Source organism: Heloderma suspectum, chromosome 6, assembly GCF_057233095.1.
Source record: "Heloderma suspectum isolate Gila_16-S chromosome 6, 16-S_ref, whole genome shotgun sequence".
Taxonomy (NCBI): domain Eukaryota; kingdom Metazoa; phylum Chordata; class Lepidosauria; order Squamata; family Helodermatidae; genus Heloderma; species Heloderma suspectum.
Genome location: NC_139463.1, coordinates 11,977,535 through 12,049,623, shown reverse-complemented (window position 1 = coordinate 12,049,623; position 72,089 = coordinate 11,977,535). Strand labels below are relative to the sequence as shown.

The 72,089-nt window shown below is 46.3% G+C and overlaps 1 long non-coding RNA gene across 1 annotated transcript; it reads right to left on the bottom strand.

The window, feature by feature from the left end:
• Nucleotides 1-39,923: 39,923 nt before the first annotated feature.
• Nucleotides 39,924-66,147, bottom strand: LOC146340471 (uncharacterized). Its single transcript, XR_014784041.1, has 3 exons — nucleotides 66,092-66,147; nucleotides 45,946-46,092; nucleotides 39,924-40,400 (listed from the first exon to the last, which is right to left on the bottom strand). It is a non-coding gene; the product is annotated as an uncharacterized LOC146340471 (long non-coding RNA).
• Nucleotides 66,148-72,089: the final 5,942 nt, after the last annotated feature.

Sequence of the window (72,089 nt, the reverse complement as noted above, 5' to 3'; positions counted from 1 at the left end):
TCGTGTTCACATTCCAGATATCTGGGCATTTCATCCAGATATGAAAATGAGTCCCATAAACATCTGCCCCAAATGTGATATCGGAATTTCACCAGCAACAAAAACAGAGGATATTTTGAAAACCTCTGCAATGTTCCTGCAGAATAGAGGCACATTTTTTGGTAAGCATTAGGACCCTAAAATGATTTGACACTGTGGTGTCTTCCCATAGTTATGGTTGTTTCTCACCTTATAGCTTCTAGGCTGGCAACTAAGAGGCCAGGCAACTTACAGGAGCATATTTGGCCTAGGGATGTCTAGTTTTTTATGTCTCCTAACATAAATGCAGGGGAAAGGGAACACAGCTGTCAGGGTGTTTGCAGTCCAGCCTCTGTAATGGAAAGAAAAGCTTTCAGTTTGTTGGGATTACACACCACATCAAGGAAGAAAACAAGCAATGGATATTTGGAGGATTGTGGGACAAGGAACCTTGGAAACATAGGGTTGTTAGGTTCAGATTTAAAACTCCAGCTGGGCAACTGTACCATTATAAATAGCACAGAAGGGGAATATTGCCAGTTGTAACTTCTATTGTCACTGCAGCATGGTGACCCGGGAGCCCTAAGGGGGCAAGGGGGGCTGGGACTGATTTATACATATGTATTTTAACTACCCTGACAGTTCTTTGGCAGGCATCTTCCAGCACAGCCTTCCCCAACCTGGTGCCCGCAAATTGTTTTGGTCTTGCTCATGGCAGCCTGAAGAGTTATAGCTAAAAGTTGGAAAACTGCAGAATTTCTGACACTGAAATCTCGGTATGGAACTGTGGCAAATAGCCATGGCAGAAAAATTGATGTACCAACTGAAACTAGCCAAAAGCAAAGTTAAAACATCTGACTTTTATAAAATATGGCAGGATTTTATTTCATATATGTACTAATCAGGGACATCAAACAGCAATATTTGTCAAAGCCTTTCCTCAAGCTATGGAAGAGAGACTAAAGGCGCAATCCTATAGCTGCTAGACAGCCATAGAGGATTGGCCAGTTTCCAGGAACCGACCTTGGAGCCCGCACTCCGAGGTTGGTTCCCAGAGAACCGTCTCCCCGCTCCCACCCCCTTGTAAATAGCATGAATTGTCTCCATGCTTGTAAGAGCACTGTGGAGTAGGGCGAAAGCGGCGGGGAATGCAGAAGTGCTGGTACGATGCTTCCTATGCATCATCCGGCCTCCCCACCCCACACTCTGATGTCCTGCAGCTAGAGAGCCGAAACTGGCCATACAGCCAAGAAGGCAGGGCAGCTGGAGTGCGGACGTTCCTTTCCGTGCTCCTCCCGCCATGCATTGGATAGGCGGTCGCCTCTGAGTTCGGAGTCGGCTGCCTCTCCCCATAGGATTGCTCCCTAAATATAATCTGTTATGGTGAAGAATTATGAAGAAAACCTCCAAACAGCCTATGAATTCCACCTATATCTTGGTTTGTAAGGTAAAGGGGAAAACATACATATACGTCAAATGTACTACCCTCTGTCAATAATTAGATGTAAATCCAATGTTTCTTTTTATATATCTTCTTTTTTCTTTGTGCTGGTTTGTATAATTTTATTTTGGAAAACCAATAAAATCTTTTTTAAAACCCCAAACCTTCCATCAGCTCCAGCCAGCATGACAATGGTCAGGAATGCTGGGACTTGTAGTCCAAAACATCTGGAAGGGACCCAGTTGAGGATGGCTGTTCTAGCAACACTTCTGTATCATTTCTTCTCACACCATCATGTCACCTGCCCAAAGCTGAAAGGATGCAGTGGACATAAATATTATTAATATAAACCAACAAGGAGACCAGGAAACCACTGACTCAGAGACGTCAGTTCCATTGACATCCAAGCCCCATGGCTCCCTTGTGGAGTTACTGTTTGTGTACTCAGGCATCCCCAAATACATAAGGATGGCAGAGAATTCCACCACGGATTTCAGTGAGGCCGAATCCCCCTGAAATCTGTGGAGGAATGGCCTGCCCCCCCCCCGCGGATTCCCCCTGGGACAAAGCTTACCTGGGGCAGATGTTCCGGATGGTGGCAGCTCTGGCGGCGGGTCTGGCGGCGGCAGCTGGTCTTTCGACCGGCTGCCATGGCCACCATTTGCATCCTGGTCTTTGCCGTGATAGGCTACATAAGAATTTACGTAGCCTATCACGGCAAGCCAAGCAAAAAACAAAACAAAACAGCGTACGCAAATGGCGGCGGCTACGGCGGTCGCCATTTGCGTTCCCTATTTTACACCGTTTTAGCCTACGTAAATATTTACGTAGGCTATTACGGCGAAAAAAAAGGGGAACGCAAATAGCATAGTGGGCGCTATTTGCGTTCCCCCTTTTATTTTGCCGTAATAGTCTACGTAAATATTTACGTAGGCTAAAACGGCGAAAAATAGGGAACACAAATGGCGGGTGCCGTAGCCGCCGCCATTTGCGTACGCCGTTTTTTTTTTTTGCCTGCCGTGATAGGCTACATAAATACTTACATAGCCTATCAAGGCAGCCGGGCTGGACGCAAATGGCAGCCACTACAGCGGCCGCCATTTGCGGCTGCACCAGCCAGTCCACGGCCAGAACTCCAGCTGCGGATGGCCCTGGCCGGCTGCTCCGCGGAGCTGCCGCAGAGCGGATCCAGCCGGGCAGGATTCTGGGGGGGAGGACTGGATCGCCTCCCCCCCATCAAGGATTCCGGGGGGAAGGACAGAGCGCCTCCCCCCACCGTGAATCAATCCGTGAAAAGATAAGTGACTTTCATACATCCCTACAAATACTACCCACACGATTAGGCTGTGGAGACTGACAATGCAACTTTTGGCATCTGTGCTCAAGGGTTCCAAGTTAATCAACCGAAGTTCAGCTGAGAAAACAAGAACAACCCAGAGCCAGCAGACTGAGGGAGAGTTATTTTTCATCTAATTCTGGGAACGGATAAGATGAAAGCAGAGTTGAGCAGAGGATAAAAGCCCCAGGGTACTTTACTGTGTCATGGTTTATCAAGCTTTGCTGAACGGTCAAAGCGTTTGCTCTATCATGCATTAAGATTTGCAACTCTGATGCTTCCATCTCCTGTAGCAATTACCACCAGAACCTCAAGGTAAAAGCTGCCACAATAGGCAATGGTTAAAATGTGTCATTTGACTCTTAGAAAGCAATCAGCCAAACATGCAACCTCAAAATCCTCAGTGTATTATAAGTTGGGAAATAAAGTAACGGTTTGTCGAAGTGGCGGGAAGTTGCAATAAACCTGGCAGGCCAATCGGAAGCATGTCTGCAAAAAACCTTTACAGCACCCTGAGCTGTACCAGTGAAAAGTAGTCAGTCGTTCATTCATGCAGTCTGCAGTATGGTGTAGTGCAGCCATGGGCAGGCTGTCTGGTTAATGATGGGAACTGCAGTCCAACACATTTGGAGGGCACCAGATTGCAGAAGGCTGGTGTGGTGAATTGTGTCAGAGCTGGGCTAGAGACTTGGGTTTAAGTTCCTCCTCAGCTTTGAAATGCAGACTTGGGCCAGTGACTATCTCTCAGACTGGCCTATCTCACAGGGTTGCTGTTATGGATACATCCATGTATGCTGCTCTGAGGTCCTGGGAGGAGGAAGAACAGGACGCAGATGCACTCTTCCCTGCACCCTCTAACCATTTCCTTGTACCCTGCCACTTCTGTGTACTGCCTTAGATAATTTTCTCTACCTTGGAAGCAACTGCAGTCCATGTAGTTATGTATTCACTTATCCTTGGGATAAGAGATGAGATAAACCATGGTTGGTCAGCTGCTGTGTTCTTGGGGCAAACAGACTCCATTCACCAGACAGGGGACCAGAAAGAAAGATATTTTGCCAGATGAATTTCTTTCCTTATGAGCAGTTGGGCTTCATATTAAATTTGATGCCTTCTAGCAGTGAAGAGTCACATTTATAGAGCACATTTGCTCTGGTACAGCATTATATCAAATATGTATGTTTACATATTAATGTAAAACCTAAAAGAGAGGTGCATCTTTAAAATGTGGAATATCTTTATTTCTTTGAGCTTGGAATTTTTTTCTCTTTTCTTTACTATTGAAAATGTTGGTGAAACATTGAACATGCATTGGTTAAAAGGTGGGATACTCCCCAAATTTGGACTTTCTCCTGGTAATGTGGAATTCTGAATTACCTGATCTTGTTCCTGAAGTGTTCCACAAATGAATCAATGTATTAGGAATCCTCCATTGTTCTGGTTTTTAAAAAATAAAATGCAAATTATTATTTCTGGATTTGCACATGCAAAGTTTCCACACTGTACATTAAGGATGGGGACAACAGTTGTTTGGGTTGCATTTTAATATGAACTGATCTAATTTACACATCCCAAATTAATAAATGAACCAGAACACAATCGTCCTGCAGTGTTTTGGACTTTGACTGTACTGTACTCTGATCTCAAAATGCATACAAAAATGCATATATTAGGGAAAGTGACATGCACAATGGGATATATTGGGGGAATGTGTTTGCAAAAAAATGTATATATTGGAGAAAACAGCATAGAAGAATGTATATGAATTTTCATGCCCATGAAAATCTAGCTGAATTTTCACACAGAGTTTTAAACAAAAGCATTAGCAAACTGATGCTGTAAGAGGATGGAATAAGCTTGAGCTTGAAAAAAAAATGCCAACACTATAGGGAGTGGAACAGACAGATTCATCTATCCCTATTGTACATTAATGATGTGCACTATTTAGGCACTGGAAAGACACTGCAAAGAAGAACAAAGAAGCACTCTTGATTTGATTGTATAATTGGTTATATCAAGATTCTTTCTGTGTGGCATTTTATTAATGTTCTGGTGTGCAAGTGTGCATTGCTAAAACACTGCACAAAAATAATCTTCATATGAAGATCCCTTTTTTGGCCTCATTTTATCAATGTAACTTTGAGAGGGGAAACATACAAAAGAACTGGAGAAACTGAACAATATAGAAAACTGTGCATGTTTCAATGCTGAAATTAATTTTAGTTGCTCTTCGAGTTAAGCTGGACTTCCAGAGGAGTGGAATGCAGTACAGAATGAACCCAGGGAACAAAAAGGGGATGGAGTGGGGGAGGTCTGCTCATCCCTTGCTAAAATTTGGTAGGACCACTGGGTACCACCATACCAGGTAAAATTCCTTAGAAGATCAAGACAAGGCAAAGCCAATGGGCTACTAGTTGGCTGATGTCATTGTAAATGATAGAAAGGTTGCCAACTTTGGTGAATGGAAACTCATGACCTGAGAATGGCCAGGTGTCCTACTTTACAGAGGACAGTCCTCTATTTTGGAGAGCTGGCAGAGGACAGCCCTCTATTGAAGGTGTCCTCTATTTCGTGGGCTCTCCAGTCCAAGGCTGATTTAAAGCCAAAAAATCATAGGGAGAGAGAGGCAGGGGCAGCAGATGGAGCAGGCACACAGGGCACCCATGGTGAGATGTCTTGCATTTATATTTAAATGATGATGATGATGATAATTTCCAAACTTGCACCAATGCATGTAAATGTCGATATGCAAATGTTATGGAAATTGATATCATCGTTTGTTCTTTTTTTTAGTGGTGCATAAGTGGCCACCCTACCCAAGATTGCCAGCCAAAGTACATTGTTGTTGTTGTTGTTGTTATTATTATTATTTAAATTTATTAAATTTATTAATCGACCATCTGGCGGGTCACCCAGCCACTCTGGGTGATGTACAGCATATAATAAAACAGTATAAAACAATAAAATTCTACAATAAAAACGTTTTCTAAAATACCGTAACCCACCCCAAATGCCTGCCTGAACAACCACATTTTTAATGCACGGCGGAAGCTCATTAAAGAGTGGGCATGGCGGAGTTCCCTAGGGACAAAATTCCACAGAGTGGGGGCCACCACAGAAAAGGCCCTCTCCCTCATCCCTACCAGTCTAGCTGTCCTGGCTGTCGCTGATAGGACAGAGAGAAGGCCATCCGAGGCTGATCTTGTTAAGCGGCCTGTCTGGTGTTGCTGGAGGTGCTCCTTAAGATAGGCTGGGCCAGAACCATATAGGGTTTTAAAGGTCAAAACCAACACCTTGAATTTGGCCCAGAAAACAACTGGTAGCCAGGGCAACTCCTTCAGCACTGGAGTGATGTGATCTCGCTGGCAGCTGCCTTTAATCAGGCAAGCCGCCATGTTCTGTACCAGCTGCAGCTTCTGAACCATCTTCAGGGGTAACCCCACGTAGAACCCATTACAGTAGTCTAAACGAGAGGAGACCAGGGCATGTACTACCAATGGGAGCAGATGGTCGGGAAGGAAGGGGTGCAGCCGCTGTATCAGAAGAAGTTGATACAGTGCTGCCCGGCTCACAGCTGACACCTGAGCCTCCATGGATAGCTGGGAGTCCAAAATGACCCCCAGGCTGCGGACCTGGTCTTTCAAGGGTAGCCATACCCCATTCAACACCAGGTCAACATCTCCCAGCCTCCTCTTGTCTCCCACCAAAAGTACCTCGGTCTTGTCAGGGTTCAGCTTCAGCTTATTCCTCCTCATCCAGCCACTCACCGTCTCCAGACATTTGGACAGGGATTCTATGGCCAACCTTGGTGAAGATTTGAACGAGAGGTAGAACTGTGTGTCATCCGCATATTGATGACACCGCACCCCCAACCTCCTGATGATAGCCCCCAGCGGCTTCACATAGATGTTAAATAGCATCGGGGAGAGGATGGAACCCTGTGGCACCCCACAAGTGAGTGGCCACGGGTCTGAAACCTCCTCTCCCAGTGCTACCCTATGGTACCTACTGGAGAGGAAGGACCAGAACCACCGCAATACGGTGTCTCCAATGCCCAACCCCTCCAGGTAGGGTTGGCGGAGAATTTCTCCACGAATCTTCGGGAGGCCGAGTGCCAACGCATTCGGCCCCCCGAAAGTGTTGGGCCCCCCGCCCCCCCGGGATGGGACTTACCTTCAGCGAATGTCCCTCTTGGCGGCCGGTCCCGGCAGCGGTTCGGCGGCGGTTCGGCGGAGGCGGGGGCGGCGGCTGGTCTCCCGACCGGCTGCCGCCGCCGCCATTGCAAAAAAAAAAAAGTAAAGTAAAAAAAAAAACCACACACCCGTGATAGGCTACATGACGATTTATGTAGCCTATCACGGCTAGATTTCCAAAGTCAGCTGTGATAGGCTATGTAAATTGTCACGTAGCCTATCACGGGTGACTTTGAAAAAAAAAAAGCGCGTACACAAATGGCGGCGGCCCATGGGCGCCGCCATTTGTGTTCCTTAGTTTGGCACGTCTAGTCTACGTAAACATTTACGTAGACTACGGTGAAAATAAGGGAACGCTATTTGAGTTGCACTTATTTTCGCCGTAGTCTACGTAAATCTTTACGTAGACTAGATGTGTCAAAATAAGGAACGAAAATGGTGGTCCCCATGGGAGCCGCCATTTGCGTACACGCTTTTTTTTTTCCCCCAAAGTCACCCGTGATAGGCTATGTGACGATTTACATAGCCTATCATGGCTGACTTTGGTAATCTAGCCATGATAGGCTACGTCAATCGTTACGTAGCCTATCACGGGTGTGTGTGTTTTTGTTTTACTTTTTTTTTCGCGGCTGGGTAGACGGGGCGCTCCTACCCGGCCTGAATTTTACCGGTGAGGGATGGGGTGCCTCCCCCCCTCGCCTGAACTTTGGGGGGAGAACCGACGCGCCTCCCCCCCCCCACTGCAGAGCAAGCTTCGAGAACAGGTAAGGGACTTTCGTCCATCCCTACCTCCAGGCGGTCCAGGAGGATACCATGGTCAATGGTATCAAATGCTGCTGAGAGGTCGAGGAGAACAAGGAAGGAGCATTCACCCCTATCCATTGCTTGAGTTTATTGCTCAGTTAGGTCAAATGTGGGGAACCTCAGGCCTGGGCCCCAAATCTGGCCCTCCTGGTATTCCAATCTGGCACTCTGGGGGTCTCAAAATGGCCACATACCCTTCTCATGGCTCCACCCTCATTCTGCCACATGTCTTCGTCCTCTCCCTTCTCAGTCAACACACTCCGGGAAACAAAGCTTCAGGCCAATGCTACTTTATTGGTTAAGGACTAGCTTCTTTACAAATGCAGACTCTAGGAAGCTCTCAGACTGTGGTGAAACAGCTAATCCAAACACTTCTATGAATATCAATCAAGGAGATGAAGTGGAAGTTAGAGGAGTTGCCAGCAGTCTGGGAAAGAACTTCACAGCCAGACTTGGTTCGCAGGGATGGCCCTCCTTTAGGGTGGCTCCCTCCTACATTGGCTTCCATGAGTGGCCAACCTGGCAGAGCATCTGAGCCCTGCACCTAACTTTTTCCACTTCACTCTGCAATGGACCCTAGCATTCCTCGAGCCATGCCCCTTGCCCTCCGCCCCCTGCCCCTCCTCCGAAAACTGGGTTCTCATGGTGGAGAAAAGTGGGGGGCATTCAGGCTGGGCCATCTGTGTGTCAGGGTCTTGGAAAGAAAGTCTCACAGTATCTGGGCTTACTAGGGAGGTTGCCTCCCTCTGTTCTTGCAGTTCCCATTCTGATTCTGAATCTGAGCTGCCAGACATCTCCACATGCTCAGATTCATTTCTGACACTTCCTTCCAGCCATCAATCATTTGGTAGCTTCCCAGTGCAGCTTTCCCCATTCTAAAAGGTCTCTGAAGGCTAGGGATGTCAGAGAATTCCACCACAGACTGAAATGGGATCGAATTCCCTTCAGTCTGTGCCACGGAATCCTCTGCAGATTGGCACCACGAGGTCCTGCAGAGCCAGCAGTCATGCGGCTTTTTTTTTGTCATCTGGACAGAGTCGTGAAATTTTCGTAAATAAAAACACAAGGTAGTATATTCTGATAATAAATACATAAGGTGTTTTTTTGAAAAAATGAATTGTGCTCGCCAACTTGTTTGTGGGTGTTCTTTTTCAATTGAAATCCTCCGTCTCCATTTACTTTCAGCCAAAACACTTCCTCCTCCTTGGGGCTTCCCAAAACAAGGCTGCCCTGGGTGTGCCTGAGCGATGCACTCTTTGTTTAAAGCAACGCTGTTTGAAAGAAAGAAAAAACCTTTTAAAATGACCATGCTGGTCTGGAGCCCTGCGCGAGGTATATGCTCCCTGCTAAGCTTTCTATTTCCACATCCAGCGTTGTTGTTAACGTTGTGAGGCTAAAATGGAGAGGAGAACCAACTCTGTGCATGTCTACTCAGAAGTAAGTCTTACTGAGTTCAATGCAACTTACTCCTACACATGTCAGCACCTCACTTGCCCCCAGCTCAGCTTTGTATTTCCACATCCAGCTCATTATCAAACCTCCTGTTAGTTATCTCAGAAGACCCTTGGGTGAATGGGTTTTTTTTTTCCAGTGAACAGCTGGATTGAGGGAGATTCCACACACACACACACACACACACACACACACACAAAGAATATAGTTCTTCATATTCCCTGGTATGTTTATTCCTCATTTTGTCCATTGCCTGAGCATGTGCAGAGTGTGCTTTTTATTCAAACAAAGAGAAGGTTGCTGATCTTTCCCTTCATGCTGCATTTGTACAAGTGTGACTGCTTCAGAAAGAACTTTCCATTATACTGTCTCTTTTTCTTCATGAGTTTCATATAACAGAAGTATGGTGTAGTGGTTAGAGTCCAGCTTAAAGTCACCCAGTGAGATAACTAACAGGTTATGGCTGGTTTTTGTTTTTTTGTTTTGCATTTTTGGCCCTGCCTGTTTTACTTTTGGCTCTGCCCCTTTTGCATTCAGATCCTCCCACCACTGGAACAAGGCCCCCAAGAGCTTCTCCAAAATTGAATTTGGTTCTTGGGTTAAAAGAGGTTCCTCCACCCCGATGATGATCATGGCTATTTCCATAAGAATACAGCTCCTAGATGTTGACGAGCTTAAACATGGCACAAACCAATAGATTTTACATCCATCTTTCACCATGCTATAAAGAGCTTTTGTGTACAAATAAATATGTCTTGCTTTTGCAGATTACACTGCTCTGACAGGGTGCCTGCTCCCATGGCTGGATTTATGTTCTGCTTTTCAATTGGCAGAGAGATCTATTGCTGCCATTGCAACCAATCCCCAAAATGGATTTCTGGTGTCAAACCCAGCTCAACAGTGATGTTTGCAACAAGCTTACAGCTCCGATGACATATTACTTGGAGCTGGCAACTTCTGAAGCAGGCCCATCAGCTCTAGAGTGAACAGCAGCAGTGTCATCAAATTACTTCCCTACTGATGTGCTTCACAAATTGGATTGAATAAACATTCCCTCAGCGATTTGTTAAATCGGTTCTATTCCTTTTGGTTCAGCCTGTAGGCCTTGGTTTTCTCTCTACCCCTGGCTGCATGGTGGTGAATGAATAATTATAATGTCGGAAAATGTTCCAGGGGATGCAAAGTAACTTTTACCCTGGGAAACCCACATGCTGAATGCTGGTGCACATGTATGGGTAGGGATGAAGGAGAAATCAGTTCAGTTCACATGTTAATGTGGCCTTCCCTAATTTCACATGTTCGAACCAACACATGAGCCAAAAAAACTCAGTTATCCTTCCAAATTCATCCTTCTCCCAAATTTTGCATTGGAGTTCTCCAATCAGAAAATGCATACAAAAGTGCATATCTTGGGTAAATGTGCACTAAAAATGAATATATTAGTGAAAATAATGTTCAAAATGTATTATATAAGGAAAATTTCATTACGTTTATATACAAAATGAATGCGTTAGGAGAAATGCACAAAAAAGTGTACGTCTATTTTCATACAATTTTTTTTTTTTAAAGAAAAATCTGAAGTTTGGATTCAACCAATAACGGAGCGGGGGTGGGGGAGGAGAGAACCAAAATAGAAAGATTTGTCTACCCCTGCATGCTGGTAGATCCCATGATTTCAAGTCATAATTACTCAAGAATTGGTGGCATGCAGATGAATGTCTGAACTGACTCCAATTAACCTCATTGTGTATGATTATGAGGAGATGTGAGCTGCAGCGGAAGTTGTGCCTATGGGTATTTGATTTATGATGCTTCATCACATGATGTGTGAATAGAAATGTGGGAACTGTGGAAATCCCCATACTGTGCAACTTTCTCTGGTGCAAAATGGGTTACCGTTCGTTGAGTGTGCCTGCAAAGATGTGTGTGGGCTGAAGCACCTCATACATCCAGACTGCAGAGACCAGTGGAACATCTTCAGAAAGTTAGGCAGCTTCCATCTGTAAGCCCCAGATGCATCCCTATTCACTGCTTTGAACTGAAGCCCCAAATGAAGCCTCTAGATCAGGAGTTGACAACCTGTGGCCCGTCAGATGTTTTGGCTAACAACTTTTGTAAACCGCTCAGAGAGCTTTGGCTATGGGGTGGTATAAAAATGCTAACAACAACAACAACAACAACAACAACTCCCATCAGCCCTAGCTAGCATGGCAGATGGTGAAGGATCATGGGAGTTGTAGGCTCCCATGATCCCTAGATCCATTTTGATTATACTTTACCCTTAGGCCAAAGGCATTGTAGCACAAAAGAATAAATGTGTTGGAGCCATTCATTATATTCAGAAATTAAACAAATGGAGGGTGGTCAAAGATGATCCTCTTCTGTGGCATCACTTGATCTAGGGCTGGCTCTGCTCAGATGTACATCTTGCTCAGAGAACTATGAGCCATCATAGTACATAGTTCAGGTGAGAATGATGCAGGAACTACATGGATTTAGCCATGCCTGTCTGCAGTCCAAAGAGAATCAAAGTAGTACTGTCATACATAAGCACAGACTCACTGGCACACACTTAGCCTAGCATGTTCCTTCTAGCAAATGTTTCATCATCCACATTGTGTCACACCTGCATGCAAAAACACTACATCAAATTAGGCATTAACAAGCTGCCACCACATACAAGGAAGATGTTCACGTGAACTCAGTTGCTGTTTTTTAATGGTTTAATTAATTACTGCTTAAAGCAAGAGGCATGTAAGTCATCTTGAAATAGAACAATGGGAAACAAACATGGCACACCACACAGCTGCATACAGTAAAGCTGTAATGGGGGAATGATGAAAGGAAATGATGCAGTTGTTGCCAACAGAGTGGCACCTTCTACCAGGGATGGATGAGAAATGAGTGAGAAATTAATTCAGTTCACATTTTAAAGTGATCTTATCTAATTTTGCACTTTTGAACCACTCTGCAAACCAAAACTCAATTATTCTTCAGAACCTGCACTTCTCTGAATTTTGCAATGGAGTTCTCCAATCAAAAATACACATTAAAATATCCTGCTAAATTTGGTATTATTTCTGAAGGTCAGATGAAGAAGTTTCTAAATCACGAAACGGCGGAGGCATGGCTAAATGGACAAATGCGTGAGATTTCTGTGTCCCAGCCCCATGAACTGGAATTTACAAACATGTTTTGTTAACTGGCCATGTTTAGTCTGTAAGATTTAAGCTAGGCCAGAGATAATTGCTCCTATATATAGATCCGTCTTTTCTCTCTCTTTTTTTTCTCCTCTTTTTTTAAAAATCCCTTCTCTCTAAAACGGATATGATATATTGTACTTATATTGTAGATATATAGTATCTACTATTTGAGGGTGTATAGAAATGTGCACACTCATTTATATATCTAGTACAAAGTACATTAGTGATTGCTGTAAGTATGTTTTTATTATATGATATTATAAAATTTATTAGTGATTTGTTATTATTATTATTTCTCCCTTTTTATTACTTCTTTATCATTATTATGAAACTGATTAGTAAGACTTTTGGCTGGTTAAATTGTTTTGTTAAGCTTTATAATTATATGTTAACTGAAGGGCAATATATGGTTACTGAAAATGAATTGTAGGCCTGCTTCCTTGTTATAAGATTGATGCATACTGCCAATGTTATAGGTATAATTCTTAAGTAGAATGGGATTTGAAGTTGGTGTGTAATGGATTTTTTTTCCTTTCTTTTTCTTCTTCTGTTTTCTTTTTTCTTTCTTTTTCTCCTTTTTGTTATTGCTGTGTCCTCCTAAGAATATTCTATTGTTGGGAAACTGTAGTTACTTATTAGCTTGTTGGTACTGTTTATTTCATCTAAAAAGATACAAATAGAATAAAAAGTATTTTTTTAAAAAAATACAGATATTGGGAAAAATAATGTTAAAAATATATTATAATAGGAAAATTGCTTACAAAAAAGTGTATATTAGGCAAAATGCATACAAAATGCATATGGTCGGAGAAATGTGCACAATAATGCCTATGAATTTCCATGCCAGGTTTTTTTTTTTTTTTTAAATCCTAAAGTCTGGGATGGGACAAACTAAACATAAAACTGGAGAGATTTTCATAGTCTGGCATGAACCGAACTTAAGGTGGGAAAAAATGAGAAATTGAGAGAAATCAAAACTGAAAGATGTGTGTCCATCTCTACCTGGTATAGAGGGTGAGTCACGTATATATTATTTATACATCAAGCATTGTCTAATTAATTCCATCTTTGCATCAGAAGTGTAAAACATGTTGTTCTTGTAGTTTTTACAGAAGGAGGAAATAAGACAGAGTAGCTGTAAGACAGGATTCCTGTTGATGTGGGAGTGTAGGACAAGAGCAAAGGCAAGCCATTTGTAAGGAAAAAAAAGGAGCACATGCCACTTGTTTTGCTCAGTGACTGAGTTTGAGCTGGAGCCTGGAAGTTTTTACAGGACAGGAGTCAAATAAAATCATATGTTCTACTTTGACCTATTGCTGTTATGACCCTTCCTTGCTGGTCTGGCTGGTTTCCCTGTAGTTCCCCCATTTGACCAAAACTGAAGTTGAATTCCCACCTGGCTGGATCCAGTTTGAGGACCCATTTAGGGATGTCAGAGAATTCTGTGATGGATCTCGGTGAGGCCAAATGCCAGTGCATTCGGCCCCCCGAAATCCATTGTGGAACGGGGCCCCCCACCCCCTGCGGATCCCCCCCAGGATGAGACTTACCTGGGGTGGATGTTCCGGATGGTGGCGGCTCCAGCAGCGGCTCCGACAGCGGCTTTGGTGGTGGCGGCGGCGGCAGCAGCGGCTGGTCTTCCGACTGGCTGCCGCCACCGCCATTTGCAGTCTGTGTTTTTTTCCCCCATAGACGTGATAGGCTACGTAAAGACTTACGTAGCCTATCATGTCTGGGTTTAAAAAAAAAAAAAAAAGCTTACGCAAATGGCGGGGGCTACGGCCACCGCCATTTGCATTCCTTATTTTTTGCCGTCTTAGTCTACATCAATATTTTTGTAGACTAAGATGAAGAAAAGAAAGCAGAACGCAAATAGCGTCCACTACGCTATTTGCGTTCCCCTTTCTTTTCTTCGTCTTCGTCTATGTAAATATTGACGTAGACTAAGACGGCAAAAATTAAGGAATGCAAATGGCAGTGGCTGTAGCTACCACCATTTGCGTACGCGTTTTTTTTTTTTTTACCAAGATCCCTCCGCGGCTGGATATCTGGCTGCGGACGGCCCTGGACTGCCTGGGCCTGGCTGGCTGCTCCGCGGAGCTGCCGCAGAGCACAGCCGGCCGCTGAGGATTCCGGGGGGGAGGACCGGATCACCTCCCCCCCGTCAAGGATTCCGGATGCCTCCCCCCACACCATGAACAGAATCTGCAAAAAGGTAAGTCACTTTCGTACATCCCTAGACCCACTGTAGTTAAATCTCAAGATTGACTTGCGAGTAGGAGTGCACGAAAGCCACTTACCTGGTCTCGCAGATTGTTCACGGTGGGGGGGAGGCTCTTCGCTGCTCTCCCCCCGAAGTTCAGGCCGGGGGGGGAGGCTTCCTGCCTCACCTGGCCAAAATTCAGGCCGGGGGGGAGGCTTCCCGCCTCGCCCGGCTGAAATTCAGGCCAGGGAGGAGGCGCCTCACCTCGCCCGGCCGCGAAATAAAAAGTTTAAAAAAAAAACGCCCCCGTGATAGGCTACGTGACGATTAATGTAGCCTATCACGGCTAGATCTGCAAAGTCAGCCGTGATAGGCTACGTTAATCGTCACGTAGCCTATCACGGGTGACTTAAAAAAAAAAAAAAAGCGCGTACGCAAATGGCGGCCCCCATAGGGAGCCGCCATTCGCGTTCCTTATTTGGTCGCTGTAGTCTACGTAAATCTTTACGTAGACTACGGCGAAAATAAGGCCAATACAAATAGCGTTGCCCTTATTTTCGTCGTAGTCTATGTAATCTTTACGTAGACTACAGCGACCAAATAAGGAACGTGAATGGCGGCTCCCTATGGGGGCCGCCATTTGCGTACGCGCTTTTTTTTTTTTAAGTCACCCGTGATAGGCTACGTGACGATTAACGTAGCCTATCACAGCTGACTTTGCAGATCTAGCCGTGATAGGCTACATTAATCGTCACGTAGCCTATCACGGGGGCGTTTTTTTTTTTTAACTTTTATTGGAATGGCGGTGGCAGCAGCAGGTCAAAAGACCGGCTGCCGCCTCTGCGCCCTGTCGAAGACCTGCCAAACCGCCGCCAGGACCCGTCGCCGGGAGGGACATTCGGGAAAGGTAAGTCCCGTCCCGGGGGGGGGCGGGGTGCGGGGGGGCGGAGAATTTCTCCCAAAACTTCTTCGGGGGGCCGAACACGTTGGCGCTCGGCCCCCCGAAGTTTCGGGGAGAAATTCTCCGCCATCTCTACTTGCGAGAGCTCTTTTGTGGTTAAGCTGAGGTTTGAACAGGGTTGTGTATGCCAGAGGTCATGCTACATGTTCAGTTGTTATATGCTGAGTCACTCTAGGTCACTCTCAGTACTTGAGTCAACCAAGATTGTTTGATGGTGAGTTCACACATGGACATGTGATCACTGTTGCTGGTGCGGTACAATAAATATCACCTCAGCCACCTGTGACGTTTAATGGCCTCATTCAAAATTCTGATTCCCCCAAACAATAGTGCATGCATATTTTAGGAAGAGGCAACCACATTGCTTCATATTCATTTTACACATGTTTAGTTCAGTTTTATTGCTCTAGCCATTGGGTCTACACCTGGGAGGAATATGAGCCAGCATTTTATTTTTTTTACTTCTGCAGACCTGCATTCATTACAGCCTCACTCTCTCTTCCACAGAATTGTTTAGCCCAAAGCGAACTCCGCAGCTGGTATTTGATTATCTTTGATTTACAGGTTCAAGCCCTTTAAAGCTCATTGCTAAGGAGATAAAGCATGCTGTGTTGTCTTTCTTTGGGCAAAGCAGGAGTTTTTGATTTGAGCAATAATCTTAGTGCTACATCTGACACAGTAAGGTCAAGGGGAAGAAAAAAAAAGAAACTTTCAGGATTTACTATTTGAAAACAGAAAAGAAGTTTTTGGTTGTTGCTTAAAGTCTCTCTAGTTAAGTTCTCCCTGGGGGTGGCAGGAGAAAAATCTCTTGCTGGCAAGACTAGACCCTATTAGCGTCTCTGGGTGCAAGGGTAATTAGAGAGGGCCTTAGCAAAGCACTTTTGCCACCTACCGAGGGAGTCATTTTCTCCAGGTTGTGCTGGATTTCAAGAGCCCTTGCTGTTTTGGATGCTTATTGGGCTATCAATTGTCAATAAGCCAACATCTAGCTATTGTCAAATTGGTTCAGACAGAGAAGATAACCAGCCACAAACCCTCACTCAAGCTAGAATTGAAGGTTTTGCAGTGATTCTCATAATGGTATGGATGACTTTTTCATCCTTTTGTCCTTACGGGGGGTTGTTCAGCCCCCAAATTTCAGACTCTGGAGCTGCACATGGGCCATTTATTTATTTCAGTTATATCCCACCTTTTTCCTCAAAGGATTGGGGAGGGCTTATGGCCGTCATATTCTGAATGTTAGAGAAAAGGCATTGGATAAGAACAGAAATTGCATGAATTAGGCCATCTCAAATACCTTCCCCTTGCACTTCCCCATGGACTCCAGAAATAAGGGGGGTAGAGACCCCACTCTCTAACATTGGCCAGCAGGGCTGAACACCCCCCTGGGTGATCAAGCAAAAAAGTCTGCTGCTGTACTCAAGGCTGATTGATGTGTTATAAGGGTTGTCTACTTGTTCCTAGTTCTTAGATTTCTTTTCTTTTTAAATTCAAATATACGTATGATCATGGTAAAATTATTTCAACAATACTGAATATGATAGGTTATAACTTTATTTGTCAATTAAATCTGCAGATTTTAAAATGTGCCTGAAAAGGAGGTAACATTTATCAGATCCTGGCAGATTTGACAACAAACACCTTCAAAACAGTTCTGGGGTCTCTGGATATCTCCTTCCTTGCTTGCTAATTTATGTGTAATATTTATAGCCTTCTGGTTATGAGTTTTGGGTTGGATCGCAACTGTATTTAAAATACAACTACACATAAAAATGATCAAAAACAAAACCCCAGTACAAAAGAGCAGTAGCAAAAACCACATAGGAAGAACAATCCTATTCCCTAATTATGCTGCTGGAAGTGGGGGGCAGGGGGGATCTGTTCTAGCAGAACAGCCACCAGAGCTTATGAGTGCTCACCCCAGGAGGGGAGAGGAAAAACACACAACCAGAAACTAGCTTTCAAAAAGCAGACATGCCCACAGAATCCCTGGAAACCCTTCCAGTGGCAACCAATAAGTGACTGAGCTAGCAACAATGCCCATGTGCCACCCACACAATGGGAGGCAAAGATTTAATGACATCCACTGCATGACTACCACCGCCCCACTCACATGATATCCTCCCCCAGTCATCAGCCATGGCGTAGTGGTAAATTCTGAAGTGCAGTCCCACATCATGACAGTCCCCATTGTCATGCCCCTGAGGAGAGTCCGAAAATGCAGGCAGCTGTGTTGATCCCTGTCAACAAACCAGTTCTAGGAGTTCCTCTCCAGCAGGAGCAGGTCTCTTGTAAAGCTCATGGGTCTTCATTGCCCATTCAAAACCAAGACACCGCCCCACACACACTTTGTGTTACAACAGGCAACAATACCTTGTCACTGGGGAAATTCATTTTTCCTCAGCTAAGATCAGAGACAACAGCAAACCCAGAGCGGGGGTGGCAGAGGATGTCTGCATCAAATGCCAGTGCTGCATCCCTGTGAGCCCTGGCTGTGCTACTACGGTGTGCCACCCACACACGGAGGGAACCAAGGAACTCATGAGAGCCACTGCACCGGCCCCACACACAACATGCAAGATGACCTCGCTTCCAGCAGTGCAGCCAGCAATGGAGCTGCTACTGCAAATTCCCAGGCAATCCCTACAAGCAGGGGTTCAAATCCCCTTTCCCCCCTCCTTTGGTCCACAGTTCCCACAGCACAGCACCCATCGAGCTCCCTTGGCAGAATGCTGCAGGGGACCCACAGCTTTCCTAGACCACCCTTCAGAGGATGACTGGGACCCCCCTCCCCCAAGCCAACCATCAGAGAGGAGCTGCCTGTGCTGAGGAACTGTGACCCTGATCAAGGGGATCCTGTGTCCTCTGGGAAGATGGGCATTGACACTACCCTTCACAATGGCCACCACCTAACCCTATGGAGCTCAGGTGCCTAAAGGTTCAGGTTCAGCGGCCTGCTGGGCACAAATGGGCCTACCTGACTCCTTGTGCATAAATGTATACTTGTGAGTAAATGTATACTTGTGAGTAAATGTATACTTGTGAGTAGACCCTTCCTCAGGTGGCGGTGATGGTCTGCAGCTGTGTGTGGGGCTCTGAAGGCTCAAGCTTAAAAGTTTTTGGTTCTAGGCATGGGATGCTGGAATATTGTCTGTGCAGCAGTTTCTTGCCTTGTATTTCTTCAATAGCCTACCTATTCTCTGGAGCTTTCTGTATTTGAACCGCTTACTGACCTTGCCTTTCATACTGTTCCTCCTGACTAATTCTCGGGAGCATTGTCTCTCCACCACCATGAGCAGGACAAATTGAGTCAGCCATTTCTTATTTATTTTTTGCTGAGAATACCTCTGGGAAATATGCTGGGTCATGATGTGGCATCATTGCTAGGGGTGTTCTGTCCTAGGAATATGGCTGGCTGCTGAGACCAACAGTGTGTATGTGTGCGCGCGCGCGTGTGTGTGTGAGAGAGAGAGAGAGAGAGAGAGAAAGGGAGGGAGGGACCCACCGCCACCTTATATTAGGGATGCGTGAGTTAGCAAAACTTGAGCTCATTGAAGTTCTCCAAATTCCATCTTGATGCTCATTCTAACTGGAGTCCATATCAGATTTTGAGTTTTGTTCTTTGATTTATTTTTCAAAATGTATGCATTAGTTATGGACATCTTTGAAAAGTATGTGTTCTTTTCCCATTGATTAAAGTACAATTCTGTGCGTTTTTCAAAAGTATGCATTTTTTTCCTGTGCATTTCTCATGCACATTTTTTCAAATGCACATTTGCTGTCAAACACATTTGCGAGGATCTACAAATTACACTGCAATTCTGCAAGCTCAGAAATGTATGGATTTTGACTGTGGAATGCATCCTGGAATAGGGATGTTAGAGAATTCCACCACGCAACCCAGGGAGGCCGAATTCCAGTGAATTCGGCCCCCCAGAATCCATGGCGGAACAGAGCAATCTGCCCCACCACTAGGGATGGCAGAGAATTCCGCCACGGATCTTGGTGAGGCTGAATGCCAGTGCATTCGGCCCCCCGAACGCCATGTCAGAACAGCCTGCCACCCCCCCGCGGATCCCCCCTGGGATGAGACTTACCTGGGGCGGATCTTCCGGGTGGCGGTGGCTCCAGTGGCAGCTGCGGTGGCGGCCGGTCTTCCGACCGGCTGCTGCTGCTGCCGCCGCCGCCATTTCCAATGTAAAAAAAAAAAAAGACGTGATAGGCTACGTAAAGATTTACGTAGCCTATCACGTCTGACTTTAAAAAACAAACAAACGCACATACACAAATGGGGGCGGCCACGGCCACCACCATTTGCGTTCCTTATTTTGGCCCATCTTAGTCTACGTAAATATTTATGTAGACTAAGACAGCGAAAATAAGGGGGAATGCAAATAGCGTCAGCTATTCTATTTGCGTTCCCCTTATTTTCACCGTCTTAGTCTACGTAAATATTTATGTAGACTAAGACGGGCCAAAATAAGGAACGCAAATGGCGGTGGCCATAGCCGCCGCCAATTGCGTACGTGCATGTTTTTTTTTTTTAAGTCAGACGTGATAGGCTATGTAAAGATTTACGTAGCCTATCACGGCTGACTACAGGGATGCAAACTGCGGCGGCTATGGCCGCCGCCATTTGTGTCCCTGCTAGCCAGAGGCCGGATGTCCGGCTGCTGGCGGAGCCAGCCGGCGGCTCTGCGGAATCCCTGCGGAGCGGAGCCGGCCGGCCAGGATTCCGGGGGGAGGGACGGAGCGCCTCCCCACCAGCGGAACCCGGCGGAGACAGGTAAGGGCAATTTTGTACATCCCTGCCCACCACCCCGCGAAAACCCCGTGAAATGGAGCCTACCTGACTGCAGCTTTGGTGGCAGTGGCAGCAGCTCCAGCAGCAGTGGCAGCTCTGGCTTCTCCAGCCGCTGCTGGGCTGCAGCCCCAAATGGCTGCCACTACGCTGGCCGCCATTTGCGTTCCTGGCAAGCCATGATAGGCTACGTAAGTATCTACGTAGCCTATCATGGGTCAGAGCAGGGATGCAAATGGCATAGCAGCCACCATTTGCATCTCTGCTTTTGCCATGATAGGCTACATAAATATTTACGGAGCCTATCACGGCTCAGCAAAGGGACGCAAATGGCAGCCGCTACGCTGGCCACCATTTGCATATGCAGACCTGCCATGTGGATGCAGCCGGCTGGCGGCTCCGCCGAGTCACCACGGAGCGGAGCCGGCCAGGGTAGGATTTCGGGGGGAGATACGGAGCGCCTCCCCCCCACCGCGAATGTCACCCCTTGAAAAGGTAAGTGACTTTCATACATCCCTAGTCTGGAGAGCATGAACTGGGTAAATCCTGATCAAAAATGAACTGAAATAAATTTCTCATACATCCATACCTTATATTTAAAGATACTATTCTCAGAATTTGCCCACCTGCAAAAGTCTGTTCCTATTCCCCCATCCTTTTTGATGGGGAAATTAATGGTCCTGCAAAAAGAGAGGGAGATTTTTAACACAGCTTTACTTCCATGTTTCAAAAACGGGCCTTCATTTTTTTTAAAAAAAAATGTTTTGGTACTCTATAATGCAGATGTAAAAACTGTCATAGCCTTTCATGCAAACTGAAAAATAAATATTAATTTGATGTGGAGCAAGTTTCAAATTAGATTTTAATTATTTTTAATTGCATATTGTCAAGTAATCACAAGTTTCATTAAAATAAGTTACGTAACAGCAAACAAACAAACCCCCAGGATTAGATTGTTTATTGGCTATTTAATGTTAATACGGGGCTTTGACATTTTCTGTATCAATAAAAGTACTATAACTTGGCAGCTACAATATGCCACAAGCAATTGCCAACTTATTATAGGTTATGGTGATAATAAAGATTATGAAATATGAAATGAAGAACAATTATAGCTGAAAAGTTATCAAAGCTCCATATTATCACCGAAATGCACAAGAATGTGTGTGTGTGTGTGTGTGTGTGTGTGTGTATGTATGGAGAGAGAGAGAGAGAGAGAGGTTGGAAGCGGCACAACAGCAAAACAAGAAGGCTCTGGATCCACTGTGGATGCAGTCAGCCTTAAGGTAAAATATATAAGAAAGATAGATTAACATCAGAGTAGTCAAAAATATATATTTAAGCAAAATGTTTCAGCTTCTGCCCTCATTAGTAGGTGTGCTGTTAACAGCACAGCTACTGAAGGCGGAAGCTGAAACATTTAACTATTTAGCTGAAATATATTTGTTAGTCTTTCTAACATTCGGATATATATATATATATATATATATATACGCACGCGCGAACACACACACACACACACACACTTGTGCAGTTGGGCAGTAATATGGAGCTTTAATAGCTGTTCAGTAACATCTATTAAGCCAGAAACAGATCTGCTGGATTGACTGCCACAAAAACAACACTTAGACAACGTACAGGATTGGTGTCAACTACAGGTTTGGGGGAGTCCATAGGCAAATTGTTTCCAGGGGAGGGGGGCTTTGAAAACTATTGTACGTGGGGCTGTCTTTGGAGTAGAGATGCATGAGAAATTCATTTCAGGTCATTTTTATCAGGATTAACCCAGTTCATAACTTCCAGACTGAACAGACTCAGATGCAATCTGTGGTCAAAGCCCGTACATTTCTGAGCTTGCAGTGTGATTTGCGGACCCCCCCAAATGCATTCGACAGCATCTGTGCATTTGAAAAATGTATATAAAATTCTGTACTTTTGAAAAATGTGCACAAATTCACTTTAATCGATGGGAAAAGAACGCATACATTTCAAAGATGTACACAATTGATATGTACATATATTTGGAAAAATACACACAAAAATGCATGAAAATATGCATAGACTCAGACATAAACTGTTGTTGAAGTCTGCACATTTTGAAGCTTGCAATGTGATTTGTGGACTGACCCGCCCAATATGTTCAACAGAATGTGTACAAACAAATATGCTTTTATCACTGGGAGAAGAATGCGTACATTTCAAAATTGCACACAATTTATGTGTACATTTGGGAAATATGCATGAAAATGCACACGGATTTTCATGCGGAAAGAGAGAAAAATAAAGCTCGCAATCTTATATGGGCTTGAGTCGGAATGAGCCTCGAGATGGAATTTGGAGTACTCTGGCAACCTTGAATTTTGCTGATTCAGCCATTCCTACTTCACAGGGTTGTTGTGAAGATAAAATGGGAAATGCTGTATCCATGTTCCTCAGCTCCTTGGAGGAAGGGCAGGATAAAAATGGGATGAATTAAGAATCACATGCCTTAAGTAGGTTGGTCAAGCAGCTGCATGTTGTTCTGGACTTCCCTGCAGATACTCTGCCTTCATTAATATTCACACAGGCGGCAGGCCTGCCTTTCCATCTGCTCAGCATTTAATGGTCCAGTAAGCAGGACAGCAGCATCCAAGAAAGCAAGTGCAGCCATCTCCACCTCCCATTCTTTATCCTCTATTGAAGTGTTTCTAATAATAGCTGGGACGTAGGCTCCTGTCCCAGCCTCTCATTAGCGTGCTTTTAGAGGTGGGGGGGGGGATTCGGTTGAGCTGGCTGATGTGTTCATTGGACCTTGAAGGGTTTTCGTTTGCCTCCATCTCAGCATGTGGATTAGGAAGACATAGAGAAGGCCATGTCCTGGAGAGGCAGAGCTATAAAAGAATGAGGGAGGGCAAGAAACAGAAAATGAAAAACCCTCCCACTGGGAGGATGCAGGCAAAAGGTGTCTACTGAACCACAAGGAGCTAATGAGTGGCAGCACTGTGCATTGCCTTGCATGTTGCCCAGTGGTGTAGTCATCAATTTTGAAGTGCAGATGCTCATCTTGACAGCCCCCATAGCCACAGCCCCAAGGAGAGTCCAAAATTGCAGGCAGCTGCGTTGATCCAAATCAAGAGACCAGTTCTGTGAGTCTTCATCTGCTAGGAGCAGGTTTTCTGTAAAGCTAATGGGTCTTCATTGCCCATCCAAGACAAAGCCACCTGAAAATATTTTACATTGCAGCCAAGAACAATATATTGCTGCTAGGGACATTCATTTTCCCAAGCTATCATGGGGATTGCAGCTAAGGTAGGAGGGAACAGGGAATTCTGTGGGGAGTGGCTGATGACATCAGCATCCCTGATAATCAAAAAAAGCCACTGCTCTGTCCCTGTCAGCCCTGACCCCACTGCACCATTGATGTTGCCCTTAGACGAGAGTGATCAGTTTTGCTCTCCACCACATGCCTGCTAAAAATGTTCTTGGGCATGCAAGGGTCAGGGTTCCCCTTATGATCTGGACCCCCTGAGCAACTCCTTATGAATCTCTTCCCTCCTTAAGAGTCCCACCTTCCTTCTTTTAAACTTCCTCTTCCCAATAACGTGGGGTTTAGGCTGAAGATGTGAGGTGATTGACACAACAGACACTTGGTTGTTAACCATGACAGTTTGCTGGTAAATCTAAAGCAAGCAATCACAACTATAGGTATTTATACAATAGACCTGAGTGATACAAAAGGACTTAAGAGAAAACAAATGTTGCAAAATTCAAGTTCCTTTACCCTAGCTGCCCTTAGACTTCCCCAGACTGCTTCTTCCTGCTCCTAGGGATGTACAAAACTCACTTACCTTTTAACGAAATGTGATTCGAGGTGTGGGGGAGGTGCTCCGTCCCTCCACCCGAAATTCTGGCCGGGGGGGGGAGGCGCTCCATCCCTCCCCCCCCGAATCCTGGCTGGCCGGGTCCGCAAATGGTGGCGGCCGTAGCCGCCACCGTTTGCGTCCCTGCAGTCAGCCGTGATAGGCTACATAAATGTTTACGTAGCCTATCACGGCTGAGTAAAAACAAAAAAAAAATTGATTTTTTTTTTACTCAGCCGTGATAGGCTACGTAAACATTTACATAGCCTATCACGGTATTTTTTAAAAATCTAGCCGTGATAGGCTACATAAATCTTTACGTAGCCTATCACTTTTTGTTGTTGTTGTTGTTGTTTTACTGGAAATGGCGGTGGCGGCAGCCGGTTGGAAGACCGGCCGCCGCCGCCACTGAACCGCCGCCGCACCGCTGCCAGAGCCGCTGCCACCACCAGGAAGATTCGCCCAAGGTAAGTCCAGTCCCGGGGGGGGGGCAGACCATTTCGCCACCGATTTCGGGGGGCCAAATGCGCTGGCATTCGGCCTCCCCGAGATTCGTGGTGAAATTCTCTGACATCCCTACCTGCTCCCTCTTCAGGCTCTGGTCTCCCCGACTCTGCTCTTACTTGCTCTCGCACTCTCTTATATACCCTTCACCTTCAAAACCAAAAGTACTGTTTCAAACCTGAAGAAATGGAACTTTACTGGAGAAATGAAACTGAAACATAAACAGGGAAATGAAACTACTCCTTTCAGGGATATCACCTCCCAGCAAAACACACACACACACAAACGAACAAAAACAGGCCTCCAAGCCTGGCCTTTTTTTCTTTTGCTTCTGTAGGCCTCAAACCTTCACAGCAAGTTATTATGTTTGTCTAAATTGCCTGTTCATAAAAAGAAAGAGAATATATAAATATATCTGGGGTGCTGCTCAGCCTGGCCAATGGTCAGGGTTATGGGAGTTGCTGTTCAAAACACCTGGAGGGCACTGTGTTTGTCAACCCCTGCTATAAATAATAACTACTCCATGTTACTTCCATCTTGTACTACTATAACAAATTCAGATCACAGGACTAGGAAGTTAAAACAGTACAGATCTTAAACCAGGAATGCTGATGATACCCACATCTAGTGCTTACTTGCTGTGCTACCAAAGCACCTTGCCAGAAAAGGGTGGGGGGTGTTGCTGATATCCTCACTCTGCTTGCACAAGATCAACCCAAGTCATTTTTCTGCCTGTGGTGAAGGGTAAGATGACTCCTCCCCCATTCCATATACAGAAGTCAAATGGACTAGCAGACGACTAGTCCACCACATCTTCTCTCCCTTGAGGGCAGCAGGGTAGATTAGGGATGGCACAGGGCAGGGCTACATGGTTTAAACAGCTCTGTCACCCAACTCCTCATTGGTTCTTGGTCACTGTTCTGCCCGGTACCTGCTTACTGTCCATTCCCACATGTCAACTCACAGGAGGATTCCCCTAACAAGACTAAAACTCAGATGCTACAGAAGAAAGGCTGAACCAGACAATCTGGGCCATCTTTGCTGGTCCTGGGCACTCCATCCTCCCTATCTGGATCTGGGCCTGGATCCTTAAAGGGACAGCCCTCAAACCTGAAGCCTAGCACTGTGGTGCCTTCCCGTTACTTCCCACCTGTTGTCTGCTCTTTGCTGGTGAACAGGTGCTGGAGAGTACTGGTGAGATGGAACTTGGCTCCTCGGGGTGTGAGGGGAATCATGTTTAGGGTCTCAAGTTCCAAGCTTGCAGTCTGAAACTTAAGATCAGAGACTGGGTCTCACTCCTCTGCTAGGAATGTGGGTATCCAATCCCTGACTGTTGCCCAGGAATGGGGTCATAGCAGTTTCCATTTGAATGCCTGGGCCAAGGTCACCCAGCAGTGCAAATCTTCCGGCCTCCTGCTTGGCTATGCTCCCTCCCCCCCACCCCGTGAATGTGATTCAGCCTTGGGATGATAAGACAGGGCATCAGGAAAAATGTCCCCATGGTGAATCTATCTAGGGATCGGTGGGTGCCCTCCCCCTGGGTTCTCTGGGAACCCACCCTGCCCTTGCCCTGCTCGTGCACACCCAATCCCGTGCTCAAGCTCCCCACCACTTGCTGAGTCACCTGCATTCACTCAGGGTAGCCTTGTCGAGCTCTGCAGTTGCCATTTTTGAAAAAGACAATTGCGATCACGAAAATGCACATATTTGCATTTGCGCAAATTTGCACATTTTCACAATTGCACATATTCACCATTTTATTTTTCAAAAAAAGTCTATTGTGCAGCTCGACAAAGCCACCCAGGTGAGTGCAGGCAACTTGGCAAGCGTGGGCAGGGGGCAAACAGGGACAGGAGCTTGGCAAGCTCAGGGGTGTGTGCATGTGTGTGTGTGGGGTGTTTCCTGTTGGATTTCTGGACAGAATCAGGCACCTGCATCATCCTTAAATGTATCAGAGTGCAGAGCAATCACCCATGGGATGTACTGGAGATGCCATTGTGCAATGTATTTCAGGTAGACTGCAGAAAGCGCTAGAGACTGTGATGTAGGGCGGGATTCTGTATAGCCAAAATTCCCTTGACTGGAGCTGTCCCAGGTGCTGTGGGCCTTGCTGCTGACCATGATCTTGGCTACTCAGCCACTTGCTTTCCTGCTGTCTGCTGTCATTTTACTGCAGCATTCCCAAACCTGGTGATCTCCAGATGTTTTGGACTTCAACCCCCACCTTTTCAAAAGCATTTGAAAAATGTACACATTTCAAAAATGTACACAACAAATGCATACATTTGGGAAAATGCACACAAAAATATGCATGGATTTTCATGCAGTGAAAGTGCTTGTACTCCGATACAGGCACGAGTTGGAATGAGCTTAGAGACAGATATTGGAGTACCTTGACAAGCCCATGTTTTACTGATCTGCACATCCCTACTTCTGCTCTGGCCCTGCTGGAGCTACGAAAATGCCCCTGTCTTGCAGGCAGCATTTTATGCAAGCGTGTATGTTGACTTGGCTAAGGAACCAGTTGTGACACACTGCAGCTCAGGTTCAAATAATCCCTTAACACATGGACTGCAGAACATGAGCAAGGTTATTTACGAGTCTGCAGAGGACATCCATTAATAGCTGCTTTTATGCATTTTATGTATTTCTGGATGTGCGGCTTTCTTGCAAGCCCCTCAAAGCTTATGGAAAAGTAGACTAGAAATGGGCAGAACAAAATGATATTTTACATAGCGAAGCAGTTAAGGCATTGCTCCATCTTTCTGCCATTTTAGGAGCACTCTGTTTCCTCCTTTCTAATCAAATCCTTTTGCCGTGTTTATCTTCAAATTACAGTGTAAGTATGTAAACATGTGTACGCACCATAGGGAAGCAAAAGACTTGCTGGAGCCAAAATGTCAGTTTAAATGAATGTGGTGCTAAAAAAATCACTGTCTTGAGCCACGTTAGGAGAGGTATGATATAAATTACTTCAAATGATGTACTCTATTCTGCTGCCACCTCTATTAACTGGTTTAGGTTCTATGGGAAATAACAATTGTAACACGGCTTGACGGAAAACAGAATACACTTCAGCTTCTGTAGTATGGGTGTGTGTGTGTGTGTGTTTATTCCAAAAGGTAGTTTAAATGAGACTTTTAGGATGGTGCAAATCATAAAGTCCCTTTCTGTCGACCGCAAATGACTGTCATTTTGTGCAAACGTTTATTTCCAATTGACACTTGTGCAGAGGAGCAGGAATTGATGTGCATTTTTCTGCTCCCATCCATTGCATTTAGAGTAATGACCTGGGAAGGTTCCCAGGGCCATTCTGAATGGTGTGCTTGGATTCCCTTTATTGTCCAGGCTGCAGCTCCATGTCGGTCAGTGCAGAATGAGCAGGACAGTGCAGCATCTGCCAAGAAGCCATTTGCTCAGGATGGCCATGTGCCCCTGCATTTTGCCGAAGGTAACTGTGTGTCTAGCTTCCATCTGCCTCCAGCAGAGACTGGGCAACAGGGATTGAGCAGCTGAGCATGAAGTCCTATGAGTGACTGAGCATGGCAAACAAAGAATCTTTATTCATCTTTGTGCTTCCTGTTCTTCTCCCTCTTCCTCCCCACTACAGTGTGGGCATGAATTTCTTCCATGTTCAGCTTTGGCTACAGACTCTAGTGACCCATTGCCTGGCAAATGGAATGCGCCCCCCCCGGACACTGAAGTCACCTGCCCCTAGTTTGCATGATCACTTACCCTAGAGATGCCTTCCCCTCCCCTCCCCATCCAGGGTAAAAACATTAAGTGTACATACTTGTTTTAATTTTATCCTATCCTTTGTCAAAGGAGTGCATGGCTCTCCTCCTTTATCTTCACAACAACCCTGTGAGGTAGGTTAGGCTGAGAGAGAGAGTGACTGGCCCACCTTCACTAAATGCACTTTATGGCTGAGCAGGGATTGGATTCCTGGACTTTTAAAGGCACAGGTGTACAATGTGTTTCAGTGCCAATGCTCAGGCATTCCATTCGTTCTAAGCTGGCCTCTCCCCCCCAAAAAAATCTCTTTTATTCTTTCCCTTCACACCAATTTGTCCTTTTAAATTAATTAAAAAAATAATATTTGCATTTTTTTAAATAGAAAGAATGGCCAGAGAGGAGAATTTTGCACATGGCCAGGAACTAGAATAATAGCATAAACTGAAGTATACATAAAGATTTGAAATGGCCAGCCTGTTACAAGTGATTTTTGTTACTGCAACTAGGGATGGTGGAGGAATCTGTCTGGGGGGCCAAGTCTGCCGAGCGTTTGGTGGCTCGGACCCCCGGATTCCGGATCACTTGTCCGCAAGCTCTCCAGCTCGACCTGTGCAACTCGACCCAGCTCATGGACGTCTGATGCCACCACTGCTGTTCACAAACCCCTTGCGCTCTCCTTGCTGGTCAGCAAGGAGAGCACAAGGGGTTTGCGCATGGTGTCAGCCAGCGGGTGGCAATGGCAGGAGTCCCTGCTGCCACCCCACCGCCACCTGCCGCTGGCATTGCCTCTGCCGTGCACTGACCCCTTGTGCTCTCTTTGCTGACACCAGGGGTGGTGGGTGGCAGTGGCAGGGACTCCTGCTGCCATCACCCTTTGCCCACCAGCAGCAGCACTGCGCTGCTCCCATGCGCAAATGTCTCCTCCCCCCTCCCGGGGGCTGGGAGGGAGAAGGAGAGACTCTGGCACAAGCAACCCCATCATTGGCCACTGTGCATAAGTCCTTCCTTCTCCCTCCCAAGCCCTGGGTGGGAGTAGGAAAGAACTGCGCACAGCAATCCGCCATGGCTGAGGGAGTCCATGTTCTGATGGGGAGCCTGTGGCTCGACTCGCTAACGCAAGCTGAGTGGGAGGCTTGGGGGAAATCTGTCGAGCCCCAAGGGGGCCAGACATCCCTCACTGGAACTATTATGCATCAGGGAGGGGAGGAGTTATATGGAAGGCCGAAAGCAGATATTGCTTTGAAGATATAGAGAGCAGCCATTTCTTTTGTTTTTGTTTTACTCCAGTGTAAGCTCAGGAGCCCAATCTAGCTTGGGACCCTAGCATGGTGATGGTGGGGCTGTAACCCTTTCCCCTCCTCACTGTGGTCCCAATCCAAGCCAGAAGACCTGCACCTGGCATTTATACTAACAAATTTAGGGGTGTACAAAACCCCGCTTACCTGGCTCCACCGGGTTCCGCAGGTGGGGGGATCCTCAATGTGGGGGAGGCAATCCATTCCTCCCCCCCGGAATCCTGCCCTGCCAGCTCCGCTCTGCAGCCAGGCTACGGAGCCACCGGCCGGGCCACCCGCAGCCCAGCCACTGCTGGGCTGCTGCGGACGCAAATGGCATCCTGTGTAGGGGACGCCATTTGCGTCCCTATGCCGGCCTGTGATAGGCTACGTAAATATTTATGTAGCCTATCATGGCTAAAGCGGGGACGCAAATGGCGTAGGGGACACCATTTGCATCCCTGCTTTAGCCGTGATAGGCTATGTAAATATATACGTAGCCTATCACAGGCCGGTGTAGGGACGCAAATGGCGTCCCCTACACAGGATGCCATTTGCGTCCGCAGCAGCCCACTCCCACTCAGCCAGAGCCGCTGCCACCACTGCCACTACCGGAGCCACAGTTTCACGGGGCTTCCGCGGAGTGGTGGGTCAGTGGGCTCCGTTCCACCATGGATTCTGAGGGGCCGAATTCACTGGAATTCCCCCCCCCCCGGGATGCGTGGCGGAATTCTCTAACATCCCTAGCCAAATTGCAATTCATTTGCTTTCATGGATCGCTATGTGGTACAATGAATTGCAGGTGCAGTGAACTTGAAACAGATCAGGACCACACTGGGGAGTAGTAAAAGAAGAAAGTCCCCCTATCCATCATGCTAGGGTCCCACTCTGGATCACCTCCCTGTGCTTACACTAGAGTAAGAATGAACAAAAGAGATAGTTGATTGCGAAGGCTTCAAACTTCTTGCTCAATGACCTGGTTCACGGGATCACTGCAGCCCACTTACAGATGTCTGCCACTTTAAAAGGATGACAAGCAGTTGGCATGTGGTGCTGGGGAGTCCTGCCCTTGCTGGCTTTGCAGTGCTCACAGTCTACTTTCTTGCAAGGAAGGAGACACAAGGGCTTGCAAGGAGGAGAGGGGCAAGTGGTCGGTGTGTGGCGACGGTGGCCTCCATGGCTCACAACTAAGGTGGGCTGCTCCTGGCTGCTCACTGAGCCCTGGGTGCTCAGTGACCAGGTCTGCAATCATCCCATGGCTAAATGAGTGGGGTCTGGGGGGGGTGTGAATGTGGAGGAGCCCTCTGGACTCTTGGAGCCATATGGGTGCTTGTGACATCCATAGTTACAAGGCCGGCTTCTCTAGCTAAATTGTTCTGGTTAAACGAGCCCTTTAGAATTCAGGCTTCATTTGAAGCCTACCAGAGAAAGATCTTTAGCTTTATTTACAAAGTGAGGAAGCTGCTGTCAAGCATTTAACTTTAAACTGTCTCCTCATAATTTGTTTTGTCTCTGAGTTACTGGATAAAGCGATGGAGTCCAGTGTTTCCAGCTCCCCTATTAAAAGGGGTGTTTCGTATCTATTGAGCCACTGTCATCATCTTCTATCTTGCCCCCCTCCCTTCTTTCTTTAAGTAGTGGTGTAACAGTGGCATGATGAATCTTTATTGCTTTGCAAAGTCCTTTTCTTCCCTGCTAGTGCTTTGCAGCCTTGAAGCCAGGCTGAGAAAAAGGTGGAGAAGCAAGTGCAATATGAAAACAAAGAACCCCTCTCCCAGGTCCTTTTAAATGCTGCTGTTTCATTTGAACAGTTTTCAGATGTGCATATGGCTTTTTCTTCTTCTCAAGCATTGTGCCTGCAGGACAAAGAATTTTCCACGTAAGGATAAAGGCTTTAACTGAACCTTTCAAATCAAAAGCAGAGAATTAAGGTGTGTGTGTGTGTGTTTAAATGCAGAAAGGAAAACAATAAAAGCTAATGGAGTGTCATCTGAATTCAGAAGACACCTCAAAGAGGTTTTTGTTTGGTTTGGTTTTGCTCTTAAGGGACTTATATGTATGATGCTCTAAACATAATTTTAAAGTCTGTATTCCTTCTTCTTTGCCTCTCTACTATCTTTTTCTTAACTCATAATGTCCCCAGTCGGGTGCTGACAACTGCTAGAATATGGACTGGCAAAATCCAGTCTGCAGGGTTGTTTCTATTGTTTTAAATGATTTAAATGAAGTAACAGGAGCCATGATGGTGGAATGACAATCTAAGTTTGCCACAGGCTGAGCTTAGCAAAGATGAACTAGGGATGGAAGAGAAAACAAGCAGAAAGTGTGCATACAAATGAACACCTGAACAGAGAGCCTGGGTAAGGTGCCGAAGGGTTCTTGAACCAGTGCTTTCAGCCTTTGGCACCTTACCTTGTGCACCACCGATGCTATAGGCCTTTGACTAGACCAACAGACTAGGTCAACCTTCCCTAACATGGCTCCCTCCAGATGTCTTGGACTGCAACTCTCATAATTCCCAGGCACCATGGAGGGCGCCCGGTTTGGGACTGGGCTCTATAGAGAAATGGCACCCCCAAGGCTGAAGTAGTGGCCTTGGTCTTGTCATTCTGAAGGTGGTCAGCTGATCTTGCAGCCCAATGGAGAGACATGATATCCTATAAGAACCATTTCTTCTAGGCTGTTCTGGTAGTCTGAGGAACTTGTGACAAGAAATAGCAATACAACTTGACTCCCCTGCTCATCTCATCTGACCAGCCTGATACCTGATCTCTACCCTGTCCATGACTATATTTTCTATCTCTGGCCCAGATGACCAGTTATCGATTTAGTACATTTCTCATCCACCCAATAACTAATGTTCTCTGGACAGATTACAAACAGTTAAAAACTACAATGCCATAGAACAGTTAAAACTATAAAATGGAGTAGAAGTACTTAGAAGCATAAAATGCAATATAATGCAAAACAATGCACAGCACAGGCATCAATAAAACAGCAATAAGAATCTAGAACTAGGTCTCTAAAATGCCTGGGAGAAAATAAGTCTTTGCCTAGCACCAAAAAAATAACAATGTAGGTGCCAAGCGAACCTCTTTGGGGAGTTTATTCCACAAACGGGGTGTCACCACAGAGAAGACCCTTTCTCTTGTAGCCATCCTTCTAGCTCCCTTTGGTGGTGGCACCCGGAAAAGGGCCTCTGAAGATGACCTAAGGGTCTGAACAGGTACATATCGGAATACGTTCCTTGAAATACTGTGGTCCCAAGCCATTTAGGGCTTTCAAGGTCAACACCAACTTCCTATCTCTGGCCCACATGACCATTGCTCTACTCATATCTAGGGATGTCAGATAAATCCATTCGGGAGCTGGACCTCCATGAGCGTCCACTGGCTTGACCCCCTGGATTCCGGTCTGACATCTTCCAGCTGGTCTGACTCAGTCTGTAGTGTATGTGTGTGTGTGGGGCAGCTGGCACATTTTTTGCCTTTGCACAGCAATGGCAGTGGCAGCGAGAAGGAGGGAGGGTTGCACCATGGCACTGCCCTCCCTCCCCGCTTCCATCGCTGCCGCCACCATCACCACTGCCACACAACCCTCCCTCAACACCCTACCGGTGTTGGCACCATCAGGGAGAGCAGGAGGGCTGAGCGATGGCAGCAATGGTGGCAGCAGAGAGCAAGGCCAGCACTGTGGCACTGCCCTCCCTCCCTGCTGCCACCGCCATTGCCACTGCCACACACAACACTCCTTCTCCCCCTGCCAGTGCCACGGAGTGAGGGAGAGTGGGAAGGTTGCATGCGGAGGGAGACAGCACCGTGGCGGTGCCCTCCCTCTCTCCCTCCTGCTGCTGCCACCGCCGCACACAACCCTCCCGCTCTCCCTACTGGTGTTCAGTCTTAGTGATGGTGATGGGGGCAGGATATGTGTGGTTTCCTTTTCCTTTGCTGAGGATTAGACTAGCCCACACTGGACAATCAGCTTGCTAGCCACCATGCTCAGCCAATCAGCTATAATGTATTGAAACCGGGGGGCCTCAGTATCAAGTGTCCTTTGTGTGTGATGAGGTAGGAGAATGAGCACCTGGAATATTTGAAATAACAGTTCGATGAAAATGTATATATTATAATACATTTCAGCCTTCTGTAATATTCTGTTAGGGCTTCCGACTTTGCAAAGTCTCCCCTGCTGAAGTAGCCAACTGACACCTTTAGCTATAAATGTGTACTTGTAGGACAATCAAGAAATCAGGGCTGCCATAGCTTCCAAATCCCAGGAAGTACTAGTTCCCCTCTACTCAGCACTGGTTAGGCCTCATCTGGAGTACTGTGTCCATTTCTGGGCACCGCACTTTAAGAAGGATGCAGACAAGCTGGAAAAGGTTCAAAGGAGGGCAATGAAGATGATCAAGGGACTGGAAACAAAGCCCTATGAGGAGAGACTGAAAGAACTGGCCATGTGTAGCGTTGAGAAGAGAAGACTGAGGGGAGCTAGGATAGCGCTCTTCAAGTAGGGATGAACGAAAGTCACTTACCTGATCCCGAAGCTTGCTTTGCGGTGGGGGGGAGGCGCTCCGTCCCTCCCGCCGATATTCTGGGCGGGGGGGAGGCGTCCCATCCCTCCCTGCCAAAATTCTGGCCGGAGGGGAGCGCGCCACCTCTCCAGCCACGAAAGTTCTTCTCCTGCCGGGATGCAAATGGCAGTGGCCGTAGCGGCCGCCATTTGCATCCCTGGCCTGCAGTCAGCCATGATAGGCTACGTAAATCATCACGTAGCCTATCACGGGTGTCTTTGAAAAAAAAAAAGCGCGTACGCAAATGAAGGCGCCCATGGGCGCCTTCATTTGCGTTCCTTATTTTCGCCGTAGTCTACGTAATAGTGTTCCCTTATTTTCGCCGTAGTCTATGTAAATCTTTACGTAGACTACCCCTGTCCAAATAAGGAATGCAAATGGCGGCGCCCATGGGCGCCGCCATTTGCGTACGCGCTTTTCTTTTTTTTTTCAAAGTCACCCGTGATAGGCTACGTGACGATTTACGTAGCCTATCATGGCTGACTTTGGCAATCTAGCCGTGATAGGCTATGTAAATCGTCACGTAGCCTATCACGGGTGAGGTTTTTTTTTTAACTTTACTTTTTTATTTTGTAATGGCGGTGGTGGCAGCCAGTTGGGAGACCGGCCGCAGCCCCCGCCCCCAACAAAATGCCGCCGAAACGCTGCTGGGACCCGCTGCCGAGAGGGACATTCGCCGAAGGTAAGTCCCATCCCGGGGTGGGGGGCGGTGGGCCGGGGGCTGGCGGAGAATTTCCCCACCAATTTCGGGGGGCTGAATGCTTTGGCACTCGGCCTCCCAAAGATTCGTGGAGAAATTCTCCGCCATCCCTGGATAGGCTACGTAATGATTTACGTAGCCTATCATGGCTGACTTTGAAAATCTAGCCGTGATAGGCTACGTAAATCATTACGTAGCCTATCACATGTTTTTTTTTTAAAAAAACTTTACTGGGAAATGGCGGCGGCAGCAGCCGGTCGGAAGACCGGCCGCCGCCCCTCCCCCGCCAAAATGCTGCCGAAATGTCGCCGGGACCTGCCGCCGAGAGGGACATTCGACAGAGATAAATCCCATCCCAGGGGGGGCGTGGGGGGCAGAGAATTTCACTACCAATTTTGGGGGCCGAATACATTGGCATTCGGCCTCCCAGAGATTCATGGAGAAATTCTCCGACATCCCTATCTTCAGGTACCTGAAAGGTTGTCACAGAGAGGAGGGCCGGGATCTCTTCTCGATCATCGCAGAGTGCAGGACAAGGAATAATGTGCTGAAATTACAGGAAGCCAGATTCCGTCCAAACATAAGGAAAATCGTCCTGACTGTCAGACCAATAAATAGGGATGTCAGAGAATTTCTCCACGAATCTCGGGGAGGCCGAATGCCAACGCATTCGGCCCCCCGAAATTGGTGGGGAAATTCTCCGACACCCCCACCCCCCCCGGGATGGGACTTACCTCTGTCGAATCTCCCTCTCGGTGGCGGGTCCCGGCGGTGTTGCGGCGGCGTTGCGGCGGCGTTGCGGCAGCGGCAGCCAGTCTTCTGACTGGCTGCCACCGCTGCCATTTCCCAGTAAAGTAAAAAAAAAAAAAACACGTGATAGGCTACATAATGATTTACGTAGCCTATCACGGCTGACTTTGAAAAAAAAAAAGCGTGTACGCAAATGGCGGTGCCCATGGGCACTGCCATTTGCGTACGCGCTTCCCCCCCCCAAAGTCAGCCGTGATAGGCTACATAAAGATTTACGTAGCCTATCATGGCTGACTTTGAAATTCTAGCCGTGATAGGCTATGTAAATCGTTACGTAGCCTATCACGTTTTTTTTTTTCATAATTTTTTTCTTTCGGGGCCAGGGAGATGGGGCGCTCCCTCCCGGCCAGAATTTCAGCGGGGAGGGATGGGGCACCTCCCACCCAGCCTGAATTTTGGCCGGGAGGGGCGGGGCGCCTCCTCACCCGCCAAGAATTTCGGGGGGAGAAACAGAGTGCCTCCCCCCCCCACCGAAAACAGCTGCGGGACCAGGTAAGGGACTTTCGTCCATCCTTATAAGACAATGGAACCAATTCCCTAGGGAGGTAGTGGGCTCTCCCACACTGGAAGAATTCAAGATGAAGCTGCACAGCCATCTGTCAGGGATGCTTTGACTTGGATTCCTGCACTGAGCAGTGGGTTGGGCTCGATGGTCTTATAGGCTCCTCCAACCCTACTGTTCTATGATTCCATGATTTGGGATTGCCAGTTGTTGTTGCTTTCTGGCAGGGCTCCTGTGCCATTCACAGCTGTGGGGCATGCAAACATTGAGCAAGTGAAACTTGCCCCACTGCTGAATGCACATCCCTGGCAAAAGCTTCACCTGCTGAATATTGACTTGTCTCTTAAAAACACTAGAACTCTGCTGTAAAAAAAAATAAAAATAAATGTTGGCAGCCCCACGATAAACTCCACCTAGAAATCTGCCAATGTAGATTGCAGAAAATCAACAACCTTCATTGTGTGTGCACTTGGGGCCGGGTCTTTTACTTCTTTCAGCTATAGGCAATTCCCATTACCATGAGTAACTCAGGTTTTTGACATGGGTCCCTGAGCAATACCATCATATAAAGGATGAGTGGCATTTAGCAAACCATTTCCTAATGATTCCTCAATTGCAAAGCAACTTGAAGAGTCAACATGTCTTTCAAAGATTCCTGTTTATTCTCCATCTTCAAAGTTAAAGGAAAGAGTCTGTGGAGATCTGGGGCTAGATTCTGCTGTGTTAATGTATCGGCAAATCCACCACAACTGATCCACCTTAGCAAATTGGTTTATCTCCCAGACTTACAAATGTGTAAAGAGGGCTGGAATTCAGCCTGCAGGGGACATGCTTTTTCCCAGCTCCTCCCTCCCCACTCCCCACCCCCTACAGTAAATTCACAAACAAATCATGTTTTATTCCCTTTTTTTAGATTCTCTTCTCAGCAAAGCTGTATGAATGCCCCACATTGGCACGACCTGAATTTCTCGTTGTGTTTGCAACTTGTATTACTGGATTGTGAAATCAATGCAGCAATGTGTTGATTATGGAAGTGAAGCTTCATGTGCTGGCATTTAGAAATGGTCTTGTGCATTTAAAAAATGCTGTTTAGACATTCCATAACATAAGTGTCTGAACCCAAGGTGATTTGTTTGGACATCTTTTCTTCAGCCTTCTAGTGCAAAATGCTTATTTGTGGAGATAATTAGACTGAACAGGAAGCAGGATGCCCATTCAAGGATATATGTGTCTCTTGTTGTTCTGTTCAGTGAGGTTTCCTCCCATACAGCTTTCACTGTGGAGAATACGCAGGGCATAGCACTTGCTTTAAATTTAGCCATTTCATCTTTCAGTGCTAAGTTGATATTGATGTATGCTGATAGGAGGGGTACATTTCTGAGCTATGAATGCTCTGAGCTAAAAAGAACACTAAAATTCTGCACCAAGGTCACCCAGATTCTGCTCCAAGAAAAGTTGGATTCTGCAATTAGAGATGAGCGAATCCCCCAATGTCTGGTCCGGGGGGTCCGCCAGGGCACAATTTGGGCAACTTGGGCCCTGCAGATTCTTCTGGAGCCCTGCCATGTCCTCCAGAGTTGGCAGAGTGGCTCTCCAGCTTTCTAAAAGATGCAATAGGCTAATGGCAGCTGCCATTAGCCTATTGAGGGAAAACTACAACTGTAAATGGCATATTTGATGCCATTTGTGGCTCTGAAGAACTTACTTTTACACAAATTGCAGCTGTTTACAGCTGTATTTATGCAAAAGTAAGTGCTTTATGGACACAAATGGTGTATAATACACCATTTACAGCTGTAATTTTCCTGCAATAAGCTAATGGCAGCTGCCATTAGCATATCATGTTTTTTTAGAAAGCTGGGGACCCACCCCATGAACTTTTCTGGACATGGAGGTGAGTGTGGCTGGTCTGCCACAGACTCTGGAGGTCGGATTCTCATTCTTTGGAATCCAGCATCGTTTGAGTCCACAGTGGATTTCTTCAGCATCCCTATCTGCAATGCTATGCTCATATTTTCTCTTATTTTTGCATGCAATTTTTACTGTTTTGCAAAATGAGCAAGTGTTAAGAAAAAAACTTTTTTTTTTACTAGTCATGGAGAAGGACAAGGAACTATGATCTCCATCCATACACTGGGAAGTAATAGGGTGGGCATCTAAAGGCTCATGGCTGATGGCCTCCAAAGGTTGATGGTAGTGAATTGTGATGGCCACCAATTTGAATGGCTTTAAAAGGGGATTAGACAAATTCCTGGAGGAGAAGGCTATCAATGTCTACTAGTCCTGATGACTGTATGCTACTACCTCCAGTATCAGAGGCAGTATGTCTACATAGATCAGTTTCTGGGGAAGATGGGTAGGAAGGTACTATTGCACTCATGTCCTGCTTGAGGGTGTTCTGTGGAAAGCTGGTTGGTCACTGAGTGATCAGAATGCTGGACTAGATGGACCCTTGCTCTGATCCAGCAGGGCACTTCTTATGTTCTAAAGGCCTGGCTGGCAATTGCAGACTACAAACGTGGACCTGGTGAATCAAACAAATGTTTAAATATGCTTGAGTACCTGTTGGGGATTGAGAGCTTTCAGTGGGTCTTGAACAACTGACTTGAGGAATGCCAGCTGGGGACCTGTACAGCTCCTCCCCCTCCCCCCAGCAAGTAGGGATGTGTGAGAAATTTATTTTTGATCAGGATCTACCCAGTTTGCATCTTCTGCACTGAAATGTAGTGGAAGTCCCTACATTTCCAATCTTGTAATGTGATTTCTGGACCGAAACAATTGCATTGGACAGCATGCGTACATTTAGAAAATGCACATGAAGCATGCATACTTTTGAAAAATGAGCACAAACACACTTTAGTCAATGGGAGAAGAATGCGTACATTTCAAAGCTGCACACAATTGCTGTGTACACTTGGAGTAATCTGCATGGATTTTTATGTGAAAGAAAAGCTCACGATCTGATACAGACACGAGTTGGAATGAGCTTTGAGATGGGATTCTGAGAACTTTGGTGAGCTTGAGTTTTGCTGATTCACACATCTCTACCCCTTAGCTCTGGCCAAGGGAGGGAATTGCAGGGAGAATAACCACACTAGCCAAAAAAGCCCCTTACACCTAAAGACCAGAGCAGGGTAGGGCAGACACTCCATCTTTGTTGCTGTGGCAAATGTCCAGGTCAGGATTACTTGTTTGCTCTGACTGAATGTGAGCATTGTATCTTTCAAGCTACAGAGTGCCATCATCTTTCCCTGTCCTGAACTCAGGTTCACACAAGCTGGGCCAGCAAGATATATGTGTGCGCAGACATGTTTGCGCATATATATATATATATATATATATACACACACACACACGCATGCACGCTAAGCAGTTGTGCACCCCCCACTACATCTGATCATGTTTGATAGCAAGTTAAACAGTAGGGGAGGTAAGAGGATGGGGAGAAAGTGTATTGGTTGGCTGGAGAGTGAAAGAACTTATATAGCACCAATTACTCAGATCATAGCTGCAATATAAAAGAAATAACTTTAGCTTAATAATCAAGAGAAAAATCCTTTCTTACAAGTACCCAGATGGTTCCAGTTGAGAAGTTTAATTTAAAGCCTCCTTTTCAAAGCAGAATGGTTCAATAAAGAGAGTTATTAGGAAGGCAGAAGCCGAACTTACTGGTGATTCGTTAACTAACTGGTTCATTGGAAGGAAAGAAGCCAGAGGGATCGTTTTCAGGGAATAATTGATCATCTCTCACCAGAGGTCGGGCTGACATGGGAAGGCCAAGAGAGAAAGCTTTATTGACCATGTTGGGGGAGTCTTTCTGTGTGTGTGTGTGTGTGTGTGTGTGTACATTGCCTCCAATTAATTTGAATTACTGCTGTGCAACTGGCAAGTTTGCAGAAGTTTTATGGAGAAGTTTTCTAGACTTCAGGTGTGAGTTGAATAGAAGATGACAGACACCTCGATGGGGCATGTTGTCTCCCCAAAATGGATAGGTCTGACGTTTGAGACAGAAGCTCACAGAGGACACCCAAAGGCAGGCTGTATAGAGTACCTGCAGAAAGAGCAATAGATGGGTTCAGCAATTGGCATCGTATAGCTACGCAGCAGCAATTATGAGCTGTTAGGGACATCAGCAGGGAGACATTCCTGGTGGCTGGTGATAACAGAAGTACAGTCCCTTCCTTTCCCTAATCTCTGCAGGAGAAGTTTCCTCAGTGGCTGTGCTTCATGAATGGTCTGGGGAAAAGGTCTCCCCCAGTTTCAGTGTCCTTATTACCCAATGGCTCTTCCTATGATGCACTTCGAAGACCAAAACTCACCACCAGTCACACCAATTTAAAGCTGGTTTTGCTATGTGAGATGTGGAAGTAACAGGAAGTAAGTATAACATGTAGTGAATAGCTTGTGCATCTCAATACTGGAATGCAGGGAGATCTGGGAGCTTGAATTCTGACATTACAAAGCAGTGCAAGGAAGAGAAATCACAAGTGGTTTATGCTTCCTGTTCCCTCTACTTCTACTAATGTCCAAGTAGCCACTCACCTTCTGGAATTGAAAGAATGGCTATCAAAACCTATGTGGTCCAGTGGCTAAAACACAGCCTTGGAGCATAGAGAATTTGACGCACACCTTCCATGCTCACGATTCATTGCCATAAGATGGCCACCAGACATGATGGCATTAGTAAATTATTAGACAAGTTCAAAGAAGGTGGACCATCCATGGCTAGCTACTCAACATAATGGCAAAAAATGACTATAGACTGTTCATAATTGACTTGTTACAGTTTTGTTTGGTGCTCTGGTATTGGTGCCTATACACCAAATCTTTTTGTTGTTCAGTCGTGAAGTCATGTCCGACTCTTCGTGACCCCATGGACCATAGCATGCCAGGCCTTCCTGTCCTCCCCAAAAACACCAAATCTACTATATATATAAAAGTCATTGTGTGTGGGTTTGTGTGTTTATAGCTGGCTGCAGGGCCATTTGTAACACAAGGCATAAGGGGGAGCTGCCCTGGGCCTAATCACTGAGCCTGCCATTTGAGCCCTACAGTTGCTGCCTCTTTTACTTCACATTCTAACTTGCCAGAGTATATGAGAGAAGTCACTGGGTCACATTATTACTGTGTTTACTTTATACTTTCCCTTACTAAAAGTACACCCTCTCAATCATGGTTCAGGCCAGGTTTCTGATTTGAGCTACCAGTCACCCTATTGGCCATCTTTCATTCTTTTGGTCTCTCTCCCATTCACTCTGACTTCCTTTACCTTAGATTGGCTGGCTGCCATTTGTTTCCTCCCCTTTACTCACCGTTTCTTTTCTGACTGTGCAGAGCATTTAGTTTCTCTCCGCTCTTGCTGCAATATCCAGCAAGCAAGCAAGGTGCTGCTAAATATCTTTACTAGGGATGGCAGAGAATTCCGCCACAGATTTCAGTGAGGCCGAATGCACTGGCATTCGGCCCCCCAAAATCCATGGTGGAATGGCCTCCTACCCCCCACCCCCCTGCGGAATCCCCCTGGAACGAAACTTACCTGGGGCTCTGGTGGCAGCAGCTCCAGCAGCGGCGGTGGCTGGTCTTTCGACCAGCTGCCGCGGCCGCCATTTCCGTCCTGCACTTTGCCGTGATAGGCTACATAAGTATCTACGTAGCCTATCACGGCAAGTAAAACAAAAAAAACCCCGTGTACGCAAATGGCGGCTAAGGCAGCTGCTATTTGCGTTCCCTTTTTTTCGCTGTTTTACCCTACATAAATATTTATGTAAGCTATTACAGCGAAAAAAAAGGGGAATGCAAATAGCATAGTGGGCGCTATTTGCGTTCCTTTTTCTTCTGCCATAATAGCTTACTTAAATATTTACGTAGGCTAAAACAGCGAAAAAAGGGAACGCAAATGGCAGCCACCATAGCTGCCGCCATTTGCGTACGCGGTTTTGTTTTTTGTTTTTTTTCGGAAGGCTGCCCAGCGGCCGGATTTCTGGCTGTGGGTGGCCGTGGCTGGCAGCTTCCCGGAATTTCTGTGGAGTGGAGCCAGCCGGGTCAGGATTTTGGGGGGAGGCACAGAGTGCCTCCCCCCCACCGCGAATCACCCTATTGAAAAGGTAAGTGAGTTTCGTAGATCCCTAATTTTTACCCCTTTCAATGCCAGATGTATCTGTTAGTAGCGTGTGATTAACGCTAATGTGAAATGCGGTGTGGTGTGTGCTCACCTGTCTGAGTGGCTGGGATGACACAGTGGAGTGGAGACTTGGGGCTTTATTCATAAAAGAGTGAACTGCAGGGAATTGAGAAGGGAATCGCAAAATGAGGGGCAAAATAGCAAAGTTTTACATGTAGCTGAATTGAGGATTTTTTCCAACTCAGCTTCTTTGGCCTTAAGTTTGCAATTCCCTCTTTCATGAATAAAGCCCTAAGTGGAAGAGTTCAATGCATAAGGTGGAGGGTGACTTTTTTCAGGTTAATGAGCTGAGTGTGTAGCTGGGGTTTGACGTAAAGGATTTGCAAGTTGCCTGGTAGTTGGTGGGCTGGTGCATCACATTGCAGTAGGTGACATTGTCATATTTTATGGTCAGGCAGATGTTTACACAGCACATTGAATTAGGGAGAAGTTTTGGTGAAACATGGGACATGGAGCAGTGTTTGTTTGGGGGGGCACAGTAGGGTGATGTGAATTTCAGTTTTATATTGCTGTAGAATAAACAAAACATTTACTGCATTTTTCTTTTCACCTTTCTTATGGAGCCTTTCCGAAAAGCTTAAACCTACCTTAAGATATTTCTAACAAATAGTACATCTGACAAAATTACATCCTGGAAAATGCTAGGTATATCAGCTAGTGTATCATAAAAAACAGCTTTCCTTTCTGTGCACTGCAGTGCAAACCCCTGGCAAGAGGGAGGTGGCTGGCATGCGTAAACGGTACTGGGGTATAGGGGTGTACAGATTTTGTTAAATCCATTCCATCTGTGTTCCGCAGATTGTCAAGTGTGTTTCGTTCCATCATCCGCTCATTGATGGAATTAGATTTTTTTTTAACCAGTTTTTTTTTGGGGGGGGGGGCGGGATGCACACTTGTGAACCTGTACATAAGTTAATGTGTATTAGTGATAATTTGAATTAACACAATCCGCTCCAAAAGTGAAAAACCAGTCCGCAAATCCACAGAATCCATGCAACTCAAAAAAAAGCCAGCCCTCTGAAGAATCCAGAAATCAGATCCATAGAAATCCAAATTCATTTGAATCCATTATGGCTTTCTCTGACATCCCTACTGTGATGGTGTGGTAACCAGCCCTATAGATGTCATTGAGCAGATCAGAAAAAGAGGAATAAGTGGGTGAATGAATCACAGTTTGAGCTGGGTATATAATTTTGGATCTACCCTGGCTCTTGGCCCATCTCAAGTCTCCTTTATGTACCAAATCATGGCAAATTATCTTTTCTTACACTGCTGTTAGCATTATGGCCCCAGTGAGATTGCAATGCAGTACCTGGCAGACAAATATTTCTAGCTATGTTGCATAGAGGAGACTGTGGAAATGCAGGAATATTGCATGAATTTATAGAGAGCTATTTCTAGATATGACTATAGCCTAGAAAATGCAGGTGAGACAGGAGGAAGAGAGAGGAGTCTGCAGGAGTGCTGGCTTGCATGACACTTCCGATCCATTACAAGTTACAACAAATAAAACTGTTGAGACGCCACCCAAACATCCTTGCAGAAGTGCGTGTGGAGGAATATAACAGGCCCTGGGGGCCCAGTTTAATTATTTTGGCATGGACTAGATAGCTTAGGGCGTTCACTTCTCTTCTACCCCCTGGCTCGCTGTCTGGAGATATTAATGCATGTTAAAGGATACTGAAAAGTGATAGGGGAAATGCTAAATAGGTTTGCTCCCTGGGGCTTGGTTACACGCATGCACACTGGAGATAAATTCTGGTTTTGTGTTTGTTCAGAGGTATCAAAGATAACACTATTTAAAGAAGGATGAGAAGAAAGCAGAATGGAAATGTACCTGATACAGGGGAAAACCTCATTAAAGAGCCGTCAGCTTGCGATCTGCCACATTTGTTATGTACGGTAATTATGCCGTCAAGAAACTAAATAACAGGAAGGACATACTGAAGAATCTATTCTGTATTGTAGGTACATTCACAACCAAGCCTCTGCAGCCAAAGGCTCCCCTCTTGGTTTACTTTCCCTTTGAACATGCTCACAGGGGAGATTCTCATGTGCTTGCTCTTTCTTTCTACAATAGGAGATTTATTTAGGAAAAATGAGCAAGATTACTAACCTGGTCTGTCATTACAGTATACAGAGCCAATTAAAATAACCAGATTTGACCTTTAAAGCTCTTTACTTGAAGGACCACATGTCTTTCTCTTTACCTACCAACATGTTCTCTTCAGCAGTGGGATAGGGCTTTCTTTGTGGTGGTGCCCCAGTTGTAGAATTCTCTGCTCAGAAAGGTTTTCCTGGTACCTATTTTGTTGTCCTGTTGGCAATGGCACCAGAAAAAGACCTTTGGAATTCCCTGGGCCTTTTAGATATAGTTTTAGTTCTTTTAAGATCTTGCTGCCTTTTAGCTCTTGTGTTATTATGATTGATTAGTTTGTATTATTGGCATTTTAATGTTTTGGGGGTTTGTTTTTGTGTTTCTACTTCTGTAAAGGACACCACCCTGTGATTTATTTTTTAAAAAATAATTCAAGGGTGATATACAAATATCCATAATAAATAATAACCAATGGAAATGCTCATGTGAAATTTAAAGAAGACCAGAAGGGTGAGGATACTGGAAACAACACTGTAAAAAAAGGCTATGGTGTCAGTTTATTAACCCATAATGTTAGTGTTGTTATCAGGATTTAGTCTAACCAAGACCCTGGAGATATCTCATCTGAAGAAGGTACATGGGGCCCTGCCAAAAAATCTAATATGGGGGGGGGACTTCTGAAGAGCCTGCTGAATATCCCATCCCATACCCCCACCCCACCCCCGTGCAGTGGTTCAGATAGGCAATTTTAGACCCTGGACTTAATGGTCTTATTGTGGTGGCAGGCTTCAGACAGACATGGATTACTTCAGCTGTGAAGCACCCAACTCACATTTCTCTCCCCCCCCATCCATCATTCCATGCTTTATAACTACTTCTACATTCCTGATACATTTGAATAATAACAACACTGTTTGCCAACTCTGATTTTTTTTAAATAATAATACTCTGAACATGTGCAGGTTTGCATTTCAAACTCACTTCAATCATAGCATCATCATGACAATAGGTACAAAATGGAGTTTGCTTCTACTGCCCTCATCACCTGCCACTCTATGAGTGGTTATTTGGGGAACCATTTGGCTGCAGAGCCCTGAACTCTTGCTCCACTTTCCAGCTCTGGTTTCTTTTCATCTCCTTACTTGAGTATGCAGGTTGTATAGCTTTATCTTAGACAGTAGTTAACAGCCATCTAAGCTCCTTCAAAAAAAATCACCTGGCCTTCAAAACCATTCAACAGGCATTTTCAGTAATCTTTGGAGACAGTGACCTGGTTTGCACATATGTGACAACCCAGAATTTGGGTTGTTGCCTTACTGAGAGTTTACTCATGATTTGTCTGCCAGATGATCACACGAAGTGCAGGTTCTTGTTGTTGTTGTTTTCAGTCCTTGGGTTGCTTGATTCCCTCCTCCTTGGCCCATTTCCACCCTGTATTTCAAATGACTTTGCTATGTTGTAGTACTAAGAAAGAAAAGAAGAGTTTATGTTGCAGAACTCAGTATGCTACATACAGTCATGTAGAACACTTTTTAATTATTTTTTACCACTCTTGCCTACCAGCTCTGTAGCCTGGAGAAACAACCCATGGTTAAGGGTTTGCACATAACAATTACATCATTAAAACAACCCAGACTTCACAAATTAAGAAAAAAACAAACCATGGGTTCTTTTACTGGGTTGTTCATGGTTAACAACCCAGAGTTACCCGTAGTTCCTTGTGTAACTACAAGGTCTTGCAGAATATATTGCAAAAAAGGCAAATGCTATTTTGGTCTACATTAATAGAAGCATAGCTTCCAAATCACATGAAGTACTAGTTCCCCTCTACTTTGCACTGGTTAGGCCTCACCTTGAGTACTGTGTCCAATTTTGAGCACCACACTTTAAGAAGGATGCAGACTAGGGATGGCGGAGAATTTCTCCCCGAAACTTCGGGGGGCCGAGCGCCAACGTGTTCGGCCCCCCGAACAAGTTTCGGGGAGAAATCCTCCGCCCCCCCGCCCCCCGCCCCCCCCCCGGGACGGGACTTACCTTCCCTGAATGTCCCTCCCGGCGGCGGGTCCGGCTGGCGGTTCGTCCGGTGTTCGAGCGGGGCGGGAGCGGCAGCCGGTCTTTCGACCGGCTGCCGCCCCCGCCATTGCAATGAAAGAAAAAAAAAAACACGTCCCCTGATAGGCTACGTGACGATTCACGTAGCCTATCACGGCAAGATTTGCAAAGTCAGCCGTGATAGGCTACGTGAATCGTCACGTAGCCTATCACGGGTGACTTAAAAAAAAAAAAAAGTGTGTACGGATAATGGCGGCCCCCATAGGGAGCCGCCATTCCCCTTCCTTATTTGGTCGCTGTAGTCTACGTCAATGTTTACATAGACTACGGCGAAAATAAGGGCAACGCTATTTAGCAACTAAATAAGGAACGCGAATGGCGGCTCCCTATGGGGGCCGCCATTCGCGTACGCGCTTTTTTTTTTTTTTTTTAAAGTCACCCGTGATAGGCTACGTGACGATTCACGTAGCCTATCACGGCTGACTTTCCAGATCTAGCCGTGATAGGCTACGTGAATCGTCATGTAGCCTATCAGGGGACGTTGTTTTTTTTTTTTTTTTACTTTCGTGTTCGCGGCCGGGCGAGGCGGGAAGCCTCCTCCCCGGCCTGAATTTCGGCCGGGCGAGGCGGGAAGCCTCCCCCCCCCCGGCCTGAACTTCGCGGGGGGAGCAGCGAAGCGCTCCCCCCCACCGCGAAAAAGCTGCGAGAAAAGGTAAGTGACTTTCGTTCACCCCTAATGCAGACAAAGTGGAGAGGGTTCAAAGGAGGGCAACGAAGATGATCAGGGAACTGGAAACAAAGCCCTATGAGGAGAGACTGAAAGAACTGAGCATGTTTAGCCTTGAGAAGAGAAGACTGAGGGGAGATATTGATAGCGCTCTTCAAGTACTTGAAAGGCTGTCACAGAGAAGAAGGCCAGGATTCCTTCTCAATCATCTCAGAGTGCAGGACATGGAATAATGGGCTCAAGTTACAGGAAGCCAGATTCCAGCTGAACATCAGGAAAAACCTCCTGACTGTTAGAGCAATACAACAAAGGAACCAATTCCCTAGGGAGGTGGTGGGCTCTCCCCACTGGAGGCATTCAAGATGAAGCTGGACAGTCATCTGTCAGGGATGCTCTGACCTGGATTCCTGCATTGAGCAGGGGGTTGGACTTGATCGTCTTATAGGTCCCTTCCAACACTACTATTCTATGGTTCTGTGTAATGACAACCCAAGATTCAACAACCCATACTCAACCCATACTCTGGCTTGTTGTTACATGCAAACCAGGTCAAAGGGTCACTTCCAGTGCTCATTAGTAAGTAAGCACAGTTGACAAAAGATTACCACTTCTTCAACTGGCTCACCACAATAGTATTTCTTTTACACTGTTATAAATTTATAGACTGTTGTCAATGAAAAATGTTGCGTGTGTTACAGGATAGCATAAGCTTCCCCTCCCCACAAAAAAGGGGGCAAGTCCCCACCCCAAGGAGCTTTCAATTTAAGTTTGCCAGTGAGGAAGACATTGAAGGGAGAGGAGGGATGGGAAGGAAGAGGCAAGGTTAGTCAGAGATAAATATGGCCTGGAATTCCCTTTCCGACACAACTATTAAAGTCCTCTTCTGTGCACCTGGTCACTGTATTAATAATGTAGTGTTCATCCCCTTCCTCATGTTCAGCAAACATTACACCCTGAAAGGTCTAATCAAATGAGCATACACAGACTCCTTCAGCTCTGCCATTGCTGACTTCAATTCTCATTATTATCTTAATACATTATAGATTAGAATATGGTTTAATTGGGTTCCATGTGGCAGCTTTGGGGGAGACAAGGATGGGAGGAAGGGAAGTTCATATAGATAATGGGATGGAAACATGTAAGGCACTTGTAACAAAAGTGTTCACAGTCTTTAAACAGCTTCACAGAAAGCCACACTTCATGCCACTTCTCATGATCAGCTCTGGGCTGCTCCCAACAGAGAACATTGTCCAAACTTCAGTGCCTGCAACAATCCCATTCCCTTCTCCTAGGGAAGAAACCATTAAAGGAGGGTTAAGTGGCGCAGGCCCCTCCCCTGCTCCCACCAAGTTTCAGACCATATGTCATTAATTCTCAAAAGCATCTCTACCTCAGCTTTGTGATACAGGGTAAAAAGTAACTACAACAAATGCTCCCAACAAAATGTCCCCATTTAAATTTTGAATATATTAAAAAGTAAGCCTTTGAACTTTGCAAGTGGGGATGTATGAGAATTTTGTTTTTTGCTCACAGAACATGTAAGCATATCCTGTTTGATCCTCCGAACACGAGCACATGTCCACCGAAAATACTTGCCAATTGTCAAACACATGATCACGCTCATCTCATCCCGATTCCCAGTTCGATTTACACTAATTTCCTAAGCTGCACAAATTTCTTCAGTAGGCGGAATCAGTCTTGCTTTCGCCTATGGAGGAAATTTGCACAAATTAGGAAACATGCACACATTTGGGAGTATTTCTGCTAATTTAGTGAGATTTGTGCAAATCTCCCATTCGATTGTTGCTCGATTTGCGAACATTTCCTGTTTGCACAAAGCAGATAGTGATGGCAAATACAAATAGGAATCAGGCACAAGATGAGCGGCAAGACGATGTTCAGAGAATGCTGGCATTCTTGAACCTCACTCAGTTGCCCATCCCTACTTGCAATATGACACCTCCACATTTTAAAACTATTTGTCCTTCCCCCCACTACAGTACTCAGTCAGGACTGACTTCTATCTGCATTTTCTTTCTTTCCTTATTTCTTTCTTATCTGGAAAATATCCATGCATTCAAAGTCTATGAGAGATGCCATAGCTCAGTGGTATGGTTCCTGCATTGCACACAGAAGGCCACAGGCTCAGGTCCCAGCATCTCAGACAGAAGAACTGTGTAAGACCAGGGATGGACATTGCAGTCTGTTTCCAGTCTTGCCAGTTTCACATATGTTCAGTCATAGTAGGGATGTCAGAGAATTTCTCCACGAATCTCGGGGAGGCCAAATGCCAGTGCATTCGGCCCCCGAAATTGGTGGAAAAACAGCCTGCCCCGCCCCCCCTGGGACGGGACTTACCTTGCTCGAATGTCCCTGGCAGCAGCGGCTCCAGCGGCGGTTCGGCGGCGGTTCGTCTTCCGACCAGCTGCCGCCGCCGCCATTTCCAAGAAAAAAAAACAAAAACGTGATAGGCTACGTAAAGATTTACATAGCCCATCACGGCTAGATTTTTTAAAAAACACCATGATAGGCTACGTAAATGTTTACGTAGCCTATCATGGCTGACTTTGAAAAAAAAAAAAGCGCGTACGCAAATGGCGGCGCCCATGGGCGCTGCCATTTGCATTCCTTATTTTGGTACATGTAGTCTATGTAAACATTTACGCAGACTACAGTGAAAATAAGGGCAACGCCCTTATTATTATTATTTTTTAAAACAGTCAGCCGTGATAGGCTACGTAAACATTTACGTAGCCTATCACGGCTGACTGCAGGGATGCAAACGGCGGCGGCTATGGCCACCGCGATGGGGCGCCTCCCCCCTGGCCAGAATTTCGGCAGGGAGGGATGGGGCGCTTCCCCCCCGGCCAGATTTTGGCGGGGAGGGACGGGGTGCCTCCCCCCCAGCCAGAATTTCGGGGGGAGGGATGGAGCGCCTCCCCCCCACCACGAAGCAAGCGTCGGGATCAGGTAAGGGACTTTCATCCTGTTCCATCCTGTTTCTGCATCAGTCTGCAAATTTTAATTCATAATAACATGAAAATTTGCACTTAAATATTTTAGAATGCATTCTCCCCAATAAGCATTTTATATGCTTTTTATCCTGAAACATGAATTGTGCATCTGCTTTGGTACATTTTGAGCTGCGAACTGTGTTGCAAAATTCAGAGAAGTGTGAAATATGCAGTGCAATGACTTCATTTGAAATAACTGCATTCTGATCTGTGTATTAGCCCAAGAAGTGTGAATTTGGTTGGTTCACCTAAAAATGAGGACTGAATTAACTCCTGGAGCATCCCAAAGGAAAGCCTTTCTGCCTGAGATCGTAGGCTATCCTTGTCAGCCAGAACAGGCAGACTAGACGGACAATTGAAGTGGTATGTCTCAGTACAGCACAGCTTCCTATGTGTATGTTCGCAGGACATTTGGAAGAAACCTGATATCACAATATATATGGGAGAGTTCTGAGGAGTACATGTGGGAGCTCTACACAGCATATAAAACTGTTGTTTCTGTTTGAACCATTTTCCATGTGGGTCAAAGGAGCTGCCACAAAGAAAGCAAGGAAGCCACCATCTTGAACATTGCAGTCTTGTCTCCCTACCCCAGTAGACACAGAGGGAAGATTTTTAAATTCAGGGTACATTGCTTACTTTTTAAGCACCACCTCATATAGCAGAACCTCATAATTGGTTATGGGCTTCAGAGACAATATAACAACAGAGAAACTTCATAATGCTATCATTCACATTTGTGATTTGACATATATAGCCTGTTCAACTTAAAAGCATCCCCTCTTTTATCAAATATGGTAAATTTTTTAAATCTGTCTCATACACAGCCCATAATTAGAACGAATGGCCTTAGCCACCCCATAAACTAAAATTTATTATTTGGTGACGATTAGGCATTTGCAAGAAACAGCAGATGTGCATGCAATGAATATCTATTTCACAGGGTTTGTTGCTGTTTGGTTGGTTGGTTTCCTTTTTGCAAAGTACTTCTAACTGATGGGATAATGCCTTGTAATGATCCCTCCGCTAGTTCGAAATATGGTTTCAAGAATTTTTAAGGCACTTCTTCCTTGGCAAAGTCTGAAAACATTATTATTTCATTTGTAGCACACAGCACAGAAATGAAAGGGAAATAGCAGTGTGAATGGGAGAGAGCATGTTCGCAGGCATTAATTCCTATTTATGCTAGGGAACATGTGCAAAAACAACAACAACAACAACAACAACAACAATAATAATAATAATAATAATAATAATAATAATAAATGAGCATCCATCCAAAAGCCAAGAGGGCTAAAGCCACCATGGATTTTGCTAATATTGGATTTCTTTTCCTGTGGCTGGGAAAGGGATACAGTATGAACCAGACTCTGAAAATGAGTTCCCCTTCCCTCACACCTTATTTGTGTGCAGACTGTCTACTAGGGTCTGCCCTCAAACCCTCTCCTCACTTTGCACCATGGGGCAAATCTTTGTAAGATGCTGTATGTGAACCCGTTGGACACAAACCGGTGTTGACGTCTGGAAAGCCAGGGAATTCTAGGCATGGTTGGATCTGTCCATCTCGGGCTTGAAAAGGATGTCAGGTGTGTGTGTGTGTGTTTTAGGTCAAGTTCATTCTGTCCCATTTATGCATGAGCTTGAGTTGTTGTTGTTTAAAAAAATCCATGCAGAAATTTGTATGCATGAATGCATTTTTGTCTGCATTTTAAACACACATGTTGGTGACATGTACCCCTTGACTAAACTATGATTGCAAGCATCTTGGAAGTGCCTGCATTTTTATTTGCACACATTTTTCAAATGTGCACATATTATCAAATGCATTTGTGGGGCGGGGTGGGGGTGTCGTGCAGAATATATTGCAAGCTCAGAGACCTATGAACTACCAAAGGGAATGTTGGGGGTTGGGAGCAGTCTCTGGGCCACCGATTGCAGCTCAAGGCCAAACAAGAAGGTTGACTCCAGGTTTCCCAGGTCAAAACTCAAGGATTTCTCCACTGGGCCACCCTGCCCCAGGGCAGCTTCCCTGCCAGAGTGGGCCATCCCACTTCCAGACTGATTCTGCCTCCAGCAGCATTATCTCACCTAGGAGCTCATTAATGGAAATCATTTGTTCAAAGTGCCTCATCAATGGCATGCTGACATAATTGCAAATTAAAGGTGGAAACATGATTTGGGCCTCAATAACGGACAAGTGATGAGGCAATAATTCAAATAATGTTTGTCTCACAAGGGGTATGCTCGGTTTCATCCCGAAGCAGCTATAATTGATATCAAATATTTTCTTTCATGCGCTCTCTGACTTCTAAAGTTAATCTCAGGGACCCCGGAATCGTGAATGAAAAATCTCAGCGACTAAACCAGGGACCTCACCTAGTCAGGTTATTGCCTCTGCTGGTTCTGGTTTTCGGAGGGCCCTTGGGCAAGCAAGACACCCTTAATTAGAGATGCTGAAGAAATTCAAGATGAAGTAAAATGAGCTTGGGTTTCTAAGAATCCAACCTGTGGAATCCGCTGCAGAGCAACCCCCTCAGGCCGAGTGGAGTCTGCGGATTGCCGGGTGATTTTTTTTCACTTTCCCAAAACGTACACATATAAATTCTAGGGATGGGGGAGAATTTCTCCCTGAAACTTCGGGGGGCCGAGTGCCAACGCATTCGGTCCTCCGAAGGTTGTTCGGGAGAAATTCTCCGCCCCCCCGCCCCCCGTCCCCCACCCGGGATGGGACTTACCTTTCACGAATGTCCCTCCCAGCGGCGGGTCCCAGCGGCGGTTCGGCAGGTCTTCGTCAGGGGCGGGGGCGGCAGCCGGTCTTTCGACCGGCTGCCGCCGCCGCCATTACAAGAAAAGTAAAAAAAAACCAAAACACCCCTGTGATAGGCTACGTAACGATTAACGTAGCCTATCATGGCTAGATTTGCAAAGTCAGCTGTGATAGGCTACGTTAATCATCACGTAGTCTATCACGGGTGACTTAAAAAAAAAAGAAAAAAAAGCGCGTACGGCTAATAGGGATGCACGAAAATCACTTACCTGGTCTCGCAGCTTGCTTCGCGGTGGGGGGGGAGGTGCTTCGCTGCTCCCCCCGAAGTTTAGGCCCGGGGGGGAGGCTTCCCTCCTCGCCCGGCCGAAATTCAAGCCGGGGAGAAGCGCCCCGTCTCCCCGGCCGCGAACTTCAAAAGAAAAAAAAAACGCCCCTGTGATAGGCTACGTAATGATTAACGTAGCCTATCACGGCTAGATCTACAAAGTCAGCCGTGATAGGCTACATTAATCGTCACGTAGCCTATCACGGGTGACTTTGAAAAAAAAAAAAAGCACGTACGCAAATGGCGGCCCCCATAGGGAGCCGCCATTCGCGTTCCTTATTTGGTCCCTGTAGTCTATGTAAAGATTTACGTAGACTGTGGCGAAAATAAGGGTAACGCACATAGCCGTGGGCTACTACATATACTACAGGGACCAAATAAGGAACGCGAATGGAGGCTTCCTATGGGGGCCGCCATTTGCGTACGCGCCTTTTTTTTTTTTTTCAAAGTCACCCATGATAGGCTACGTGACGATTAACGTAGCCTATCACGGCTGACTTTGCAGATCTAGCCGTGATAGGCTACGTTAATCGTTACGTAGCCTATCACAGGGTTTTTTTTTTTTTTCCTTTTCAAGTTCGTGGCCGGGGAGACGGGGTGCTTCTCCCCGGCCTGAATTTTGGCCGGGCGAGGTGGGAAGCCTCCCCCCTGGCCTGAATTTCGGCCGGGCGAGGAGGGAAGCCTCCCCCTCCCGGCCTGAACTTCAGGGGGAGCAGCGAAGCGCCTCCCCCCCACTGCGAAGCAAGCTGCGAGACCAGATAAGTGACTTTCGTGCATCCCTAATAAATTCATAGGAAAATGCTTACCTTTCTGTTGAGGAAATGCTGAATGAAATGGGGACAATACACTAAACATTACATACTAAGGAAAATTATGTAAATACTTATGTAAATGGTTACATAATTATTTGCGTATTTTTCCACACGACGAAAAAAAAATATATTCGCATCCGTCTGTGGGCAGACGATGGAACAAAAGGCACCTGACAATCCACAAAACACAGACTGAGCAGATATTACACAGTCCATATATCCCTACCCTTAATGAGCCTCCCTCCTCATCACTGGCTGCTTCTCCTCCTCCTCCTCCCCCTCCCCATTGCTTCTACCTTCTTGCTTGCCAGACACAGAGCCAATGAGCAAGCAAGCAAGAAGCCAGTGGCATCTATTGGTTCTCCTTCATACCACCATTATTGTCTAGGCCAAAGAAAGAGGCAGCTGAACAAGCAGGTTCCAGGGTGGGGGTGGGGGGCTCTTGTCAGTAAGCCCCTCTGCTGGGGTGAAGGACCATGCTGGCCCTTGATGCACACCCTGGTTATTGCATACCTGTGTATGCTCAGGTTTTAGGTGCAGGACAATACGTGAGTAGAGCCTAGACACTATGGAAGCTCTGTATTAACTCTGTTAAACTCTGGTATAACATCAAGCAACAGCTCTTCTGCTTTTGTGTGGTCAACAGAACAATAGCTCCTACTCATTTCAGAATGATACCTCCTGCTCACTACATATGTGGATCATTTTGCACAATGGCCCCATTCAAGCCACTGGCCTGAGGGGAGGGACCCTGAGCTGGTGAACAAACCTTCTAGTATATAATTGTGTGTGGCTAGTAGGGATGGCGGAGAATTTCTCCCCGAAACTTCGGGGGGCTGAGCGCCAACGTGTTTGGCCCCCTGAACAAGTTTCGGGGAGAAATTCTCCGCCCCCCCGCCCCCCCGGGACGGGACTTACCTTCGCCGAATGTCCCACCCGGCGGCGGTCTGGCCAGTGGTTCGGCGGGTGTTCGAGTGGGGCGGGAGCGGCAGCTGGTCTTTCGACCGGCTGCCGCCACCGCCATTGCAATAAAAGAAAAAAAAAACGTCCCCGTGATAGGCTACGTGACGATTAACGTAGCCTATCACGGCTAGATTTGCAAAGTCAGCCGTGATAGGCTACGTTAATCGTCACGTAGCCTATCACGGGTGACTTAAAAAAAAAAAAAAAAAGCGCGTACGGATAATGGCGGCCCCCATAGGGAGCCGCCATTCCTGTTCCTTATTTGGTCGCTGTAGTCTACGTAAAGATTTACGTAGACTACGGCGAAAATAAGGGCAACGCTATCGTCATGTAGCCTATCACGGGGGCGTTGTTTTTTTTTAAAAAAAACAATGGCGTTCGCAGCCGGGCGAGGCGGGAAGCCTCCTCCCCGGCCTGAATTTCGGCCGGGCGAGGCGGGAAGCCTCCCCCCCGGCCTGAACTTCGCGGGCGGAGCCACGAAGCACCTCCCCCCCACCGCGAACAAGCTTCGACGAAAGGTAAGTGCCTTTCGTCCACCCCTAGTGGCTAGCCACAGTTCATCAGCAGCCTGGACAGTCCTCTGACATTCAAGGCTTCTGCGTTTCTTCTTCAGGGTGGGGAGGGCTTCTGCATACATCATCTCTCTGATTCCTACCTCATTGCATCATCCAAAGTCAACACTCTGGATCACATCAGTAAGTACTGATGAAACCTAGCCTTCCTGACAGACAACTAAGGGAAATCCACAAATATGCCAGCACCAAAAGTCATATTTAGCTTTTCCTAGGGTGTGTTTTTACTCCATAGGTTTATCCCACTTTCAAACCCATTTAAGTGTCATGGCTACCAACCTAGTAATTACACTTTGATGAAGGGTGAATGATCTGTATCTCAATACCTTGTTGCAAAATGGTGAGTTTTTTCTTGCCATTTTTGTGGAAAGCCACAACTGTTCAAACCATGTTCAACACATTTCTAATGTAGATGTGCCTAGGACTTATGGCTCACAACCCAGGGAACATGTGTGCATGTTTAAATTACATTAGCCATAGGATATGGGAAGGAACTGGATTGCGAGCAAAATTACCTCAAGACCACCACTGAGGCAGATAGTTTGGTATAGGAAGCCAAGTCTAGGGTTGCTGCCAAGTTGTAACCCGAAAACTATACCTTCCTCTTTAAATTCCCTCATGAAGCAAAATATGAGGTAGCCAGAGCTTCCCCTAACTATCCCTCCCCTGCCAGGCTCCCATACCCCCCCCTCCACACACACACACATAGAGAGAAAGGAAAACATATAGTAGGGATGTCAGAGAATTCCGCCCAAATTTTAAATGGGATAAAATTCTGACAAATCCATTCTGTGGAATCCTCCTTGGAACGGAGCGGCCCAGTCGACCTGGACCAGAGCTCATGCGGACCCTTTTTTTTTTGTCTGCCAAATGGTGGATTTTACAAAAATAACTACAAAAATAAATCCGTAAATAGGAAATGAGGGAACAAGAACCCGGACAGCTTTACCCCTTTTATGAGGCATTTTCTGGAGGCTTTATTTCGCTGGGGCTGAGTTGCGAAATCCATGGAAATCCTCCATTTTTTCTATTTACTGTCTGTGGAGGTCAGGTCAGGTGAGGTCAGGTCAGGTCAGATCAGGTCAAGTGACCAGAAGTTACATGAAGGGTTTTTCCCTTTTTATTAAAATAAATAGGGTTATGGAGACTGATGGCGGGCACATGGAAAGGATTTTTCAGTACTTATGGAATTATTTATGTAAGTTCGGGGAGCCGAAAAAAAACGGGGGAATCCGGGGCATGCGGATGGCAGAACGGGGCGGCCCTCAGCTCTGCAGAATCCTCACGGAGCAGACCCACTCCATGAGGATTCTACGTGGGAGGAACGGATTGCCTCCCCCCCACAGATTCCCCACCGGAACGGATGGTGGGGAATCCGTACATCCCTACCATATAGCGTGTGGGGAAAGAAGACAGAGAGAAGAATCGGGGATAGGGGGAGGCTGCAACTACCGTATCTCCTGCATCAACATGGAATTTAAAGATAGACACATGTTTTCTGGGAAGCCACCACACTGATTGTGGTATAGTGGTTAGAGTGTTGGACTGGGGAGATCTAGTCCCCACTTTGCCATGAAGCTCACTGGGTGACTTTAGGTCAGTCTGCTGCCACTGACTCCCAGCCTAACCTACCTCACAGGTTTTGGTGAGGATAAAATGGAGAGGAGGTAGACTGCATAAGCCACTCTGGGTTCCTTGCAAGAGGGAAACAGGTGGGATATAAATGTAATAACTAAATAAAATGCATAAGATCCCCTACTCCCAAGCCATCTGTCCCACTGCCTGAGTTGAGGGCTTAACCCCCCCCCCACACACACAATGCGATTGCTTCTGATAGGCCTGTTCTGTCTAAAGAGTGCCATTTGGTCTTTGAGGGTGATGGCCTGATATCATATCCTGGATGGCCTGTAAGGAATAATGGAGGCTCATTGTTAACAGAAACCAGGCTCTGTGCTTTTGATCCTTCTAGAAATACTACTGATGTGTATAGAAAAGAGATGGCAAGCTATACTTCACAATGTGTGGGGCACCCATATAGATGGCTCCTAGGTTCTTCATGTACCATTCCCAGATGAATCAGACACGTCAGTCACATATGTTAGGGGAAAGTCCCTGATCATTTGCATCTTGTAATCTGGAAGCTGGTGAGCAGATTGCAGTGCTCCGGTTTGATGTGTGTTTTTGTTGTTTGCTTGTTCCTTTCTCTCAGCATCTGTTAGCTGTAAGGAAAACACACACTCAAAAAAACAAAACAACTGCCAATAGGAACGAGATTTTTTTTTTTAAAAAAAACCTAAACTAATTACTTGACTCGCTGAATACATTTTATTTCCCCCATTCTATATTCATTATTTTGATATGTCAAACCCAAAACAGAAGAAAGGATTGCAAGAGCTGCAATACCCAAGGAATTCCTTGCTACCCACTACCTTTTCACATACACATTTCATTTTCAAACTCACATAATAATCCTTTGCTATCTATGGTGCTGATAATGGTGTTCAGCATTGTGTAGCTATCAGCAGCAGCTTGCCGAAATACTGAGGAAATGGCCACATTCTGCTAACAACAGCTACAATGCAATGCAATGCAATGCATAAAATAAATGTTCTGTAATCACAGACAGGAAAGAATTCACAGATTTCTTTAGGGTGGCTGGTAAAAAATAAGGTGTTGGAAATAAGGGGATTAGGAGGAGGGTACTATTTCTTGTAGGAGATGGGGGACTGATAACTATGCTCTCTTTCACATTGCTAACTTCTTGTCTTTTCCACTAAATGTGTAGGCCTTATTAGACAATTATTTGTAAGTTAAATACCCATGTTTGCCATTCACATGTTGACTGTAAAGGTTCCAATCTGAGCGTGAAATTTCATTCCACCATCAACAGACCTTTAGACTTACCAGCATTTACTTGTTTCTGTTTAGGAAGGTATCGGGGGGGGGGGTGTCAGTTTTGTGAGAAGGCTCAACAGAACTGAATGGCTATGCTCTTTTATTGATTTTTTGGTGATCAGGTTGTGAAAAGGATGTGAAACTATTAGGGATGTATGAAAGTCACTTACCTGTCGCGGATTACGTTGATGGGGGGGGAGGCGTTCCGTCCCTCCCCCCGGAATCCTCGACGTGGGGGAGGCGCTCCATTCCTCCCCCCTGGAATCCTCCACGGCCAGCTGAGCTCCGCGGCAGCTCCTCGGAGCAGCCGGCCATGCCCAGCCAGGCCAGAGCCATCCGCAGCCGGATTTCCGGCCACGGAGGGCTCTAGGAAAAAAAACAACCCCCCCCGCGTAAGCAAATGGCGGCAGCTACGGCCGCCGCCATCTGCGTTCCTTATTTTTGCTGTCTTAATCTATGTAAATATTTACGTAGACTAAGACGGCGAAAATAAGGGGAACGCAAATAGTGTAGTGGATGCTATTTGCATTCCCCTTATTTTCGTCATCTTAGTCTACGTAAATATTTACATAGACTAAGACGGCCCAAAATAAGGAACGCAAATGGCGGCAGCCGTAGCTGCCACCATTTGCATACACTTTTTTTTTTTTTACCCAGACATTTTAGGCTATGTAAAAACTTATGTAGCCTATCACGTCTCTGTAAAAAAAAAAAAAAACACACACACACCCTGCAAATGGCGGCGGTGGCGGCAGCCGGTCGGAAGACCAGCTGCCGCAGCCGCAGCCACCGCCGCCACCGCCGCCACCGCCGGAGCTGCCGCCGCCCAGAAGATCAGCCCCAGGTAAGTCTCGTCCCGGGGGGGATCCGCGGGGGGGCAGGGGGGCAGGCTGTTCCGCCACAGATTTTGGGGGGCAGAATACACTGGCATTCGGCCTCACCGAGATCCATGGCAGAGTTCTCTGCCATCCCTAGAAACTATCTGATTCTTAGATTGATCCCTTATGACTATGATCACTCATTGTCTTGTGTCAAATGGGCTTTATTTGCCATGAGTGATCCCAGCACAAAGCTATATCTGATTGGCCCATGATCCCTAAATGGGTGAGATCACTTGAGAAAGAATGAAACAGAGAAAATGGCTGCCGAAGAAAGACCATACGGGAAAGCAGTTGTCTGTGAATAGTGGCTAAATCTCCGCCCCCCCCCCCCAAGGTAAAATTAGGTGCTTCATATTGGGAAGGTTTGTCCTGAAATCACTACCTTTGAGACAAAAATGCAGAACATTGAGCTCAATACATCTCTGTCAACTATCAAATGCTGTCAAATATAAAATATAATGCAATTCAAATATTACTGGATGTGAAATACAGATATCAGATAGTGCATATGTGGTAAATATATGAGCATTTGTAGAATATCTAGAAAATAGTCCACATAGTTGTTTTATAAGGTCGTTGTATTTTACTCAATAACTGTTTTTGCTATTTTAAATTTGCAATGTTTTAATTTTGTTGTAAGTTGCATTGAGTCTTTTTTTCTTCTTTTTAAGAAAGGCGTCTAAGAAATCCAATAGATAACAACATTATTATTCGCAGAGTATAAGTTTGAGGAGATCATTCATTTGAGTTCTAGATAGTAGGACTGGAATTTTGTTCTTATGCTAGTCCCCATGTGGTTTCAGGTGACCTTAAATCTTTCTTTTGATCCTTTTAACCTTGACCGCAGAAATGTGCTAAAAACAACAGCCAGGTGAAATCTGTTTGTTTATTTTTCTTTATATGCTTTGAAAACCTAGATAGCTAAATGTGTTATGGTAGGCTTCGGAAGGCTTTTCCCTGCATAAAACATGCTTTTTCAATTGCAGTTAAGTCCAGTTGAAATTGACAAGCCCTCAAAGCCTCGCATGTAGCTTCAAAATGCTTTAAAGGTCATGTAGTGTAATCTGCAATTTGACCATATCTACCTGTCAGAAAACAAAACTTCTGCCTTCACCCCATATTCTTCCCATCAGCTCACAAACAAAGCTCCCTGTTGTTCTCTCATCAAAGTTTTCTGACACAGCGGTGATAATTGCCACTGCACCTCCATCCTGTGGCTAATCGGAGGAAGTAATGTTTAATTATCTTGTGCTTGCTGAAGCTTCTTGTTTACTGGAACTCTCCACAAGTGTGTGTGTGTGTGTGTGTGTGTGTTTGTGTGTGTGTGCTGGGGGAGGGATAGGGAACTAACATGAAACAACCACAAAGCAATTTCCATGTCTCATTGCCTATAACAGAAAGAACTGTCTCAAATATTATCAGTTGAAGATTTCAGATAAGGATGTTCCTTGTGGAGGATTCCACGTTTTGTTACAAAGAAAGGACAAATGGATGCTGGCTCATGTTTCCATAACAATCTCCTTAAACTAGTGAGCAATTGTGGATGTTGCCATTTCCTCATAGGGGAAAGACAGACAAATATATCTGGGCATGCCACTCCCAATGGTGCTACATCATCATGTAGCATCATTCCCCATGGGACATTCTGGCCCTCATTTCTGAAGCAATCAGAAGGTAGGCTGCCAAGCACAGCCAAGCCGTCCCTTGGATTGGTAGCTAGGGATGTCAGAGGATTTTGTTTGCAGGGTGGCTTGATGAGCTTTCATCGGCTCACTCCCCACTCCACTCCAAATTTGGTCCATTTTCTGCTAACTGCCTGACTTGATCTGCAGTGAGTTGGGCCAGTTACTGGATTTTCCATGTGAGTGTTTTTTAAAAAAATATTGCCCAAATTACAGCCGCAACGTATGCAAAGTTGCACAAACTGCACAAATTGCTCAAAGTACAGTGCAATTTGCACAAATTGCACCGAGTGCGGCCACAATTTGCACAAATCATGCAAAGTTGTGCAAAATGCTGCCCTAATTTTGTGCAAATCTCCATTTGCGCAAATTGTGGCCTGACTGCCTCCCCCCCCCCAAAAAAAAAACCAGAAAAAGTCCCCAGAACTCTGGGAAACCCACGACTCAGCTCGCAAATACAAACCAAGTTGGGCAGGCAGCAGAAGTCTGCCGAGCCCAAAGGGGGCAGATTTCCAAGTGACAGATATCTACTTCAATGGTAACAGATAACTACTTTAATGGTAGTTTAGTTTTGTTTCAAGTTTAAGAAAAGATAAAGAAAGGAAGGGAAAGACCAACCAGCCACCTCATTGAGTAATAAATGTGCCCCACATGAAAGTTGAGGGCTTTCCTACCTTCATTTCAAAATGTGCCCCCCAAAGCCAGGCCATATACTTTGACCCAGCACTGGAAATTTCACTAATCTTACTGAACTGATCTTGCTGCCCCTTGACACTCTTCACATATTTTGAATGCAGAAGAACCTCCACAGTTGCCTTGACTTTTAATAGGAATGCTATTAAGGTATTTCTGTACCTCCTTTCTGAAACACACCAAGGCTGTGTTAAAAAAAATTCAAAACATGATATGCAAGAGGGAAAATCCTGGCTTCTCCTGTGGTTTTTCCAGTGGCCTTTGGAATATAATTTCCACAGATTGTTGTTAGTTTAGTTAGTTAGTTAATTAGTCAGTCAGGTAGCTTAACAAATGCACTGAGTATTCAGGAAACGTTCTTACTCAGAAAAAGTCTTTCCTGATGCAGAGTCGCTGTGAAAAATGTGTTGATGCTCCAAAAGCAGAAGAAGCTGGAAGATGCAGAGTCTTAACAACAGCCAGCCTGTGGGAACTAATGTTTTAACCCCTCAGCTTGAGCAAGGGAGGGCACAGGAAGCCAATTGTTTCCAAGAGGAATCTTCTGCTGCAATGTTTGAGGCTGGGTACGTATAAGAAATCCTTCTGCAACCTGGTGCCCTCCAGACATACCAGACTACAACACCCAATAACCCACCCAGCATGGCCATGCTGGCTGGGATTATGGGAACTGTAGTCACCCAGGAGGCACCAGGTTGGAGAAAATGGATGTAGGACATCAGCTCTCATCTTCAGTCTGTCTTTTCCAGTCTGCTAGTGGATGAAACAACAGAGAACGAAGATGAAAATTTCCCCCCAGCTCAAGAAGTTCATTTAAAAGTGCAGCAGGAGACTCAGCCAGGCTGTGCTTGTTACCAGATGATAACTTTTCTTTATTGGTACAAGACCTCAATTCCCCCACATAAGCAGGGGTGGGGGAAGTTGTGTCAAAAGTCAGTTTTAGTTAGGGTTGTATGAATCCCTTACCTTCCTCCGCTCAGGGCATCCGGGGTGGGGGGGAGATGATCTATCCCTCCCCCCGGAATCCTGCCTGGCCGGCTTCGCTCCACGGCAAGGCCGCGGAGCCGCCGGCTGGGCCGGCTGCAGTTGGACTTCTGGCCGCTGCTGGGCTGTGGCCGCAAATGGCAGCCACTACGCCGGCTGCCATTTGCTTCCCTGCCAAGCCGTGATAGGCTACCTAAGTATCTACGTAGCCTATCACGGCAAAAGGCAGGGACACAAGTGGTGGCCGCTACGCCATTTGCGTCCCTGCCTTTTGCCGTGATAGGCTACGTAGATACGTAGCCTATCATGGCTTGGCAGGGACGCAAATGGCAGCTGGCGTAGGGGCTGCCATTTGTGGCCTTAGCCCAGCAGTGGCCAGAAGACAACCCGGAACCACTGCCAGAGCTGCCACTGGAGCCACCGCCGGAGCCGCTGCCAGAGACAGGAAGGCTCCATCCTGGGGGGATTCCACAGGGTGGCGGGGGGGGGATTGCCCCATTCTGCCACTGACTCCAGGGGCTCACTGGAGTCCATGGCGGAATTTTCCAGCATCCCTAGTTTTAGCTGAATATTTGCAGCAACATTTGTTTTCATTCCATTTGTTGGATTCTCAATATCTGAACTTTATTTTCACATTAGAGGTCAGATGGATGAAGCCTGTTGTTTGTGGCAGAGCACATACTTTGCATATACAGGGTCCTAGATCCAGCCTACAATATTTCCAGGACAAAAGGATCTCATACAGCAGGGCTCAGAAAGACATTTACCTAGGGATGGTGGAGAATTTCCGAAGAATACGGCCTCTGGAGTCCATGGCGGAACACAGCACTTACCTCCGCCTCCCTCCAGAATCCCTCTGAGCTGGCTCCGCTCTGCAGCGATCCCGCAGAGCTGGCCGCTGGCTCCACATCGCTGGTGATATGGCTGGCTGCCATTGCCGTGCGATTTTGCTGGCTGCATGAGGGCTAACTCCAGATGCAAATGGCATAGTGGATGCCATTTGCAGCCGTAAAGCTGTTAGATTAACCTAAATGCAGCCATTTACAGCTGCATTTAGATTAATCTAACAGCTTTGTGGCCACAAATGGCACCCACTACGTGATTTGCATCTCTTGTTTTTTCATGCGATAGGCTAGGCGGGATCACCACATGGAGGAGCCGGCTCAGAAGGATTCTGGGGGGAGGGATGGATCGCCTCCCCCCGCGGGTGGATTCCCACCCAGGCCAGGAGGTAGGGAATCCGCCCTTCCCTACATCTACCTGAGCTGAATTCACAGAGAACTGCTGTCAATCAGAACAGACAGCACTGGGTAAGATGGTTGATAACACCAATAAGCAACCTGGTGCCCTCCATATGTTTTGGACTACAAGTTCCATCATCCATGACCATGGTGGCTGGGAATCATGGGAATTGCGGTCCAAAACATCTGGAGGCCAGCAAGTTGGGTAAGTCTGGTCTATGAGGCAATTTCAGATGTCTGCAGAGTTGAAATGCACTCTAGATCAGCTCGACAGAGGTGACTTAATTGAATCTATGTGTGTTCATCATTAAATCTGTGACTGACAGGAAAGAGGAGATGTTTGCTTTGCAAAAACTGAGGGCAACCCTCTTGTTACCAAAATCCTAGGGATGTAAGAATCCCTTACCTGTTCTGGTCAGCGCATCCGCCGACGGAGCAGCTGGCCAGGGCCGTCCGCAGCAGGAATTCCGGCCCCAGACGGGCTGCTGCAGATGCAATGGCGGCCGCCGTAGCAGCCGCCATTTGCATCCTTCCAGGCTGCCGTGATAGGCTACGTAAGAATTTACATAGCCTATCATGGCATGCCCTCCCCCAAAAAACTGCGTACGCAAATGGTGGCGGCTACAGCAGCCGCCATTTGCATTCCCTATTTTCCGCCGTTCTAGCCTACGTAAATATTTACGTAAATATTCTGCTCTTGAGGTATCAGCCTCCCAAAGTGGTTCTACAAATAGTGTTTTTCAGGCACACACATTACATACAATTGACTCATCAAGGGTAGGGATGAGTGAGTGAACGAGCAATATTCACAATCACTAGGATTTTCCGAACATCATCTCATACCTCATCTCATTCCTGATTCTCATTTGTGATCACTGCTCGCATTTGTGTGAATGGGGAAATTGTGCAAATCAAGCAGCAATTGAACAGGAGATTTGTGCTGATCTCCCCAAATTTGTGCAAATTTCCTCCACAGACTAAAGCGGGGCTGGTCCAGTCTGTTGGGGGAATTTGCACAAATTAGGAAATTTGTGCAAGTCAAACTAGGAATCAGGAATGAAACAAACACAAGCATGTGTTCAATAATTTGTGAATATTTTTGGTGGGCACATGGTCATATTTGCACTCGTATTCAGGGCTTCAAATGGGGCATGTTCGCAAAAATGAAATTCTCATACATCCCTAGTCAAGAGTCAATTTGGAATAATTCTGGAGCCATACAGGGTTGCCTAAAGGCATCTTTTCTTGCTCTCTTAATTTCTTTGTCTCAGCTTTGTACTTCTTGCCTGTACACTTTTGTTCTAACACTTCAGAATGTTATCCCCCCCCCCCAATTCCCATTTCCCCTGGAAAAATGCTGAGGGATGGAATTTATGGTGAGAACGCAGAACACCTCCTGCCTAATCCAACCGATATATCAGCAGTGGCACAAGCAAAATGAAACCAGAGGCAGGGGGGCAGTTGCAGACATAACTCATCAATGTAGAAGGTTTGTTTTCCTTCCCACTTATTAATAAATAGAGTTGGTTGTAGACTTCCAGGGCCAAATATATCCCTTGTGCCACTTCAGTGACTTCGGAGTAATTACATTAGGAATCCATTTGAAAACTGCATCCTACGACAGAAGGTTGTTTTTCCCCTCCCCAGGAAACTACCCTTAAGGCCTGCATCTCACATTAGCCACACACAAAAATGGCAACAGGATTAGACCCACTGCACAAGCAATCCATGTGGTAAGTAGGGATGACGCAGGTGCTCGACTTGGTCCAGGAACCTGCTGAATCCCACCAACGTCTGTGCCCCTGAACCCAGCTCAGTGAGCCCCCATCCCCACCCCACATGTGAGGCTGAGACTCACCACCACAGATGCTCGGTGTCCATGCAAGCAGCCATTTTTGCACAAGATAGGGCTCTGATTTTTCATAGATCTACTGCTTGCAGAGTAGATCTACACAACGGTGGCTGTGAAGGTTCATTTCAGCCATAGAAATACAGAGCCCCATCTTGCACAAAAATGGAGGCTTGTCAAAAAAAAAAGGAAAGAGTGTCCCCTGGATGGCCCAGCGGCTTGCCCTGTGATGCAGCTCAACATGTCAGGTAAGTAGCAGGGATTCAATGAGCAGCGTGCAGGACGGGCAGGGGAGGTGTCATACATCCCTACTGGTAAGCTCCCTTTAGCACAGGGGTGGGGAATGTCTAGGGATTGCAGGATACATTCCCCCACCCCAGAAATGTCCGAGGCCCACACCCCACCAGTACTGCCTCTACAATTGCTTCTGCTGCTGCCAGTATTGTTGCAGCAGTGGAAACGATGCCAATTTTGCAAGGAAACAAGGCATGCAGAGAGCAGACACTTTGTTTGCTAGCAGAATTGTGCTCCCAGAACACTTCCAGGAGCAGTGTTCTGCATGAAAACAAGGCATGCATCACCCATGTGCCTCATTTCCTTGCAAAATTGATGTAATTTTTGCTGTTGCTGCAGTGGCACAACATTCTGTTGGGGGTGGGGGTGCAAAATTGGCCATGGGGATAGGGATATACGAAAGGTACTTACCTTTCCGTGGATTATGATGATGCTGGGGAGGAGGTGCTCCGTTCCTCCCCCCCGGAATCCTGGCCGGCTGGCTCCACTCCGCAGGGATTCTGCGGAGCCGCCGGCCGGCTCCGCCAGCAGCCAGACATCCAGCCGCTGGCTAGCAGGGATGCAAATGGCAGCGGCCATAGCCGCCGCCATTTGCGTCCCTGCAGTCAGCCGTGATAGGCTACATAAATGTTTACGTAGCCTATCACAGCTGATTTAAAAACAAAAACAAAAAACGCGCATATGCAAATGGCGGCGGCCATGGCCGCCGCCATTTCCGTTCTTTATTTTGGCATGTCTTAGTCTATGTAAACATTTACGTAGACTAAGACAGCGAAAATAAGGGGAATGCAAATAGCATAGCGTCTACGCTATTTGCGTTCCCCTTATTTTCGCCATCTTAGTCTACGTAAATGTTGACGTAGACTAAGATGTGCCAAAATAAAGAACACAAATGCCGCCATTTGTGTACGCGTGCTTTTTTTTTTTTTTTAAGTCAGCCGTGATAGGCTACGTAAAAGTTTACGTAGCCTATCATGGCTGACTTTGGAAAAAAAAAAAAAAGCATATACGCAAATGGCGGCGCCCATGGGCGCCACCATTTGCGTTCCTTATTTGGGCACGTGTAGTCTACGTAGACATTTAGGTAGACTACAGCAAAAATAAGGGCAACACAAATAGCGTTGTCCTTATTTTCGCCGTAGTCTACGTAAATGTTTACATAGACTACACATGCCCAAATAAGGAACGCAAATGGCGGCGCCCATGGGCGCCTCCATTTGAGTACGTGCCTTTTTTTTCCCCCCGAAGTCAGCCGTGATAGGCTACATAAACATTTACGTAGCCTATCACGGTGTTTTTTGAAAATCTAGCCGTGATAGATTTAAAGATTTGCGTAGCCTATCATGTTTGTTGTTGTTGTCGTTGTTGTTTTACCCTTGGAAATGGTGGCCGTGGCAGCCGGTCAGAAGACCGGCCGCCGCCGCTGCCGCTGCCGAACCACCGCCGAACCACCACCGGGAGCCACCGCCGCCAGGGACATTCAACCAAGGTAAGTCCCATCCCGGAGGGGTGGCGGGGGGGTGGCGGACCATTTCTCCACCAATTTCGGGGGGCCGAATGCGTTGGCATTTGGCCTCCCGGAGATTCGTGAAGAAATTCTCCGACATCCCTAAAAAATGGCCATAACTTTCTTGGTTGTTGCTAACGTAGGTTTTGGTTTGGCATAGGGCAAGGATCCTGACTTTGGACACCCCATCTGCTTTCATGGGGAAAAGTTAGTGGGTGATAGGCAAGGGTCATCATGGCATGGATCAAACCCAAGGGCCAATCTCAATATAGGGCAGGCATGACAGCCCTCAGGATGGGCTGGACATTACCCCCCCAGATCCCTTATAGGATCCATCCATGGAGTTGATGGAGAAGTCATGGATCTAAGGAGGTTAGCTGAGAAAGCCCTTCTCCAAACCTCTCTCAGCATCGCCTGACCAAACACTTGGAGGGAATATACACATTTAGGGATGGATGGATGCCCCCTGTCTGGGTTCTCTAAGTGCCCATCCAGCCACTACCCCAGCTTGTGCACCCCCAGACCTGGTCATGGTCCCCCCTACACATGCTTGCCGAAGTGCTAGCACCTACCTGGAGCTATTCCTGAGTGCCCATCGTTCCTGCGATCGCCATTTTTTCCCACAAAATGGCAACTCTAGGATTTCTGTAAATGAAATATTGCACACATGGCAGCCATTAAGGCCCCATCTATGCAATATTACAGGCATAAGGGCCTTTATGGCTCCTATGTACACAAAATTAAATTTATGGAAGTTTTTGAGTTGCCATTTTTTTGGGAAAAAATGGAGACCATGGGAACAATGGGAGCTTGGGAACCTCTTTGGGTAGGTGCTGGGGGCTCAGAGAATGTGGGGGGGGGAGGGAAGGGGGGCAGCAGCTCAGCAGGCACAGCTCCAAAGTGTGAGTGGGGGGTATTCGTCAGACTCTCAGACTCAGCCAAGTGCCCGCGCCATCCATACCCACATTTCCCTGCCTTGCTGCTTCAGTTGATCATGCCTGAGGCAGATGCCAGCAGCTGCTCTTCATAGTAATCATCTTTCCATTTGCCATCTCTGGGCCTTTTTGTTTGCAACTGGAAGACAAACAGCTGAGAGGAAGCTGGCAGGAAGGCTTTGCCACCAGGTTACTATGGAAACTGTGAGCTCTCCAGCAGGTTCTCCTAGGCACGCAGGCTGTGGAGGCCTCCTAGTAAATTCTACACTTGCACAGTCCAACCCTGTCCCCAGACACCAACAAATCCCAGAAATGGTTTCCTAGGTGACCATTGGCTCCACACAGCAGACAGCAATGGGCATGTTAGCCATGCTAAGCTGCACATTTTCCTTCCTTGTGGCTGCCAACAGTAAAATCCAGCATAAATAGGACCATCCCACCATTGGACTTGGATTCCCAATGGAAGTGCAGTTCTGTCCATTAGGAGGAGGCAGCCTTAAACCATTACAGTGTCATACCATCATTGTGACTTTACAGAGGTATGAGAGGCTTGGAGCTGAATACTGTATATGGCCAGTTATTGCAAAGCAATATGTGAGTTTCACTTCTATGGCTCCTGGACATAAGCAAACAACTTCCCACTCCACAATTTCTCTTAGTTTTTCCTTCTCATCTCAAAGTCCTCCTTCTGACCTTCTCCTGCTCTATGTCATTCCTCTAGAGTGAGGTCTCCAGCGTGGTGCCTGTGGGCACCAGCGTGTCTGCAGACACCTCTCTTGGCACCTGCAAGTCTCCCTGCCCCTCCAGATTTTTATTTTCTGTCCATCCATCCATCCATCCATCCATTTATGGCTGCATTTAGGCTAATCTACCAGCTTTACAGCTGCAAATGGCACCCACTACGCCATTTGTGTCCGGAGACTCACTTACCCTACCCCAGCGATACGGCACGGCAATGGCGGCCAGCCATATCACCAGTGGAGCGGAACCGGCGGCTGGCTCCACAGGATTGCTGCGGAGCGGAGCCGACCCGCACAAATTCCAAGGGGGGGAGGGACAGATCGCCTTCACCCCCTGCAGAACCCCCATGGACTCAAGGTAAGGGAGTTCTGCACATCCCTATATTTTACATCATCTGTGGCTGTAAAGCACTTAGTTTTACCTAAATTGCAGCTGTTCATGGCTGTATTTAGGTCAAAGTAAGCACTTTACAGCCATCAATGATGTACCATATGCCATGTATGGCTGTCACTTTCCTGCAATAAGCTAATGGCAGCTGCCATTAGTGTATCATGTCTTATAGGGAGACAAAGAGCTGCTCCATGGAAACTCCTCCAGACCTGGAGGTAAGTACAGCCACTCTGCTGTGAACTCCATAGGTCAGATTCTTTGGAATCCAGCCTTCTTTGCGTCCATGGCAGAATTTTCCAGCATCCCTAGTTCAAAAGAGTGGTTTTGTGTTCTGGAGCTCAGATCCCACTTCTACCTTGCATTAAGTTCTTGGGTGAATTACTTTTCTTTTAGTCACACCAGTTTAAATTCTGGGAAATGAGTGTTTTGTAATTGATGATGCCTACTGTGGCAGCCATATTATGAATGGGCATGCCATCCCCATGGCCATGTTTTTGTGAAACCTCTCCATGACACTCACTCAAAATTCAACATGTGTTCCCCAAACCAAAATGGTTAGGGACCCCTGTTCTGGAACAGCCTTCTCCAACCGGGTGACCTCCAGATGTATTGGACTGCAACTCCCATCATGGCCAATGCTGGCTGGGAATGATGGGGGTTGAAGTTAAGCATATCTGGAGGGAAGCAAGTTTGGGAAGGCTGCTGTAAGTCACTCCTTTTCCCAATTTTCCTTTCCTTGGGCCCACAACTTTTTCATCTCTCCTGTTGTCATGTAATCAGTTCGTCAAGGAAACATTTGCAAGCAAAGCAGCAGGTGGGGTCCTCCCTCCCACAAAGTCTATATTCTCTTTCTGACTCAAACCTTTTCACTCACATCCCACATAAAAAAGGCTTCTTCACATCTAGAAACTGGTTGAGCACTTGCAGGAAATAATGTATTAGATGAACTTTGACCTCTTCTTCTTGTGGCTAAGTCACAAACAGATTCCCAATTTTTTAAATTTGTTCATGATTTGAAGTCACACCAGGAGTTCTTTATTCATACTCAGATCAGCCCCTGGGCTGATCAAGGATTACTGCTTCTGAGTGTGCCTCCAACTGTTTGTGTTCATTATTCATGATATGTGATTGGTCCTCTAAGTCAAATGGTACTTCTTCTCTTCCACTTTTGATATTTCAATATGTTATATCAGCCAAGCTAAAGAAGCCAGTTCAAGACAACCCAGGATTACATGCAGCAGAACACATAAATAATACAGGAATCTAATTAAGCCACAATTGCTGGAGTGAGTTAATGTATTTATCTTGCATTATTAATTAAAATATTTTTATCCCACCTATACACGTAAAAACAAAAACAAAGCCCTGCCCCAGAGGTTTATAAAATAAAAATGTTACAGCAGCATTAAAATACCATTCCAATACATGTTTAAAAAAATCTCAGCAATGGTTGAGCCATAGCATTTAAAATATGGACTATAGCACAGCATTAATTAAAAATGGACTGAAGCATATAAGTGTTTTAAGACCTATTCAAAAGTAGGGAGGGATCCAGTCATACCTCCTGTGGAAGGCAATTCCATATAGGGATGTATGAAAGTCACTTACCTTTTTGAAGGTTGACATTCACGGTGGGGGGGAGGCGCTCTGTCCCTCTCTCCAAAATTCTCTCCGGCCAGCTCCATGCCGCGGAGTTTCCGTGGAACTGCCGGACGGGGCCGCCCACAGCCGGACATCCGGCCGCTGGGCAGCCTGCAGGGATGCAAATGCTGGTGGCTGTAGCCACTGCCATTTGCATCGCTGTATTTTGCTGTGATAGGCTATGTAAATATTTACGTAGCCCATCACGGCAAAAAAACACAAACAAACAGCAAACACAAATGGCAGCAGCTACGGTGGCCGCCATTTGCATTCCCTTTTTTTTTTTTTTGCCGTTTTAGCCTATGTAAATATTTACGTAGCCTAAAACAGCGAAGAAAAAGGGAATGCAAATGGCGGCCGCCGTAGCCATTGCCATTTGTGTTCCCTTAGGTTTGCTGTGATAGGCTATGTAAATACTTACGTAGCCTATCACGGCTTCTGCAGGGATGCAAATGGCATCCCTGCATTAGCTGTGATAGGCTACATAAGTATTTACGTA